This window comes from Prunus mume, linkage group LG6 (genome assembly GCF_029339155.1).
Source record: "Prunus mume cultivar Tortuosa linkage group LG6, ASM2933915v1, whole genome shotgun sequence".
NCBI classification, from domain to species: Eukaryota; Viridiplantae; Streptophyta; class Magnoliopsida; order Rosales; family Rosaceae; genus Prunus; species Prunus mume.
Genome location: NC_142703.1, coordinates 4,324,528 through 4,396,616, shown reverse-complemented (window position 1 = coordinate 4,396,616; position 72,089 = coordinate 4,324,528). Strand labels below are relative to the sequence as shown.

Genomic DNA, 72,089 nt, shown 5'->3' with positions numbered 1-72,089 from the left:
AGAGTGCTTAGTGAGCACCTGCCAATTTTATATATATATATATATATATATGAATATCTATTGTTCTTACATCTTATACCAAACACATACCACCTCATGCTTCAATTGGTTTTTGAAGACTCCCTAATGCAACACGTCTCTTGAGAGAAAGCTTAGTAAGCATCAATACTTTTCTAAAAGCTTTTGTGTGTATAGAATAAATATTAAATGAATTGCTATAGTTAAAATCATACAATGAGGTTTGATAGGCTATAGCTAGATTCATGTAGCTTACCATACAACTAACTATATATATATATATATATAGATATATAGTTTTGAAAACTAATAATTATAATTAATTAATTTTATGAAATATTAATATACATATTTAAAAATATGGGGTTTTACATATGTGGACTTGGCTCCACATGTGGCCCACTATGTGGTGGTCCCACGTGAGGGGGCGTGTTGAAGAATATGAGTCCCACATCGGAAACTTGACTAAATAAAATATAATATATAATGAATGGTTTCACTACTAATATCACCGAGACTTTATTCATCATTCAAGGTATTTCAAAAAACTACTCCTAATACCCGAGAAAAATCCCCGAAGCTCTCTATCTTTTCACTCTCCACTCTCCATATTTTTTTCAAACGGCTCCGACCGCCCGGTTCACATCATACATATATCTCCGTAACCTTTCCTTAGCTATTGTTTTCCCACAAACACTCGAACTAACTTAGGTGGCAGAGGGCCTTTGGCCAAAACCCCTCATGTGTGGTCTATTTACTCAAGTTTTTTTTACAGGAATTGAGGAAGAGAGAGAAGGAAGATCGAAGGTTGAAGGATCTATAAGCAAATATTCTCCCGCGAAATTATTTGCACAAACAACCCCAATGTCAAACGCATATATTTTTTAAGAAGAAGATGACCTCATTATCAGACTTTAAAATCTCTTTCCATTAAGGCAATAAAAAAAATCATCCGTGCAATACAATTCTTACCAATTTTATGGATTATATAAATATCTCACTAACTGTAAGGCAATCAAAAAAAAGATTTACAGTTGAATTAGACTAACCATTGCCATTGGCCTTAAACTCACCTGTGGCGACGGCATGTGCCCACCTATATGCATAAGAATAGGATTTGATGGTTAAGCACATCCTGTGAAAAAAGAATTAAAAACCTATGAAATCCTGACATTCTTGAAAATTGAACAAATTACTTAGAAGAAAGTATGAAATTCTGACATTCTTGGAAATTAAACAATGGTTTAGAAGGAAATTACTGAAGAATTTGTTCCACCGAGTCCCTCATTAGAGCAAAGCGAGTTCCTCGAGTTTTGTGAAGAAGATGATGGTTTGATCAAGGAAGGAGTCTACTGGTGATTAAGAATTGATTTTTTTTTTTTTGGTGAGCTATAATTGATCAAGTTCGACTCAACTTCTACGAATTTAGGTAAAGAATAAACTCCTCTTAATAAGAGTTTATTCTCTATAAAACCCTAGCCCCGAGACTCCTAAAAATAGATGACTTCATTCATCATTCAAGGTACTTCAAACAACCTACTCCTAATACCCAAGAAAATACCCGAAGCACTCTCCCTCTGCACTCTCCACTCTCCATATTTTCTCCACGCGGCTCTGGCAGTCGGATTCACACCATACATGCATCTCTGTACCCTTTTCTTAGCTATTGTTTTCCTACAAACACTCGAACTAACTTAGGCGCCAGAGGACCTTTGGCCAACACCCCCCCAGGTGTGGTCTATTTACTCCAATTTTTTTTACAGGAATCGAGGAAGAGAGAGAAGGAGGATCGAATGTTGAATGATCTAAAAGCGAATATTCTCCTGCGAGATTATTTGCACAAACAACCCCAATGTCAAACGCATATATTTTTTAGGAAGAAGAGGACCTCATTATCAGACTTCAAAATCTTCTTCCATTAAGGCAGTAAAAAAATCATCCATGCAATATAATTCTTACCAGTTTTATGGATGATATAAATATCTACCGAACTATAAGGCAATAAAAAAAAAAAAAAAGGTTTATAGTCAAATTAGACTAACCATAGCCATTGGCCTTAAACTCACATGAAGCGGCATCATGTGCTCACCTAGATGCTTTGGAATAGGATTCTAATAGTTGAGTGCATCCTGTGACAAAAGAATTAAAAACTTATGAAATCCTAACATTCTTGAAAATTGAACAAATGACTTAGAAGAAAGTATGAAATTATGACATTCTTGGAAATTAAACAACGGCTCAGAAGGAAGTTACTGACCACCCAAGGATGAGGAATTTCCAAAGCTTGTCGGAAATTATTATGAGGTGGGTGTACTTCCGCACATCATTTTCCTTTCATTAAGATCTTGAAGAATGTGTTCCGCCAAGTCCCCCATTAGAGCAAAGCGAGTACCTCGAGTTTTATGAAGAAGATGATGGTTTGATCAAGAGAGGAGTTTATCGGTGATCAAGTTTTGTGAGCTATAACTAATCAAGTTTGACTCAACCTCTACGAATTTGGGTAAAGAATAAACTCCTATTAATAAGAATTCATTCTCTACGAAACCCTGGCCCCAAGGCTCCTATAAATAGATGACTTCATTCATCATTCAAGGTAATTCAAAAATCCTACTCCTAATACCCGAGAAAAATACATGAAGCTCTCTCCCTCTCCACTCTCCATATTTTCTCCACATGGTTCTGACCACCCCACATGGCTCCGCCCACCCGGTTCATACCATACATACATCTCCATACCCTTTTGTTAGCTATTGTTTTCCTACAAACACTCAAACTGACTTAGGCATTGGAGGGCCTTTGGTCAACACCCCCCGAGGTGTGGTCTATTTACTATAATCTTTTGTACAAGAATCAAGGAAGAAAGAGAAGGAAGATCTAAGGTTGAAAGATCTAGAAGCGAATATTCTCCCGCGAGATTATTTGCACAAACATCCCTAATGTCAAACGCATATATTTTTTTAGGAAGAAGAGGAACTCATTATCATACTTCAAAATGTCCTTCCATTAAAGCAATAAAACAAATCATCCATGCAATACAATTCTTACTAGTTTTATGGATTATATAAATATCTCCCGAACTGTAAGACAATAAAAAATATATAAAAAAAGGTTTACAGTCAAACTAGACTAACCATAGCCATTGGCCTTAAACTCACATGAGGCGGCGGCATGTGCCCGCCTAGATGCATAGGAATAGGATTCTAATAGTTGAGCACATCTTGTGACAAAAGAATTAAAAACCTATGAAATTATGACATTCTTGAAAATTGAACAAATGACTTAGGAGAAATTATGAAATTCTGACATTCTTGAAAATTAAACAACGGCTTAGAAGGAAGTTCCTGACCACTTAAGGATGAGAAATTTCCAGAGCTTGTCAGAAATGATTATGAGGTGGTGGTGTGCTCCCCTACGTCGTTTTCCTTTCATTAAGATCCTGAAGAATTTGTTCCGCCGAGTCCCCATTAGAGAAAAGCGAGTTCATCGAGTTATATGAAGAAGATGATGGTTTGATCAAGAGATGAGTTTACCGGTGATCAAGAATTGCTTATTTTTTGTGAGCTGTAACTAATCAAGTCCGACTCAACCTCTACGAATTTAGGTAAAGAATAAACTCCTCTTAATAAGAGTTTATTCTCTACGAAACCCTAGCCCCGAGGCTCCTATAAATAGATTACTCTATTCATTATTCAATATACTTTAAAAACCTACTCCTAATACCCGAGAAAAATACCCGAAACTCTCTCCCTCTCCACTCTCCACTCTCCATATTTTCTCCATACAGTTCTGACCACCACACACTACTTTGGCCGCCTGGTTCACACCATACATACATCTCTACACCCTTATGTTAACTATTGTTTTCCTACAAATACTCAAACTAACTTAAGTAGGCTTGGGCACGGTTCGGGTCGGGTCAATTTTTGGCCGACCCGCGGGCCAAACCAAGATAAGCTCTGTTCTCAGTCGGGTCGGGTCTAGAGCAAAACCCAAATTGGGCCGAACTGTAAATGGGCCTCGGTTCTCTGGTCGGTTCTGGTTTGTGATTGGTTTGGGCTTGAGCCCAAATTTACCATTTTCAAAAGCCCAATTAATTTTTACTTTCAACCAAAAAAGCCCAAATCAAATTTACTTTCAGCCAAAATCCATTTTTTGTTGTCAAATGGCCAAAATCTAATAAGTTCTTAAGAACAAGCCCAAATCACTTTTTACTTTTCTTTTCAAGACCTGAAATTATGCAAATTCAGCCTATAAAAATTCATCAATTCCAATCTAAGTTTCTAAACAACTAAATGAATCTCACACACACATTCAACCAACCAAGCAAGGAAAGGAAAAATAATCTCTTACAAACCATTACAAAAAATAATACACAAATAAAGCAAGCAATCCAAATTAAAACTTATGAAATTAAAGATTACAACCCATCACAAAAATACACATAAAGATAACATCCTTGCAAAAAATCTGCTTCATCCATTCTTCCAAAGCCTTAACAAAACAACCTACACAACACTTAAAAGAATTAACACAAACCAGATTCATAACTCTTTGTCTCACACAATCCTTCAAATGTCAAAATGGGAATGCAATGAACATCAACTACAGTATATTTGTCCAAGGAAAATATGAAAGAGAGAAAATCCATCCTTAATTTATTTCAACCAATTGAAACCATGGTTCGGATTCATTTAAAACTTGAAAGTGGGACATTATGTATAAAAAAAAAAAAAAAAGCAAAGACTCCAGATTTGGTATAAAACAGAACTTTGCAGTATATGAAAAAGGCCCTATCCCCATTTCCTATACAACTGAAGCCTTTTGGCTTTTCTCTTTCCGTATCAATTTAAGGTAAGAGAGCATCTCACATTGTATGCAAAGAATGTAGCCAGAAGAGTATATCTTAAGTTCTTATGTAAATAAAGCTGAATAACTCACTTGTTCATGACCTCGAATCTTTACAAAACGCCTCAACAATTCCCGTTTATAGTGGCAATCACCCTTAGATGGCCAGCACGAATCTGTTCCAGAAAAACAAAGTGTGTATGTTTAAAAAGTAAAAGATTAAATTGAGGTATGAAGAATTACACTACACCCGATACAAGAAAAATATTCAGTTGCTATATATTGATGCACACCTCACTACAAGCATGATGTGCACAATTAGCCCAGTTCAAGTTTGCAACACGACAATCGTCAAAAGCATGAATTAGCTCATGTATCACCACTTGGTTGACTTCATCTTGAATGTTCATGTGATTACCACATACCAGTATCTAGTACACATGAAGACATACAAAACACAAAAAGAAATTAGTTTCATAACAAGCTCTTCCTGGAAATATTTACTATGTGGAAAGAACAGACCATTAAAAGAGCTTCACAAATGAAATAACCAATCAATTGATAGATACCCCAGAGCATGGACATATTGATATATTCTTCTAACATATGTAAATTCTTTATGTTTTTCTCTATTGATCTATCATCTATTCTTCCTTACTCTCTCAAAAAAAACACAAAGCATAGACGTATTGAGTAGCACAGACAGATTATTGAATGGAATAATCGTTCCAAAAAAAAAATGCAATAATATATTCTCAACTTCAGAGCATATCATTCTGATATAGGTATAAATCTCAAAGAAAAAAAAACCCTAGAATGCACAGAGGAGAGAATTTACCTTCGACAACGGAGGTGGTTGTGGCGGCTCTTGATCGGGTTTGTGATGTGCGTGCCTGAAACAGAGAGGGGTGATGTGGGTTAGGTTGAGGTCGACTTAGAGAGAGAGAGAGAGAGAGAGAGAGAGAGAGAGAGAGAGAGAGAAGGATGATACCTGGCAGACGAGAGATCGTGAGATCGATGAAGAAGCGGCACAGATGTTGTCGTCAAAATTTCTGAGCACTCGATTGAAGATCGAGGTGAGGTCGGGAGAGAGAGGCGCAGGCGCAGCAGCAGCCACACCCACTTAGGTCAAAAAGAGAAGAAAGAATGAAAACTAAAGAGAAGAAAGAGACTGAGTGAAAGAAGAGAAGTCGCGTGCGAGAGGGTTCTGGAAAAAAATCTGAGGGATATGCTGCAACCACTCTCACATGAAACTATTTTTGGCCAATCAAACGAAGCCACGTGTAATGTATATATATTTAAATATTGTCTGGTTCGGTTCTGGTCCACCGGTTTTGAAAAATTTGGAACCGAAGGCCAAACCGTGAACCTTCGGTTTGGTTCAGGTTCATAGTTGACTTTTTCAATTTAGTCAAAAAACTCCCTTTTTCGATTTGGTTTGGTTTGGTTCGGTCGGTTTGATCGGTTTATCGGTTTTTATGCCCACCCCTAAACTTAAGCATCAAAGGGCCTTTGGCCAACACCCCCCGGGTGTGGTCTATTTACTCTAGCCTTTTTTTACCGGAATTGAGGAAGAGAGAGAAAAAATATCAAAGGTTAAAGGATCTAAAAGCGAATATTCTTCCGTGAGATTTTTTGCACAAACAACCCTAATGTCAAACGCATGTATTTTTTAGGAAGAAGAATACCTCATTATTAGACTTCAAAATCTCCTTCCATTAAGGCAATAAAAAAATCATTCATGCAATACAATTCTTACCAATTTTATGGATTATATAAATATCTCCCTAACTGTAAGGCAATAAATAAAAAAAGGGTTTATAGTCGAATTAGACTAACCATAGTCATTGGCCTTAAACTCACATAAGGCGACGACATGTGCCCTATGCATAGGAATAGGATTATGATGGTTGAGCGCATATTGTGACTAAAGAATTAAAAACCTATGAAATCCTGACATTTTTGAAAATTGAACAAATGACTTAAAAGGAAATATAAAATTCTGACATTCTTGGAAATTGAACAATGGCTTAGAAGGAAGGCAAAGTGAGTTCCCCTCAAGTTTTTTGAAGAAGATGATGGTTTCATCAAGAAAGGGGTCTAGTGATCAAGAAGTGAGCTGTAACTAATATAACGAACGTTCCCTCCCATTTATTTTGTATAGAGAATGGCATGTTTGTCCTTTAACGTGTGGGGATATTGTACTTTTTTTATATTTCTTCTTAATTAGATTTTTCTAGAGGACGTGTCTTTTTGTTTTTTCATTTTTTTGTTTCTATTCCCTTCGTATCCTTCAATGATTAAATATGTTATTATTATTTTTTTAAATCTTTGTCTTTTTCTTAAAATCTTTTGAGTGCTGCTAAATGAACTTTAAAATTAACTGAGTATACCTTATGATCTAAGTTCACCTTAATATTTAAATCAAAATGTAAAATTAGTTAAGTTTCAGACCGAAAGAAAAAAGCGAAGGAGAGTCTTCATACTCGAAAGGACACTTTACCCCTCATTTTGACGGGCAAATTGACAGAGTTGGATGACATGACCTAATTGGAACTGTTTGTCCAGTTAAAGAATGTAATTGCCTCAAAAAAAAAGTTCATGGACCCAATTGCAATTGGGGGCAAAATTCAAGGACGTCTACAGTAGATAACCCTTAATGTATTTATGAAATAATAAATATGAATGCATGTGAATTTTCTAGGGTTGTGTAGTTGGACTGAAAAACTCGCAAACTATTGATTCCCAACTAAAAATCCCGAACAATAAATTGATTGACTAACATATGTGTCGAAATAAATAGCGAACTCATAACCTTTATACTTTCCACCATTGTCAAAGCATAGAACTTTGACAAGTCATGAAAGTGGGTTTGAATTATAATATGGAAATTGTGAGATACACAAAGAATTGCATTCTTGTACTTGATAAGATAAAGTCATGTCATCCTTTTATAGTAGTCAATAAATTATAAAAACCACCTTATGTTTGAGGAAGCATGAATTAGCAAGGGACCCCACACATTCTAATGTACTAATAGAATTCAATTATGAAAACAATGAAGGTGATAAGAACAACTAAACGAGAGATCCCCAAACGTCTTTAAGAATTAACCACCCACATTATTAGTCTCACGGGTTTATTGTCAATTTAACTCCCCCCCCAACTTAATCACCTACAAAGCCCAGTAGGTGTGGGGTTTTATCTCAAAAGGCCTCAAAGATATTAGTAGCGAAACCATGCATTATATATTATATTTTATTTAGTCAAGTTACCGATGTGAGACTCATATTCTTCAACATATATATACATATATATATAATAAAAATAAAACAAAACAAAACAAAAATTAACAACAAAGTGTTGACTTCTAAATATTTTTGACCAACTGGGTGAATTATTCCAAATAAAATAATTGATGGGCCAAACGGATTTGGGAACAAAGTCGTCTTTCTTGGTGTGAGCATGTTTGCATGGCGTACTAGCTTTTGAGGCCGAATTCAAAGATGGTCGTGAAAGCAAAGAGTGGTATGGCGATAAACGCCATGATCTTGACTTCAACAAATGATCTGGCCCGAGTTAGGAAAGTTTTCTCCGTTGTTGAGTTCTTGACCTTGGTAACAAAGCTACTTGTATTGCGTCATGTTGAGTGCTTGGTACTAACGCCCTCAATGTTGTCATGCTCGGTTGTCAAATGATATCTCAAGTCATCTTTGAGATGAAACAAAACAAAAAGTTGGTGAGAGAAAAGGTGATGTAGAACATATGGCGAGTTGATCGAGGAACAGCTGGACAAGCGCGCACGTCATCGCGCCAACAAAGCCCAATCTTTGCAAGTATGGGCTCTAAGCTTAGAATCAGGCCCATGACCTATCGTTTCGAAGAGAACGGCGTGACAAATACAACTCACTGCTTAGTTGTGATGTATCGGCTATTTAAGCCAAATTCTATCGTTTACTTTGACTTTTCAGCATTTAAAGTTTTTAGAATATTTTGGGAAACTTTATTATTTTCCTTTTTGTTTTCTAATTAGCTTTCTTAGCAAGTCTAGGGTTTTTCATTAGCTTTCCAAGCAAGTCTAGGGTTTATCTTGTATAAAAGGAATGCGTTGGGGCATCCTAAATTTATTCATCTTATTTTCAATTAATATATTTGAGGTTTACTCAATTTCTCTGGTGGATTCTGATATTGTTACTTATAGGGTTATCGTTCGATCTCCATATCCTTTATATCTCGCTGCATCAAAATGGATTGGATGGTGCTCAAACAAACTCTGAAGAACATAGTTGTTTGTTGATATATTGAATGAGCGATTAAAATGGTGGTGCGCAAGAACTTTGAACAAGCTTCAAAATAAAATTTATCTAACCCTAGTTTAGGGAATACATTTAACCACGTTTCAGCTTGGTTATCTTGTTAAGAGATTGGTCTTCCTTAAAAATGAGACTTGCCTTGTTATTTATAAGTTGCCGCCTTCAAAAGGTGCCAAGATATACGGGGACGGCCTAAGTAAATCATTTGTGTGAGACGCCTTCTATCTCCGTCAAAAAACCTTCTCGATCTCTACTTTCGATGGTACTTTCTCTTCAAACCTTCATTTTAAGTATTGGGGTTTCTACTCTAATTGACTCAAGTTCCAAGGAGCGGGTTTGACGTCCCATCACTTCTTTTACCATGTTGCCTGGCACTTTTTGAAGACGGTGCACGTGAAATCCCCTTTTCTAGTCAGTGCATGCAATTTTACTTGGTCGAGACCCTCAAGGCTAGACTGGCAATATTGCACATGACTCGTTAACATGACACGAATTCGCACGAAATTATCAGTATTTGGGTTGAGCTTATTGGGTCGGGTTGAAAACGGGTGAAGCCACCCGTTAAGCTAACAGGTCGTGTCGAGTCGAAAACTAGTTAACCCGTTAGCCACCCGTTAAGGAGGTTAATTTTGTAATTTTACAAGATAATTTTTTTCTTTTCTTCTTCCCCTTTTCTTTCTTCTTTTCCATGTCTTTTTCTTCCTTTCCTTGTTTACTTTTCTTCTTTCCTTTTTGTTTTTTTCTCCTTTCTCTTTTTCCTTTTCTTCTTCCTCTCGTTCTTCTCTTCTGCTCTTCTTCTCTCCATCTTTCATATTATTGGGGCTATTCTCTTCATAACGCAGTCAGCCTTAGTACATCCAACATCAGTTGTAAAGACTCGAAAAAGATAGGAAGTGGTAGGTTCCTATTATAACCCTTTTGTTTTCACTTCCTATTATATATGTTTTTCTTTATTAACCAAGACAAGAAATGGTGTATTGGAATACATAAGAAAATGAAATAGCATGTTTTCAGATAGATTTGACGTATACACCGCTTCCACTGTACATCATTTAACTTAAAGATTTAGGGTTGGGGTTTGGGGAAAAAAGACAGAGAAGGTGTTTGGCTGGGTAGAGAAGCTGTGATAGGTTTATTTTTATTTTTATTTTGGGTTTATTCTTAATAGGTTAACGGGTCGTGTCGGATATTCGCGAATTGTAACGGGTCGTGTTTGGGTTTAGTATTTGTCACCCGTTAACTTAATGGATCGTGTCGTGTTAACCCGTTAAGTTAGCGGGTTGACACGAACACGACCCGAAACCTCGATAATACAACTCGTTTGCCAGGTCTACTCAAGACCAAGGAACAATGCCGAAGTTTGACTTTGGTCAAACTCTAGGCCATGCTCAAAGTATTGGGTTCGACTTAAGACTTGGGCCACCTCCTAGTGCTTGAGCCGATATTTTGAGCCATGGTATTCGGAGCCTTGTGAATTTTAGTCAACACTTTCTTGCTTTGGGTCGCCTTGTTCAACTTATTTTTAGACCTAGGCCAAGCTTGTTGTGCAACCTCTTGGTTTTGGGTACTTCCATTTCTAGGCCCAAAGTGTAACACCTCGGCTCCAAATTTTAATTCCTTATTTAATTTATTTAAGTGAAATTACGAATTTACCCTTGGGGTAAGGGTATTTTGGTCATTTTTTTTTCAAAAGAGTTTGGGGCGTGGTGAGACGAGTCTGTAGACATGCGGTAGGCTTGAATAGGAGTTGTAACGAAGTTTTGGAGACCAAAAGTAGTCTAGTGGTGCTACCGTAAATATTTCGAAGTGAGTTTGGGTAAAAATATGATTTTTCACTTTCTACCTCACTCTCTCTCTCTCTCTCTCCTCTGTGCGTCTTCTTCTTCTTCTCTCTCTCTCCTCACACTCGACTCCGATCACTCTCTCTCTTTGAATCACTATGCTCAGTCACGACAAGGGCCGGTGGTGGTCTTGTTCGAACCGGCTTGATCTCACCGTCCGAACCCACTAGTTTTCCGAAACCTTGAATCCTACCGGCAATATCATTGGTTTGAACTAGTTTTCATCGGACGTTGCGCCGCCGCCTCCGCCGTCCAATCCCGGTGAAACAAGTGGGGTTTCTCTCTTTTTACGTGTTCTAGCTGTTTATGGGGTAGGATGAGATTGTTTTGTTGTTTAAGTTACCGATTTCAAAACCTAGGTTTTGGCCGGATTTCAAAGTGAAATTTTGGTCAGTTGCCGTCCAAATTGGACCTTCCCGTAGCTGAATGAAGTGATCCTTGCCTCGAGAAGTATCTAGGATGGGAAGGGTGAGTGGTGATGTGGAGTTTGTTTGTCGCCGGAAATTACTCTACACACCCACGCCTGCTGGCGCGTGTGGCGGGCTCGTGGGCAAGGTGGTGAGGCCACATTTTTATCCTGTTGTAATCCTGGTGTTGTCACAAGCGCGTAGGTGTGCTCGGATTTCAATTCGGAAGTCGTTTGACTATCGAATGGATTTCGCATATTGTAGGTATTCTGGTTTGATAGGTTCTAACCGTTGGATCGTTTCCAATTTAAAATCTGTTGATCTAGGCGTTCTTAGAATTGTGTAGGATTTCGCGGATTGTGAATCGAAGCTCTGGATGTTCTGATTCAATAATTCAAAGTTTGTGGGTTAGCGATAACCGTCCAATTGTGAGTGATTCCTAAACCTGTAACCGGACCTTAGGATATCTCATTCTACATACACACATCGGGAACTTGGGGATTTAGGTATTTAATTTGTGATTTCCGTTTCGAAGTGCTTTTATATTAATTAAGGGTTCGTATCTCAGAATAGGTGCTCCAATTGATCGTACACACAGGCGGGACCTTCTCAAGGTCGAGCAGCTTGGGACTATTTGTGAGTGGACTTTGTTTTCAATCATACGCATGGTTTTATTGATGAAAGATTTATGCATATGTTTTAAATGGTAATTGGGATATTATATATAATCGGATGTTGAATTTGATGTTCGTAAAGCGCTTTGGCAATATATTGTGGGTTTAACATATTTGAGTATTGAGAGTATGTTTGTATGAATTTTGGGAAATACTATCTATATTGTATATATGGTCTTTGTGTGGGATATGTGAGTTGTTGATGTGGGATTGTGGAAGGATTTGAGTATGAGGGGTTGTTGAGAGAAAATGTATGATTACACTATGTAAGTACTACCCCCACTGTTACTAGGCTTCCCACAAGTGGTGTTGGTAGTTTCGGCGTGTGGTAAGAACATGTGATTATTCGTCTCACATGTGGCATTTGTAGTTCCAGTTGTGAGACACTTCCCATACGTGGTGTTGGTAGTTCTAGCGTATGGGAAGAGTATGTATATTACTTGGAATCATCACACATGGCGTTGGTAGTTCTGGTGTGTGATGATGTAGTTTGCGAGCGTAGGACTTAGTATGTGAGCTACACGTGGCGTTGTATTTCCGGCGTGTGAGCTATAGAGTTTCGTCCCCCGGTTGGACCGCTCATCCCTAGACGCAAGATAGCACTGGAAATCCTGCAGACTAGCCAAACAATCCCCGGTTGGATTGTTTCCCCGGTACATAAGTAATGAGAGAAGTATATGTTATATTTTATATTTATATATATATATATATACATAGGTGTGAGTGTAATTCAATTAGAGTGTATGTAGTGGGCTGGTAAGAGCAGTATAATTTTGGGAATGGAGTTTCTGGTTTGAGATTTTTGGGTTCAATGGGTCTCTGAGAATAATGTTTTTGAGTATTTGATTATGAGTATGAAACTGCATTGTCTTGAGCATTATTTTTACACGGTGGGGTTATTATGTTGTTTTAAATGCAAACCTTGTTTTTGTCCACTCACATGTTTTCTATTTTGTGCCCCCCAACCAATAGTCGCTTCAGGAAGCGTGCAAGCGGTGTACGAGGCTCGACTGTGAACTTCCGTAGATTAGGACTTGAGTAATTTCTTTCTACTCAACTGTTGTTGTAAACTAAATATGTTAGATACTCTGTTATTGCCCATGTTAGGTTCTTACTTGAGGCCGGAGGCCATTTACTTTATATTGTTGTTGAATGTTGAAAGCATGTTGTTGGTTGGGTTTATATAATGTATATTATGCAGGTTGAATTTTGTTGGGTTTGTACAATTTATAGGGGAGACTTATGCCAAATTTTTTAGTAGAAGGTCTCGGTTATTAGTATGTGGGCCCAACATCGGGGTCATGTCAGTAACAAGATGGATTCATCCCGACTTCTGAGGAATTTCGGGGTGGGTCTTGTCTCAAAGTCCGGCTTGATGGGCCTTTGCCACGTTGCCTTTCCTTTATGGGGCCGAAAGGGGAAAAATCAGGTATAAGCACAAATTACCGATGCACGCTTCTACAAAGCTATCATATGAGTTCTAAAGAGAAAATACGACTAATCAAGAGTTAGTTGTGAGATTTAACTTTTGGGTAAAGGTTATTTAAATTTTCAATTTTCAAAGAAGCTATGTATATGAGAATATCGTGATTCATGTATTAGGAATAGGAGATGTTTCGCTCTCTTGGTTTTTTGATTAATGGGAGAGGAGACCTCTCTTCCAAGATATAAAGAAGAGAAAACCACTTCTTTTTTTTTCCTAGTTTGCTCTTGCCAAAAAAAAATTTGTTGATATTTTTTACAGCAGGAGGGGGTTTCTTATATACACACTAATAAGTGTCATGGAAATTGAACCTTAAATCACTGATCTGCAAGTCAATGTCATTTTTCACAAAACTAGACTTAGTTAGCTAAAAAAAAAAATTTGTTAATATAAAATGTTATTTTATGTTCAAACTTTTTTATTAAAAATATATATATATATCAGATTTTCAGACTCTTCTTAAACAATCAATGTTTTGGTTCTTATTTATGGCCCAAAGAAGGATATAGCTGTAGCTAAGCTCACGAAGGCCGAAATTGAGCTTAAGTTCAACAGGCCGACACTGCCGCTCATCCATAAGACAGCCTTTAAAGCTGCAAGTAGGTTGGGCCCCTGGGCACTAGAAGGAGGTTGACAGCTAAAAATTGAAGAAATAGCTACAAATCGTTAGGATTTATTGGTGTGTAGATCGAAGGGTGTTCAGACTTCTTCTTTCTTCTTCTATTTTCTTATTATTTTTTATTGAATTGTTCTGGCGTGAGACTTTTTTAAGATCACATATTTATTCCTATTTCTCATGTTTGGATATTGGATAATATTCGCTAATTCAGTGTTATCTGTTGTACACTTCTTATGGTGCCTTTTTTTTTAATTAATAATAAAGTATCTCTTCCAACCCAAAAAAAAAAAAAAACATTTATCTCTACACCTAAGGTCACGTGATTCTCCCTTCCCTCAATATCACTTCTATGAAAATACAACTTTAAAAAAAAATTATATTCATTTATAAAAACGTGCGAAAAAGAGGTGTGTCTTCAAGATTTAAAACACATTTTTCATGATAGCCAAACAAAAGGTCGAATTACATATTTGATCCTCATTGTTTAACTCAGATTCTACTTTGGTCTCCATCATTTTAATTTTGACAATTTTAGTCATGTAATTTTATTGAGACATCAATCAAGTCCTACAAGTGTTAAGAAAATAGACAAATAGATTAAATCTTGGAGATATAAAAAAAAAAAAAAAGTACTCTTACATATCACGACATCAAACTTCATATATTAATAACTTAATCTTACATGATTAAAATTACCAAAATCAAAATGACATGAACCAAACTGGAAAATTAGTGAAACTACACGAACCAAATATATAATTTAGAAAAAAAAAAAAAAGTGACCTCACAATTTCGTCTATTGAAATAGAAGATCATATTTTATTTTGCTTCTTTAAGTGGGGTATGTTTAATTCTGCGTCAAAAGTCCACAACTGACTAGAAAATTTGCCTTTCGTGCAAACAATTTTTCTTTATTTCTTTATTCAATGGTGATGATGTTTGCCAGTGAATAAGGGCACACATTAATTATAATTCGTATTCAACTATATATAATATGAATAATATAAAAAAAATTATCTTGTCCAGCCGTGGATCATAATATATCATTATATTATCAATTAGACTATTAATTTGGTGAGGTTTGTTTTGACATGTGGTTTACGACAGATAAATTAGTTAACATAGCACCCCAAAAATATGTGACAAGAGAATTATTGTTTTAATGTATTTTCATAAATGAATTGTAACTAATGCTTAATATAAATACTAGGCAAGGAGATCGATTTGCTTATAACAAAAAATAATTTATTTTAGCTGGTACGCTAGTAAACTATTGATTTTTATCAATAAAAAGTAGGACAATATGAACTTAGAACTTCTTTTAACATTAAAAATATAAGCACGACTAAACTAATATTGAAATACAGTTACTCGGTATAATTCGTTTATGTATTATAATATAACATGTGAATGAATGAGTTATATTACGTGGTGAAGTACCACATAGACCGATTTCTACACATTTTCATCATGTATTTGATCTATAATACATTATTAAGTAGATGATATTAATATATTAGAACTGATTATGATGAACAAAAGCAGGACAAATGGAGCTTCGAGAATGCGGGTGACCCAGTCAACCAGCGGGTTCAATTGACTTTTTTAATTCCACCTGAGATCAAAGAATTCAACGCAAATGCCGAGTTCATGTGGGCCCAGTCGCCACTGCTAACTTCTAAGACACGTTCACGGTTCAGATCATTTCGCAATCAGGAAAAGTCAAAGCAGGAAACTCTGAAGGAATGAAAATTTGCTATTTACAAACGACGGAAACAAAAAACTGAACATTTGCACGTTACAAAAAGTCTATTCACACGCAAGGAAATAGTTGCAGAGGATAATACTATTAGTAAGAGAAGACTCTTCTGTGGACGGTCTTATGCAAAGAAACAATCTTGCCCTTGTTAGGGCAAACGGTTCTATAATAATGTAAAAACTAAGGGTCTTTTGGTAATTTAGTTCGTCCTCACTTTCAAGCCATTTACCTTCTTGTGTAACTTGTCATCACACATCTCAACATAAAAAATTTCTCATCACGCATAAAAAAGTATTGTAGGATCGGATAAAAAATAAAAGCATTGTAGATGTTTCTAATTCCATAAGTTAAACCTAGCATTTTGGTTGAAGAAAATTAACAATGTAACTAGAAACCCTCATGCATATGGAATGGCATCACAGTGGAAAAGTAGGCCAAACTCTTCACCACATGGGCTACTTGAGTAAAATACGAGTTTTAGGTTGAGCAAAGTTGTATGACGCCATACCCTAGTATACAACAAGCTATGACCCTCATAAGCGTACACTTGCAACACTCGGGTCGGATGAACAAGTCGAATCTTTCCCTCAAGGTTTATATGAAAGGAAAATAACTTCATATATTATGCCCTACTAAAGAGAATGGACTTAAATATATAGTTAGTTGCCTCAACAAGAAGCTAAGGCATTAAAAGAAATAGTAATAAAACCACATAATTATCTGCCCCCTTTTCACAAACTTAACAGCTATAATATCAGCAAATTAATGGCAAAACAATGTAGCAATTGCAAAATAGAAATTGCTCAACCAAACCTAAAGCAAATGATTTTTGAATTCAAATCTTTAAATGCCAAAGGCATTGAAAACAATTAAGTTTGTATGAAATTGCCACACCAAAGCTTTTAGAATAAAGCTGTAGAAAGACCTTTAAAACAAATCAATAATTATCCTAATTGAAGACTAAAATTGCTCCAACTAAAACTCACACAAATAAGCTTTTGAAATCAAAATTAATATATACAATCAGATCATAACAGTCAATTCATATAATAAATTTATAAAATAAATTCAATTTAAACTTGTAATTGAACCACACAAAATCTGAAAACATAAAATAAATAATAAAACAAATTTTATATTTTGAAATACTTACAAAAATTCCAACACCCCTTCCTAGCGAATGACAAACAAAAGAACTAGAAACCCTCACACATGTTATCAATGTGAGAAGAGTGGTTATGGCAGGAGGGGAAAAATAGAGAGGTGAGAAAATTGTGAAGACATTTTTTTTAAAGAAAATTTATTGAATAAATTATAATTACTTTTTTTTTTTGTGGTTATAATAAAAAATTATAATTACTTGTTTACTCTCACTGAGTTTGTCTTTATTTTCTTCTAATAAAAGTAAAGGTGATAAAATAAGTAAACGAGAATTCACATTTCCATTAGATATCTATTTTTTTTTCTTCGTAATTTTATATGTGCTTCTTTTTACTTAAAGTTTGTACTAAATATTTATAGTTCTAATAGTTCTAATGATCTTCGACAGATGGTATAACTCGTCCAATTGGGATTGACAAGAAAGTAGGAATTACTACTTCGAGAAGAAGAAAACAAGTATTCTCCAAAAAAATGTCCCCCGATCAAAACACTAGGAAAAATTAGTTTACCATGATATCTTTACCCAATTTTTATGTATTAAAAGTTAAAAATTATAGATATGAACAAAATATAACGTCAACGATATCAACATATTTGAAGTCAATCTCATCGATGGTCCAGGTTATCCATGGGAAGAAAAACTGGAAACACCATGGGAAAAGAAAAACAAAGAGACTTTTATTTTATTTTTAAGTCTTTCTATATAAAAAATTAAAAGGTCCAAGCTTTGGTTCTAATCTAATTTCTAAACAGCAAACGCTGACGCAAAGAAACATTACCACCAAACAAGCAATCAATCCCCCACACAAGAAATCAAAGTGAGAATAAGGAAAACCCACTCCCCAAATTATCTCTATTTCTCTCCTCAAATTCTCAATCTTCGCATTGCGGGGGCTTTGATTCTCTTTCGATACTGGGTTTTGACAGGTACGCCTTTTTCCTGAGATCCTGACCCCAAGTCTTCGAGATTTACTTATCTTCTTCGTTTTGATCCTTTTGTCAACTGGGGTTTTAAGGTTTCTTTCTGGGTCTCTCGTGTTTGTGGGCATCGGACCATTATCTGTGGCAAATTCAAAATTTGATTTTCATTTGTAGATACTGATATTATTTTGGGCTTTGCTTATTTGTTTCAAAATTTTGTGAGTTTCTTGTATGTAGTTGATGTTAAGGTTTGGTTGGTGTTAATGATGCTTTGTTGACGATCCGATTGCTAATTCTTCTAATTTTGGGTGTGTATTCTGATGGGGCTTTTGTTGATGAGCAGATATTTGAATTTGGTTAGACCCCTTTTGCTTGCAGTTTGTATTTTGGATACTTCTGGATAAACTTTCTAGTGGAAATTCCGGTTGCGCTCAATTATGATTATTGTTCATTCCCTTGTATTTGTTTTCTGAATTCTCATAGAATGAGTACTATATGTTTGGATTGGGATTCTCATAAGTTTTATCTTGATGGGTTAATGAAAATAATTTATATAGTTGTTGGAATTAAATAAAGTTACTGATATCCAGCTAATTAGTGATTGGTGCCTTATGATTTTCTGTTTCTTGCATTTAATTAGTTCTTGTACATTCACAAATGTCAGGACTGTACATAATTGAACTTTTGTTTGGCTTATGATCTTAGGAAATTTTGAGGATAAAGGACTTGAGTGAAGGGGGTTTAGGACATCAGACATGGCTGGTAATGCTGCGGCCTGTGCAGAGAGGGCAACAAGTGATATGTTGATTGGTCCAGACTGGGCAATAAACATTGAATTATGCGATATTATTAACATGGAGCCTGGGTATCAATACAGATTTGAATTTTTTTCAAATTTATAAATTCCCATGTATTTATAAAAAATCAATAGAAACACACCCAAAATCAACCCCAAAATCAACAACTGTATATTTTCTGGGTGTGTTTATAAATGGATTTTGAGTGTGTGTAATGATAGGTTTTGGGTGTGTTTATAAAGTGTTTTGGGTTTGTTTTTTTTATAATTTCAATTTTGGGTGTTTTTACTCCCTTTTAAATTGGTTTATCCACATGTTAAGAGTTGAGATCACTTAAATTGTTGAGTACTTGAATCTTTTTATATTGTGATGGAGTGGTCGTTGGTGGAAATGCTCATAATTTCTTAAGAGATAATTCGTAAATAGATTCTTCCTGACTGTCCAACAAGGGAAACAATTCTAAAATGGGTTTTAGCATATTGTAAAAACATCTGATGTGAAATAATATTAACAAATTATGTTCTCTGTCATCTCTCTCTCTCGCTCTCTCCACACACACACACACACACACACACACACACACACACACACTACCTCAAAGGATTGTACTTGGCTTGGCTCCTGATAGAAGAGGAGGAGCTTTTCCTGAAATGGAGATGTGGCTCATCTAGCAATGGACACGTGCATTTCAGAAAAATAACACCTGAAAAAGTAACAAGTAGTAGCATGTTTTTGCTACTGTGATTTTGGAGATTTCGTAAAAGTAGTCATTTATTTTTCACTAGGTTCTATTAGCATCATGGTGTATCTTCCTTTGATGTTACGAACATTTCTGATGTGTAAAACTCTGCAGAAGATGGATTGTTTGATGTTTTTAAATTTTTTTTATTTATATATATAGATATAGTTCATGATTATTTGTCCTATATAATCCCTTTCCCATTTTAATACTCAAAATGCAAGTATTTTTCCTTTGCCAATGAATTGGATTGAAATTTGCAGGCAAGCAAAGATGCCTTGAAGATACTCAAAAAGCGCCTGGGCAGTAAAAATCCGAAAATACAACTTCTGGCTCTTTTTGTTAGTACTATTCCTTTTCTTTTGATACTTTCTTGATATTTTTTGTGTTATTTCTTGTCATAAGTTTTATATTTCTTTTTGCACGTTTAAATTTTTTTTATTTATAAATTTATGATCTAAAGTTTTTGACAGGCTTCCCATGCCAAAATTATGCATAGGCATGTAGAAATGTCAATAAATTTGTGATTTATGGTGGACCAGTTGTGGTTCCATAAATTCCTTGCCATCATCACCAAAAAATCAGCTTTTCCGAGCAATGATTTCTTTTTTCTTTTCTGAATGGATAATTTGATCCAGGCATTGGAGACTGTGAGCAAGAATTGTGGTGAGAATGTTTTTCAGCAGATCGTTGAGCGTGATATCTTGCATGAAATGGTCAAAACAGTAAAGAAGAAGGTGCTAATATTTCTCTCACAATCTTTCTTTTTTTCTTTTTTACTGACTTGTTGCTTCCTTCTCCTCCCTTTTCAATTTGTGCATGGATAGGATATTAATATATTTTTTGCTTTTTTATTCTAATTCCATTTTGCAGCCAGACTTGAATGTTAGGGAAAAGATACTAATTTTGATAGATACATGGCAAGAAGCTTTTGGAGGAGCAAGAGGAAGATATCCCCAATATTATGCGGCATATAATGAATTGAGGGTAATTGGTTTGCTAAATCTTTGCTAAGCTCATTTTAAGTTCGTGTTGTATTATTTAAGCATCAGTCGTATTTTGCTTCAAGTGTTTCTGTATCTTTGCCCAACTCCATTTTATGTTGTCATTTTGCGAGTTGCATTATAGGACATGTTTTGAAAGATTGCTCTTTACATTTTAAGACCTTCTCAAATTCGACTTCTTTTAAGATGATTGGGCAAACATGTCCAGCCCAAGTACCTTCAGGTTTGATGGATGGACTAAATTGTGTGTGCAGTGGAATTAATAGAAACTTTATGGAGGAGAATAAAAAGAAAACTATGGACAAGAAAAATTTATCCATTTAAGTAATGCCGTGTGTGGTGTAGATCAGTTTTATTTTTGTTGTTATTGTTTGTATGTGTGCAGTCTCTGTGGGTGCATGTGGGGAGGGTGGGGGAAGATTTCCACAAAGCTGGGTCCAACTTTCTAAATTTGCCTATGAACTTGATAGCCTTCTTGACCTTGTTGGCAATGGGTAAAAACAAAATAAAAATTCTAAAGGAGTTGCTATGTGTATAAAATGAACCTCACAATGTGTACAAACTGAGTCTTTATACCTTTGCCTTTTTGTATCTCATGGTGGTAGTTTTGGTTTTGGACCTCACAATGTGGGACATATAGTTTGGTCTAAATTACATATTTATCTCGGTAGCTTCTCTTCAATTTCATTTTTGACTTTGTTATTGTAATTTCCGAACACACTTATCCTTTTACTTTACTAATGATTTTAATTTGGAACGAATTGGACATTTGTTGGTTTGGCTGACAGGAATTATAATTGGGAATGGTATTATGGAAAATAAGTTGGCTAAGTTTACACTTTCAATCTTTGCAGTTTAACCCTATCTTCATTTTTGTACTCGAAATTTCAACACAGATTTACACCTTGTTAATAATTTGAACTTAATCTGAATTAACATTACAGGCAGTTGTTCATTAAATAGTGTTTAGGCTTTTCCATTTTCTCATTATAATTTCATATTTCACAGCCAAACCACATTCTGATTTGGTTGTTTTGTTCAGAAGGTGATCTCTTCTTTCCTACATTGGTTTTCCTGCAAATTGATAAGTAGTCTATTTTCATTAACTTCTGTCTAAAATAGAAATTAGAGTAATGTTGCATTTTTGTAGGAAGAAATTAAGGTTGTGCTGTTTCTTTCCTTTTCTCTTGAATCAACATATCTTTTTTATTTATTTATTTATTTATCTTCCATTTTATTGATGCTATAGGGACCTTTTCCTCCCCCCTATAATTGGGATGTTTTATATTGTTTAATTTGAACTCTATATTCCTCCTTGATGAAATTAAAGCTGCAATTTTAGTTTGGCTTTAATTTGAGCTTGTAGTATTAAGAGTATTTATACTGTGTAATTTTGTTTCAACTGGAGTCCACTGAAAGTAATAGTAAACTTAGTATTAAGATTTGGGTTGTGTTTATGCTCTAGCCTTACTTTGTAATGATTACAGTTGTCATTACTTTCATCCATTATAATTTAGATTCTTAGAAGATAGATATGTCAACATCCGCAAAGTAAGGTTTTTGCACCAAAGTTTCACTTTTTTGCTAGATGAATGAAATTAATGACGCAAGATCAGATCATAGTTCTAACAATTGAGATGAGCTTGGTTGTGGGTGTTGATTGATGTCATTAATTTCATTTGTAATATTTTTTGTACTCGCACTGCATGGGAGTTGGATCAGACAGAATTGCTAGAGCAGCGTCCATGCCTGGTACTAGTATGTGATTGGAGTATTGTCCAATTTGATTGTAATATCTTGCTATTTTTGAGAACACCAAACATGGTTCTTAGACTATTTCCAATTTATTTGATTTTAGTATAGTCTAGATCAGTGAACCAAAAAAGGCCTTAGTGTCTAAGATTCTCTCAAATGTTTGGCCATGGTGGGCAAGTATAAGTAAGTTTATGCCAGTTGCCTGACTTTAGGTGTCTGCCTCAGCTTAAACATTCTGTGCTGGTTTTCTAGTTGGAAAAGTATAGAAATTTACATGTGTTACAAAACATTGTTTCCTTTCATGGTTAAATCAGAATGGGTGTTTGTATCATGATTTTCTGGTTTATTTAAAATTTCAATTTTGTTTTTTCTGTTAATTTTAGACATAAGCTTGCTTGATATTTGGTCTAGATTTTTATTATTTTCTTTTATTCTGCTTCTTCCCCCTTAACTCTCTTTATTGATAATTGACAGTCTGCGGGAGTTGAATTTCCACCACGAGAAGAGAACAGTGTACCACTCTTTACTCCGCCTCAGACCCAGCCAGTAGTTTCCCCTGTTGCAGTATATGATGATGCTGCTATTCAGGCTTCTCTTCAGTCTGATGCTTCAGGACTTAGGTACTAGCTGAACAATATTATCTCCATCGGAACAATACAAATTTCAGCCTTTTTCAGTTTAATATTTACCCGCTGTTTTTTTTGTTTCTTTTGTCTTACATGTGTTTTGATCACAATTTTAAACGTGCATGTCGACTGCCTGGGAGAGATGAAAAATATTTGTAGATAATAAGAAGTGTTCTAGGATTATGAACCCTCAGTCTAGAATGTTGCTTTACATATATCTGAAAGACCTTGTGATTTGTGCATGCTTTGCCGAAATGTTGACTATATATAGTAAAGGCCTTGTGATTCGTTTCGGTAACTTGTTAACCTTGTCAATTATTTCTGTCAATGATTGAAAAAGTTCCCCTTGACAATAAGGAAATTTCTACAGCCTTGTTATTGGAAATCCTGTTTAGTCCTAGGTCTTAATATTTTATGGAAGATTTCAGTCGGCATTGAGTTTTAATGCTTATACCGCTGTCTCAGTTGCTGCTTGTGCTTGTATGTATCTTGTTGAATGTCTTGATCTGTAACTGTAATCTATGAAAGAATTTATGTTTGCTGGATTGGATATTGTACTAAAAATTGATATTGTGACAGATGCTATCGTTTATTTATTTATTTGTTATTTATTTTTTATGTTTTAGTTGGTCTATGAATTATGTCTATGATATATCCTGCCTGATTCAAATTGTTTCTAATCAGCTTGCCAGAGATTCAAAATGCTCGAGGAATTGCAGATGTGTTGATGGAAATGCTTAATGCCTTGGATCCTAAGAATCCTGAGGTAATATATTTTCCTAGCTATCGTTGAGTTTTGATTTCTCTCTTGACTAAAAGGTATTAGAAGATGATTTCTCATTTATTTTCCGCTAAAAATGTTATTTTGGAGGTCAAGTATTTTATTTTGTCGTTATTGTGTATGGAGTAATCTGGTGGTGTTTTCATATGGGACTGCTACCATGGTAAAAATTCTGAAGGTTGTATCTGATCAGTTGTGGAGCATTGTTATCCATTATTATAGTTTCCTTTACACATGTACTTGTGTCTAAATTGTTTGAAGAGAAGTATTCGTAAGAAAACTTTATTTCAAACTAGTTAAAGATTAGTTGTCCAGGGGTGAAGGAGGCTAGTGATCTCTCTCTCTCTCTCTCTCTCTCTCTCTCTCTCTCTCTCTCTCTGTGGGTGTCAATTACTCTGATTGTGAAAATCGTGCAATGGTTAATTACTTGAAACTCTGTATCCTTAAGGGCTGCACTTTCCTTGTGCTTGTAGAAGGGAGGGAGGTGGGAGGAAGGAATTGGGTTGAAATGAGGGAGATTTTGTGAAATAAAAAATTGAAACGGAGAACTATTTGAAATTATTTTTTGTTTTCATTTTAGGTACCATTCCATATACATTACATCCATCCCTCTCCCTTCTTTCTCCCTGCATTTCCTCTTAATCTCTTTTTTTTTTTTGGTCAAACCTCCTTATCGTTTACTAAAAGTAGTTAATTAGTGTAGCCCCCCCTGACAACTGTTAATGTTAGTGAGGAACACTTAAAGAATCAACTGTTAATGCAGGGTGTTTTTAACTATGGAGTGCTGATGGGCTTATTTGTGAAGAGCCCTACTGAAAATTAAACACTGAAAATAAAAAACCAGTGTTACCAATGGGCTCTTAATATATGCAAATTTTTTACTCAGCTTTAATTTCTTACGATGGTCAAAATGACTATTATGGCAGGGTCTGAAGGAAGAAGTGATTGTTGACCTTGTTGATCAGTGCCGTTCGTACCAAAAGCGCGTCATGCTTCTTGTGAATGAAACTGTGTAAGTGATTAACATAGAAAATTGTTGATTTTTAGTCGTAGATTTCAAGCTGGTGACAGTTGTGGTTGCTTTCCTTTTAGCAATGAGGAGCTTCTATGTCAGGGATTGGCTTTGAATGATAATCTGCAGCGTGTACTTTCTCGGCATGATGATATTGTGAAAGGAACAGCAACTGGAGTAAGAGCACCAGAATCTTCAGTTGTGCCACTTGTGAATGTGAACCATGAGGATGATGAGTCAGAGGATGAATTTGCCCAACTAGCTCACAGGTAACTTCTTAGAGGACCTCTTCCGAGTTTTATCGTAACATTATTTTTTAGACACACCATTTTTGTTGTACAATTGGGCTATTTCACTATTCACTCATTTCTGTTCTGTGCTATTGCCTGTTCATTTTTTTACTCTCATTTCCCTTTTAATAAACTTCAGTAAAATGCATTACAGGTCATCAAGAGATAATTCACAGGGACCGGGCCAGAGATCAGCCAATGCCAGGACTGAACCTGTGCGACTAAGCCCACTTCTTCCTCCTCCTCCATCTCCAAAAAGGCCAATCCCTACAGGTGCTGGCATGATTGATTATCTCAGTGGTGATACCTACAAATCTGAAGGATCCACTGCAACATCAGAATCCACATCTTTTGCAGCTCCAGTTCATTCCAGCTCAAATTCCACCTCTCGATTGACTCCACTATCACCCTCACCCCCTTCTTCCCTAAACACGACTCCATCCCCTATATTCTCTGGAAAGCCTGTATATGATGAACCGGCTCCTAGAAGCAAATCCATTGATGGGTTGCCTCCAGCTCCTTGGGATGCTCAGTCCCCAGGCAATCCTCAGTCTCCTGGAAATGGCAACTCTCCTGTCAGCCTTCCACCTCCACCGTCCAGGTATAATCAGAGACAACAGTTTTTTGAGCAACAAGGCTTCCCAGGCGGTGGATCCGGTTCATCATATGACAGCTTAGTGGGACAGACTCAGAATCTCTCTCTTAATTCGTCTGCCCCAACAAAACAAGTAAAACAGGAAGATGCTCTATTCAAAGATCTCGTTGATTTTGCAAAAGCCAAGTCATCTTCGTCTTCAAACCCCAATAGGTCATTTTGAGTTGTGCCTAGCAGTCAGTTCAGCTTCTGGACGTTGTTCCTCACTCTCACATACATCGGATCACGAGATTATTACCTGTTACTAAATAAATATTGGTAGGAACTTTTTGGTTTTGGTTTGTCTATGCCTTTTAGCTGGTATGTTTCCGAGATGACCTGCGCATTGCATATAATTTAATATATTGATGCACCTTATTGTTTGGTTTCTTTGATCTCAGTTTGTTTTGAACGGTTGGCCAAATTTTCTCTCTTTTATTGTATATGTTCGTATGTACGTATGACTGGACGTAACAGTGTATCATCAAATATTGTACTGCTAGAAGATTGTTGCATTGATGGATTAATATAACCAATCACATTACTCAAGAAATTGAAGTTCAATATTGGTAGGTTGGTCACTTTTTGGCGGACAAAGTTTGGAGTTCCTTTTGAAGAGTGTAACCAGAAGAGATAAGTCCTCTTGACGATTAGCATTTTCTGAAGTTGTAGCATCTTGCTTTGATTTCCATCAGGCAGCAGCTGTGTGATGGCAATGGAAATGGTACTGTATGCTTAGTTGGAGTTATCTTTTCATTGTTCTCTTAGTTGCGTTTTAGAAATCCATTTTCCAACTAACCATATTTGACACTAATGATGGACTTGTCAATTTGGTAATTCCTGGCAGAATAATACTCCCAATTTCCCAAAAGAGAAGTTTGGGGAATGATATGATGGGAAAGTCTCCATGAAGGATTGGTTAAGAACTTCTAATCTCAATCAATGATAGTATGCTAGATATATAATAAAAAGAATATATATATATATATATATGGCTCACTAACACATCTAATGGAAGACTGAGATTAGAATTCCTTAACTAATTTTAACATGAAAGCTTATTGCAGAAGCTCCATGACATAATTAATATTGATCTTGTCTAATTGTCTACAAATTTTTTCCAGTCAACAAACTTGGTCTATGAATTAATGAAAGGAAAGCCAAACTGTTAGCAATTTTATTTTATTTCAGCCGGCATCAACATAAGCATGCAATTGCCCCTTAAAAAATTTATATTTAAATAAAGACTTACAATATAGACGAAAACCATTGAAGTAGAATTCGTAGTGAACACACAAGGTGTCCTTCAATAAAAATTGACTAATATATACATACCTACAATTAGTCAAGATGAAATGCAATAATGATAGGTTTGTCATTGAGCATATAGTTTTGAGGCATACATTTGAATGTTCTTGCATTACTTTAGGTGGAATCATCTTTTCATTATTTTCTCATAGTTGTCTATTCGAAATCGACTTTGCAATGAACAATACTTAACAGCTACGAAAGATTAAAAAAAAGAAAAAAAAGTGACTTCTATAAATAAATAATAGGGTTATTTACTCAAATGGTTCTCAAACTTGTACTCGATTTACATTTTGGTCCCTAAACTAAATTATTCGTTCAAATGGTCCATCAACTCTATTATTCAGTTCATTGGTCTTACTGTCTAATTTTTTGTTAGATTTAACCAAATTTTAGGGAAAATATGACTTTTTATAATTGACAAATAAAAATAGAATTAAAAGAAATACGAAAATAGAAAAAAAAATTTGAAGAAAAAGAGGAAAAAAAATCATGAGACCCAAACCCAACGCCCCCTCCCTCATATTTCTTCTCTCCCATTCCTCCACAGACCCCTCCCCCCTTCTGTTTTCCCCATCTCCTCTTCGCTCTCTAACAACCCCCCTATTCTCTCTCTCTGTGCAAATTCAAAAACCAATAAATTGGAAAACAAAAAATAAAAAATTCGAACGTTGTTTGCATCTGTAGGTTGGTTGCAATGATAAATTTAGGATTTGTGGGTGAAAAACAAAATGGGGGAAGAGGGGTGAGGGGTTTGTGGGGTGGGAATTCTGTTATGGTGGAATCTGGGAGGGTGGGTTGGGTGTGGCTGTATTTTTGAGTGTCTTGAGAATATTTTTTGGTGGATGAGCGGTAGTTGCTAGGTAGGGAGGAGGGTGGTGGGTGGTTGTCTCTCAACAATGAAGGGAAATCGAGGGGGAGGGGGACAGGGTTTGGGTGGCTGTTGAGTTGGGGTTCTAGGTTCATTAGGAGGTGGGTATGTGAGTGATTTTTTTTTCCTTCTTTTTTTATTTAGTTGTTGGCTCAGGTGGAGGGTGGGGAGGCGTTGGGGTTCTGGGTTCATGGGGCCTAGGGTGGAGGGTGGTTTTGGGGTTGGAGCTTGAGGGTGGTGGTCATGAGAGAGAGAGAGAGAGAGAGAGAGAGAGAGAGAGAGAGAGAGAGAGAGAGAGAGAGAGAGAGAGAGAGAGAGAGAGAGAGAGAGAGAGCTTTTTATTTCATTTTTGAGTATTTATTTCTTTTTTAACATACGAAATGACCAATTTGCCCTCATATTTAATGGAAATATTGCCATAATGTAACAATATGACTAATGGATGGAATAATATAGAGTTGATGGACCATTTAAACGAATAATTTAGTTTAGGGATCAAAATGTAAATGGGATGCAAGTTTGAGGACCACTTGACGCAGCACAAGAAAATAAGCTACAAGCGTAAGCTTGAAAAGAACATAAACTTGGAATCCACCAGAAAGTTGGGAGAAAATTATCATTGTTTGTATTATTTGATAAAAGATGAGTTGAGTCCAACCATACACAACAGATATCTAAATACATCATTCTCACCCATTGGACTGCCCTGGGGAGTTATTGAAAGCTTAACAACAAATAAACGAAAAGTCTGTAAATTGATTACAATCTTTAAATCCTCTTTTGGAAGCCCAAACGATCTCTGCAGCTTAAAATCCACCTTATATCACAGCTAAGTAGTGAGTTGAACTCATGGCATCGTTCCTTTTTCAAAAAGATATTACGCGATCCAATCGGAGCTCATATGCCAAATCTATAAATTCCTGCTGCGTTCTTTTTTCCCTTCAATCCATTCAGCTATTTGTTCTACATCACCATTTCAATAAATAACCCATGAATAATACAACAAAAGAACATAGTCACATTGATAATGTGCTTCTCAATCTGATAATTTCTGACACACATTGTCAACATTTTTCTTTCTAGATGGCAACATTGTAATCATCTAATTGCCCTAAAATAGATGCTATTTGATTAAAGAAACTTGTGGACAAAACATAAAAAGTAACAATGTTTTGACAGATGCTACCAAAATATCATGGAGTTCGAACCAAAATTATTAGACTGCAAGTTAAGGCACTTTTTCACTTGACTTAGGCCTAGTTTGGGATTGCTGTCACTTTTTAAAAAAGTTACTTCTGCTGTGCTTTAAAAATAAAGTAAATTTAGGTTTTAGCAACAAAAAAAATTTCACTTTTGGAAAAAGCCAAAGTTTTTTCAAAAAAGATAGAAAAACCTCTAAACTTTCAAATCAAAGACATGCAAATGTAAATGATTTCTTAGGAAATCCAAAAATAAATAAGGGCAATTTTGTCCATTTTGGCTTCTTTTACAAATTTTCTCTCTCCTTTGTGTTTTTCCAAAGTCTCCCTTAAAATAATTAGCTGTAAAGTAAAGTAGCTCCATGTTTGGTAAACACTATTTTTGAAGTCTGTTAGTACAAAAAGCAGTGTTAAAATCGTTTGGTAAATTTTAATATAAAATTGTTGTAACTGTGAATAATGACTAAAATAGACATGATGTTAAAAGTGTTATGCACTAATCATGTGGTGGTAGTGGTAGTGATGGAGTGGATTTGGTGGTGGAGATGAAGGCGGAGTTGGTGGTTGTGGTGGTGGGGATGGCAGTTGTGGAGGTGGTGGTGGTGGTAGTGACAACATGGTGGTGGTGGTGGATGTGGAGGTTTTGGAGGAGGTGGTGATGGTGGTGGTGGTGGTGGAGGTAGAGGTGGTGGTGGTAGTTGTGGGGAGGATGAGGAGGAGGAGGATGTGGTGGTTGTGGTGGTGGCAGTGGTTGTGGAGGTAGTAAATGTGGTGGTGCAAGTGGTGAAGTTGGATGTGGAAGTGGAGGTGGTGTCATTTTTTAAAATGAATGATGATATTTTGGGAATTAAAAAAATTCATTAAATGTTCATCTCGCTTTTGAAAGCATTTGAAAATCAATAAGTCACTTTTAAAATGTCAAAAGGCCACTACTTTTAAAATAATCGAGATATTTTAATTTTATCAAACAGCTTAAACTGCTTAACTTTAAAGTTAAGCAGATTTTTGAACAAAAAAAGCAATCCCAAACGGGACCTTAGACCTTCTTATTAGCTAAAAAAAAGGAGCTCACAGTGATATGAAATTGAGAGAACCTTTTGCTTTTGGTCCACAAACGTGCTATGATACCAAATTGATATTCCTTTCACACCAATAAAACCACACGCTACATACGCTTAATTAAATAAAATTATCTAAAAGTTTCAAACGAAAAGGATAAATACATGGAAAGTTCCTAGTTTTTAGAGTCTGATAAGTAAAGCAATAAAATAAAGCAAAGAAATATAACTTTAAGAACAATAGTCATAAAGATGAATGGAAAATCACATTCAATGTGTTTTTTAATTTTTATTTATATTACTAGTACTAAGAATGAATATATAATAAATATTTCTTGTTTTTTCTGCTGGCGTCAACGTAAGCATGCAATTAATGGTGGAGCCAACTAAGGCCCACAAGGGTCAGCTGACCCTCCAAATTATACAACAAATGCATTTGTTATGTGTTATATTTGATTTTCTTAGGTTTCTTTTATAGCTGACCCTTCTAACTTTCTAGATCAATTACCTTTATAACTTTCTAACTTTAGTTAATTGATCTTTCCCCCCCTAATTATGTCTTTCATTATTACTCCATTTTTTCATTTCTAACTTCAATCTTTTTGTTTTTTCATTTATTGAGTTCTTTTATATTTTTTGTTATTGAATCGGCCATCAGTCAAGTAAATCTCCCAATACTAGCTATTCATCTCTCTTTTGAGCAATGCATTATGGTTTGATTCATGTCAAATTATTTCTTCAATTCATTGTGCAATGCGATTATGATTTTAAAAGATGACATTAAATTATGAGTGGTGATTTCCCCACTCATTTTTCTCCTATTTTATCCACTTACACTCCTTTTTTATAACTAAAAAAGGAGTGTATAAAAAAGGAGTGTAAGTGGATAAAATAGAAGTGGGGAAATCATTGCCCTAAATTATAACATATAAAAAATATTATCTTAATGTTCACCGAGTCTTTCTCAGTCTAATAATATTGATCATCCTTAAGAGAATTTCTAGCTACGCCATTGCATGCAATTTCCCCCTAAAAAGATTTATATTTAAATATAAACTTAAAATATAAACGATTTGGATCGTTGAATTAGAATTCGTAGTAAACACACAAGGTGTCCTGCAATAAAAATATGGTTACCTACAAGCAGCCAAGAAATTGAAATGCAATAATGATAGGTTTGTCATTGAGCATATTGTTTCGAGGCATAAATTTGAATGTTCTTGCATTATTTTTAGTTGGAATCATCTTTTCATTATTTTCTCATACTTGTCTATTCGAAATCGACTTTGCAATGAACAATACTTAACAGCTACGAAAGATTAAAAAAAAAAAAAGAAGAAAAAATGACTTCTATAAATAAATAATACAACAAAAGAACAAGTGACACTGATTATGTGCTTATCCATTTGATAATTGCTGACACAGTGTCAGTGTCAGTGTCAGCATTTTTCTTTCTGGATGGCAACATTGTAATCATCCAATTGCCCTCAAATAGATGCCTTTTTTTTTTTTTTTTTCTTTTTTTACATTGGAGGAAAGAAACTTCTTGGGTTTCGAATCTGGGTGCCATGGAGGACGGGGCACCATTACTGTGTTGGGAACTTGGGAACTCATATTTGATTAAAGAAACTTGTCGACAAAACATAAAAGAAAGAAAGTTTTGACACACGCTACTTAGATGTTCGAACCAAGACGTCTGCAAGCTAAGACACTTCTTCACTTGGCTTAGACCCTCTTGCAGGACGATGAAAGAAAGGAGCACACAGCGATATGAAATGGAGAGAACCTTTGCTTTTGGTCCACAAACGTGCTATGACATAAAATTGATATTCCTTTCACAACAACAAAACCACAAGCTACTTACGCTTAAGTAAATACATGGAAAGTTCCTAGTTTTTAGTCTGATAAGTAAAGCAATAAAATAAATAAAGCAAAGAATATAACTTTAAGAACAATAGTCATAAAGATGAATGGAAAACCACATTGCACGCGTTTCTTTTCAGGCTGCATCGTAAGCATCTAATTGATAGAAATTTGTGCACAAAAAAGTATAAGAAGGAATTTTGTTTCACATATATAATTAATTACTGTCAACTTTCGGTCACAAAGAAGAATCACTAGTGTTGTGAATACTATATATATCAGACAAACAAGATGATCATTTGAATTACCCTACACACAAAGAATTTGCAGTCAAGTACAGAGAGTGAAAGAAAGAAGAAAGGAGATGGCTTCAGCTGGCGTGGAACTTTTGATCGGCAAAATAGGTTCATTTCTTGAAAGCAGAGTGCCTCTGTTAGGAGGAGTTGGTGATGAACTTGAGCATCTAAGGAGTGAGTTGCTCACCATGAAAGCCTTCTTGGAAGATGCCGAAAGAAACGGAGCTCTCAGTGAAATTGAGGAAACCTGGGTGGCAAATGTGAGGGACCTGTCCATCGATGTTGAAGACATCATTGACGAGTTCAAATATCACGTAAATGAACAGAGAAGTTGGGATCCATTCACAAGAGCCTTTCGTCAAACTATTTTCTTACCGTTGAACTTTTGGGAAAGGCATCGGATCACCACCAAATTGCAGAAGCTCATCATCAAAACAATCAGAGCCATTCAGGAAAGAAACCAACCTTATGGTGTTGATCGTATTGATGCCATGACTAATTCCCATGGTTACGATCCCAATCGAGTCGAAATCTTCGGTGAGTTATCTCTTTTCTTTAAAGATGATGAACTTGTTGGAATCGAAGATGCTAAGGAGAAGTTAGTTGGATGGTTGCTGTCTGGAGAGCCTCAAAGGACTGTAATTTCTGTGGTTGGTATGGGGGGTTCTGGCAAGACCACCTTAGTTGCAAACACCTTCAACACTCAAACTGTCAAGTTTGATTGCTATGCTTGGATCACTGTCTCAAAAACTTACAACATTGAAGATCTTTTAAGGGTCTTGATAACAGAACTTTTTACATCAGCAAGGGAAGATGTTCCTCAAGACTTGAGCAATATGAGCTACACACAAATGGTGGAAATTCTGGTCAACTATTTGCAGCCAAAGAGGTATGTGATTGTGCTAGATGATGTGTGGGATATTAATCTTTGGAGGCAAATACATGTAGCAGTTCCAGATGGAGCACATGGAAGCCGGATCATGCTCACAACTCGGAGAGAAGACATCGCTTCTTTCTCATTTGGGGCTGGATGTCATGTTCATCACGTTCAGCCTCTTAATGAGAATGAGGCTTGGGATCTCTTTTCCAGGAAAGCTTTCTCTAGCCGGCCTGATAATTGTTGCCCACCAGAGCTTGAACCCGTTGCTAGGGATCTTGTTGGAAAATGCCAAGGCTTACCTCTGGGAATAGTGGCTTTGGGCTCTCTCATGTCAACCAAAAGGCTTGCGTCTGAGTGGACGGAATTTAACACTCGTTTGAGTTGTGAGCTAAGTAACAACCCGTTGCTTGAAGTAGTGAAGAGCATCTTGTTGCTAAGCTTCAATGACTTACCTTACCGACTCAAGCTATGCTTCCTATATTTCGGCATTTTCCCAGAAGATTACGTGATTGAATGTGATAGGCTTGTTAGATTGTTGATGGCTGAGGGATTTGTGGAACAAGTTGCAGGGGCTAAGCCAGAAGAGATTGCCGAAGGCTATGTAACGGAGCTCACTTGCCGATGCATGGTACAAGTTGTTAAGAGGGAACCATTTGGACGGGCAAAAGCGTTCAAGATGCATGACCTTTTACGAGAACTTGCTCTTTCAATTTCCAAAGTTGAGAACTTTTGTACCGTCTATAATGAGCAAAGAATGAAGGATGATAACAGACCTCCCCATCGCTTATCAATGCAAGCAAACTGTGGAGAACTACAGCCACACGGAGACATGTCAAAGGTTCGCACATTCTTTATTTTTGTTCCTAAGATGGCTGATTCTTCTTCATTTCAAAAATTGCCATCTGGTTTCAAACTGTTAGAGGTCTTGGATCTTAGACATGTCCCGATTGTTCAACTCCCAGATGAAACAGTGAAGTTTTTTAACTTGAAGTATTTAAACTTGAAAGGAACAAAAGTGAAAGAGCTTCCGAGGGACATAGGAAACCTTTATAATTTGGAAACCCTGGACATTAGGCATTCCAAAATTAGGTCACTTCCAGATGGGACTGTTAAGTTAAATAACTTACGACATCTTTTGATGTACCATTGCAATTTTGAAGATCTTTTTAGGTCTTATTATTTCTTTGATGGCACACAAGTACCGCTGGACATATGTAAGCTAAAGAGCTTACAAGTTTTGGACGCTATCGAATTACAAGACGGGTTAACCAAACAACTTGCATACTTGACCCAACTCACAAGAATGAGCTCAACAAATGTGAGAGAGGCCGATGAGAAGGACTTGTGCAAGTCCATCGAAAGCATGAAACTCCTTGAACACTTGTTTGTCCATACAAGTACAGAGGATGAAGTGCTACGCTTGGATGCATTGCCGTCAGCTCCTCCTGTACTCAACGCACTTGGTCTAATTGGAAAATTAGAGAGGGTTCCGCTTTGGTTTCATTCTCTTCAAAACCTTACAGCACTGAGATTGCATTGGTCAAGATTAACAGAAGATTTTCTTCCTCACATCAAAGCTCTGCCTAATTTGGCCATACTTCGGCTAAACAAGGCATACGTCGGAAATCAATTGGTCTTTCATACAGGATTCCCAAAGCTTGCTGAATTGTACCTAATGGATTTTCCTCAGTTGAATGTGATCGTCATAGAGAGGGGGGCGATGCCTGCATTACAGACACTGGTAATTACTGAATGCATGGAGTTAAAGCAATTGCCTAATGGAATCGAACACCTTACATGTCTCCAAAATTTGAGTTTGGTAAGTGTTCCTAATGAGCTCGTAGAGCGAATACGCGGAGAAGGAAGCTTGGATCATGCCAAGGTTGAGCACATCTCTGAAATCAGTTATCACCACAAAACTGAACTTGGGTGGTCGGGAGAAAGACTGCGATCCTCCCTACAATGGGTTGTTCGACCCTCATTTTCTTCGGTCGACATCCTTACCCGGGATGGGCTACCTATTTTACCAGGTGATGACTCTTTTTTCATGCTTGGTTTCTTCTATTATGCCCTGTTGTTTTCCTGCTCTCTTAATTAGTTGTAAATTTTTTACAGGTAATTGACTGGAGCTCAACAAATTAAGGAGCCTCCGCTGTGGATTGATCAGTGTTCATCTCTAAATTGGAGCAAACCATTGCAAAATTTGTGTGCCTTTCCAATCCTATGAGATCATGTCCAAGACTAATATTATTACCACATTTACGGCTTAAATGTAAACTGTATCGGTATTGCTACTTCTTTTTCTTTTTACCACAATTTAAGGTAAGGACCAAAGCTACTAAAACGTTATAGAAGTATTCTTAGGCTATGTTAGGTGAGTTGGCGTGGACTAGACAAGTACACAATTAAATTTGAAATTGGTCCAGTCCGTTGTTTGGTGGGCTTATGTTGATCACAGACTCGTTAAGACTCATATTTTTATTTCGGATACCAATCCATCATATGCTAGATTTGAAAACCCACGTAGCAACATGGGTTTCGAATGAACTTGAGCTCGTATTTGTAAACCACGTATCCTTCTCGTACAAGTGACTTGGGCCCTGGGCTGATGCTTGAGCTCGTATGTAGCCACGTAGATGAGTAATTTCCTATGGAGGTGTTGGAATAAAAAAAATCAAAAAAAAAAAATTGAAACGTGGGTTGGATAGGCCCCATGATTTTGATATTTGTTATTAGCCACATCTAACAAGCAGAAAGTTGAGGGTAGAGAAGTGGAGCTCTAAACCAATGAAAACTCTTAAGAGAGGTTAGTGGCTCCTATTTTTGGGGGGGTTGATTATTCAGTTTTCATACACTAAGAAGGCCCTTGGTTATAAAAGGGACAGCAGTAAAAAAAAAAAGGGGGAAAAGAAACGACAGAAGAAGAAAACTGCTGCAGGAGAAAAATTGCAAGAGCATAAGCACAAGAATACTTTTCACAGGTATATGGATTCTTTCAATTAATGCTTGTTGGGTGGCAACCCTTAAATCATTGTGTTGGATGATAAATCCATAATGGGTGGCAACCCTCAAATCAAACTCATGGATGATATCCATGATGGGTGGCAACCCTTAAATCATGAGCAACGAATCCATGAGAGGATTTCTGTTCAACAAAGCTCTGCCGAGCAAAAGAAAATCATGTGAAACAGAAATGGTGTTTTGAGGGTTCAGCCCAAAATGTATTCACAAAAAAAAAAGGGCTTGAGTTACCTCTTGGACTCTTTGACCATTCATCTCCATCTCTGCCTCTGAAAGCCTTATTTTCCTCACTGAAACAAAAAAAAAGCAAGTTAGTTGTGAAGAAAAGAACAGGCAGAAAAAAAAATGGAGACCTGCAAGAAGATTGCATATAGCAACAATAAACAAAAAGAGACAGCCACCGAGAAGAAAAGAAAAGAAAGTGGCCGTATGCCACTTCGTGGATGTTGCTGGGTTAAAAGGAGAGAAAGGTGCCAGCCAAGCAGAACTTGGGAAGAGCCACGTTGGGGCAGCCCACGCATTGAATGCCCCATCTGTTGGTTTCTTAAACAACCAAAATATAGGACATGATGTTTGACAATAAAAAAATAAAAAAAAAAAGGTTTGTTTTAGCCATCAAAAAGAGGAAGAAAAGTCAAAACAAAAAAAAAAAGAAAGAGAAGAAGGTGGCTCACGTCATCTTGTTGGAGATTGGAAGAAAAAAAAAAGGGGCACAAGAAACTTAGTGTTGCAGAGAATTAAAAAGAGGAAAAAGACAAAAGAAGTCTGAAACCTCTTAATATGTTGCGGCAACTTTTTCTTCTGATTTCCTGCTTTTGTTTGCAGAGGCTCTGTATTGATTGTGACTTTGTGTACTCTTTTAAAGACTGAACAGTAATAATGTTTGCTCTTAATTCGGATTGATCACCAGTATTCCAGATAAATATGGGACTGCAAAGTCTGATTTCACTTGGAAACAAACTCTACAAAGAGTTGGATAGCCATCAGGTTGTTTCAATCGCTTGCTGGACCAAAGTTCCTCTGGGCTCCTTGTTCGTGGGCCAACTATCAACAAATATCAAAGGCCCGATATAGAAAAATGGGCTGTAAAAAATAATTGCCCATTAACTCTCAAAAGCCCATAGTATTTAATGGGTAATCCAAATAATTACCTATTAAATTCATGTAGGCCCAAATTTCCTATCATATAGTTAATGGATTAATTCAACAATCCTCATTGCCATATTTGGGCCCAAGTCCAAATAATGTTAATTTTAGAAAATTAGTGGGTTAATTAAAATTGCTCATTATTTTTCTTGGACATTAACAAAAAGGAAAAAATGGTACAAAACCATCCAATTGTTCTTATGGGTCATCTACCCATGAAAATTCCAATGAGATTAAATTCAAATATCTCAAACACAAATTCTCAATTATTGGGCCACACTTACCCATTAATTTTCAATTTTTCCCATAGGTCATCTACCTATAAAAATCCTCAAATCGTCTCAAAGACACAAACTCTAAATTATTGGGCCACACTTACCCATTAATTTCTAAATTTTGGAACTACGTCGGTTTGATCCCGTTAAGGGTACGTAGGCAGTCTAACATCTCAATAGACGCAACCACAACCAAATTCTCATCAATCAAATCTCCACCCAAATCATTCTTGGAACTACGCTGGTTTGATCCCATCAAGGGTACGTAGGCAGTCTAGCATCCCAATAGACGCAACCGCAACCAAATCCCCACAAATCAAATATCTACCTTTACACAAATCAAGTTTGAACTACGAGTGGCTTGATTCCTGCAAAGGATACGTAGGCACCCTGAGGTTGAACTTGGGAGCAGCCGCAAAACCAAACACATACATTCTGTTTCTTTATGATGGAATCAAAGGGTTTTCCCTTGTAGCGAGGGATTGTAATTAAGAGACTTGCGTCTCGAATGGGTCGAACCTAAAATAATAAAACCCCATTAATTGATTAGTGGCGGTGAAATTATGTTTAGAGATTTACAGTTTTTCTTCAACATAATTTTTGGCACGCCCGGTGGGACCCATTTACCTTTTCATCTCCAATCATAAAGTAACTAACGTTTTTAATTGTGCCACAGGTTAGCAAACCCAGATACGATGGCACCACAAGTAACAATTTTCTTCCACAAGATTGAAACTACCAAGAATGCGTGCACCAAACGAGTGGGGTTCAAAAAGACTTTTATTGTTGGTGAGAGTCTCATCAAGTGCATTGTTCCAAAGCCCATTCAGAGGGCCAAACCTCAAGTCACTCCTAAGGTCGTCAAGACCCAATTGAAGAAAACATCGTCCAAGAATGCTCTCCGAAATGCAAGAAAGAGGGCCGCACGTGCTTTAAGGAAGAAAGAAGCAAAGAGTCAGTCTATTGAGGCAATCTTGTCCGAGCTCTCTGGGACAAGTTCAATGGTGATAGCAAGCGAGAACACCGCAAACACCCTGGTTGTGCCGACTCCGAAGAGGACAAGTGCTACCCGATTTGTCCAAATCATGATTGGATCAATTCCGATCAACTTATATCCTACAGATTCAGCCTTGATGACTTCCATCGACGAAACTAGCGACGAAAGTCAAAAGGATGACTCTCAAGAAAACATTGAGGTCCAAGGGGTCGAACCTTCGTTAAGCCCTAGATCCCATGTTATGGAATCTACATTACAAGAGGTTTACCCCTATTCTCATAAGGGTAAAAGCAAAGCCACCATCATAAAAAAAAAGGTGGTGAACATACCTCATCCACAAAGGAAGAGGGTGAAGAAAGCCGTTGTTTCAAAGGGTCAAATTCTCATACCACAAGGGGCAGTCCCGAAACCTCAAGATCAATCAAGGCCCTATATGGGTCCATTGACTCGTTCTAAATCTCGAGACATGATGGGGATGATTGTTCCCGAGTCATCTAGTCTAAACTCGGCTCGCTTGGATGATTATTTACAATGGAATCCTCTCTATGATGATCCTGTTTCTCAGATTCAAGAGAATGATTGTATAGCATCCCAAGGGACCGAACTTCTTGAGGGAGTGGAAAGCATGCAAGTCATGATGACTGGTTCTTCCAATCAAGACCGATTACCTTTAATCCAAGAAATGATGCAAGACTGAAGGGAAATGCAGCAGAAGTTGTGAGAAAGACGAGAAATAGCGCATACTATCCACTCTGAAAGGAAAAGATGTCATAGATGAGCAAGACAGAGCAAAACAATCAATCGGTGACTCTGAACAACAAACAAAAGAGGAAAAAGCAGAGAGCTCCACGAGCACAATTTCCCAAATGACATAAAGGCGTTAATTGCTGAGGGGATTCGTGAGTTCCAATTGTCCATAGCACCTCCTGTTCAAGGGTATCGAAAACCATTCCCTTCTCACTATGATGCCATACCATTCCCGAAGGGTTATCAACGGCCTATATTTGATAAATTTGATGGCTTAAGTAGCTCACCCCATGAACATCTTGCACATTTTTATTCAGCATGTGGCGAGACATCTCAATCAGACGCTCTCCTGGTGCGTCAATTTGTCCAATCCCTAAAAGGATCAGCCTTCACTTGGTATACACAACTACCGCCAGGCTCCATCTTGACATGGGACGACATGCAAAAAGCATTTTTGGCACAGTTCGTTAGTTCAAAGAAGAAGGTCTCGATCATGGACCTAGCTCAAACTACCCAAAAGCCAGGGGAAAGTGCTAATGACTTCATAATGAGATGGAGGAGCCTCAATCTTCAATGCCCGGAGAAAATTACCGAGCAATCAGCAGTGCAAATGTGTTACAACAACCTCATACAGACATTGCAACTTTTGTTGCCACTGCTGAACCCTACAGTCATTTGATGCTTTGGTGTCAAAGGCGAGCAATGTTGAAAGACAAATTGCTCGTCAAAAGTCCGCGACTCAAAAAAATCAATTTGGAGAGAAGAAAAATGACAAGAAGTCTGCAAAGGGAGAGTCATTGGCCACTTTTGTCAAAACAGAAAAAAAGAATGACAAAGGCCAAAATAAAGACCCACCCAAAAGGCTTACTCTTAAAGAGCGCAAAGAGGTCAAATATTCTTTTGATGATGAAGATGTAGAAGAAATTTTTGACCAACTTCTGGCCTCTAAAGGTATTACTTTGCCAGAATCAAAACGTCCTGCTGAGGCTAACAAGACAAATGACCCTAAGTACTGTCGGTATCATCGCCTCATCAGTCATACGCTCAAGGATTGTTATATCCTAAAAGACAAAATTCAAGAGCTTCTCAACAATGGCGGTTTGGTGATAGACTCTTCTTCCCAACATCATTCAGCTACGGCAAATATGATAGAAGAAAAGCTCACACTTACCACTGCATTAATAGGTGGAGCAAAATTTGCAAGTACTAATACCGACAATGGGGGTACAGTTGTACATGCCTGTCCAAAAGCACCATGGTCTAGTGATCTTCAAATTCCCACTCTTCATGAGCTCATGGTTGCACCCAGTCTAGAGATATGGGATGATTCTTCGGCCAATGAATCTGCTGAGGGGTGGAAGACATTTGTTAAAAGAGCCAAGCACATGGCCAAACATTTCCCACCTAATCACAAATCTGTTACTCATCCTGGTGTCAAGATCCGAGGCATACCAACCTTAAAAAATAAGAGGAATAAGAAGAGGGCGCAAAAGAAAGTTCAAATCCCTCAAGAGGATGAATATGAGCAACCCATAAGAGTCCCTGTCACATTCACTGAGTTCTTGCCAGTTGAATTCTTTTCGAGTGAATCTGAAATTAAGGAAGAAATTATCCAATGCAACATGGTTTCTGTGGAGGAACATGAGGTTGACACAAAGGTTGATGAAATTAACCTCCGCTCTGGCCGAAGCATCCCATCTGCTGATAAAGCACAACAAAAGGAGGAAGCACCACTCTAAGAAGTCAAAGCGAAAGAGATTAAGGTCTCATTGTCGGAAAAAACTGTTACAGGGGAAGCTCCATCATCCTCTTCAAAAGCAAAAGACCCTAAGCCTGATACCGGTAAAGCAAAGGAGTCATCGCAATCACATGCACTTAAGTATGATATTTTGGCCCATCTTAAGCGCATCCCTGCTCCTTTAAGTGTCTATGACGCTTTACAAATGTCAAGAGAGCTTAGGGAAGCGCTCGTAATGGCTTTAACGAGCCCAGATTTGTACAAGTCATGTTTCAAATCAGCAGATGTCCACACAACTGAAACCTCGAAGTTTTGTGCATCGTGTATGGCAGTAATTACCTTTGGCGAAGAGGACTTTCTGCTTGAATCCAAATGCCATAATCGACCTCTTTATGTCACTGGCGAAGTTGGAGGCATGACCATCAATCGAATCTTGCTAGATTGTGGTTCGGCCGTGAATCTTATCCCTCTAAAGACGTTACATGCTATAGGGATGAGTGCCCGACATTTGTCTCCATCTATGCTGACTATTCAAGGGTTCAATCAACTTGGGCAAAAAGCCATGGGTTCTATCGCACTGCAAATGGAAATAGGGGACCTATATTCAGATGCTCTATTCCATGTGATCGATGCTGACACTTCATACAATGTCCTTCTAGGACGTCCATGGCTCCATACATATGGCGTAGTCCCTTCTACACTTCACCAGTGCTTCAAATACTTGGTGGATGGGGAAGTCAAGAGCGTTTCAGCTGATATGGATCCGTTCAGAGGCGAAGAGGTAAATTACTCTGATGCGAAGTTTTATGGTCCACCTGGTCTCTCATTCACACAGCCACCAAAGGTGGATAAGGAGAAAGAAGCAACTGTCGAGGCAGGAAAGTCACAAAAGGTAGAAGCAACCAAATCTACAAGGGTGATTCGAGTGAAGCTGACACCTCGAGGTGTGACATCCCCAAAAGTCGAAGAAGTCCCGATCGCAAAGGCTCCCAAGCCAAAGATAGTTTTCAAGACTTCAAAAAAGGAGCCTAGTGAAAAAGACACAAACTCATTGAAACAAACAATGGAGTCACTAATGACGGCAAGTTACATTCATCCTCTTCGTAAGATCAATCAATCTATCCCAGGGGGCAGTTTGGTCATTTCGACTACTTTTGGCAAAAATGATGGCCCGAGTAAACGTGTAGTTTTTCATAAAGAGGCATCCTTACCAGAAACAACATTTGCTCCATTAAAGATAAAGCTTACAGGCCGTAAAGCAAAGAAAAGCGATGATGGCCTCTTAGTCCAAAATGAGAGTGGTATGCTCAAAGTGTCTCTTCGAAGGCTACATCCAAAGGATTCTGATCCCGAGATACTTACTAATATGGAACAAGCCATGTTTAGAGAAGATGAGGTGAATATAAAACCACTTCGCGTCTCTGTGTTCAAACGATTAGGGGGTAGACAGCCACCCCGCGTCTCGGTCTTTCAACGCTTGGATAACCCTTCCAGTTCCCAATAAGGGAAAGTCCATAATAAAAGGAAATGGAAAGTTAAGAGTCAAGAGAAAGCTGTGACCGAAACAGTCAAAAGGTTGAAAATAAAGGATGATCTCGTCCAGGTCAATTGCACCTCTTTCGAAGAAACGGTGGACCAAAATGATAATCCTCAAGACATCGAGGAATTCATTGATATAGTCCAACCAGCTCCACCACAAATTGAGGAGGGAGGTCAAGCCACAATTGATGATATGCAAGAAATTAATCTTGGTACAGTTGACAACCCGAAACCTATCTTTATCAGTGCTTTGTTAACGCCGCAAGAATTAGAAGAATACACACAACTGTTGCAAGAGTACCGAGACGTATTTGCATGGAGTTATCAAGACATGCCAGGGTTAGACCCAAACGTTGCAGTTCACAAACTTGGGATATCTGATGAGGCCCGATGGGTGAAGCAAGCGCCACGCCGTTTTCGGCCAGAGCTAACAATCCAAATAGAAATCGAGATTGACAAGCTTATTGCTGCTGGATTTATCCGAGAAGTCCAATATCCCACTTGGTTGTCCAATATTGTTCCAGTCCTTAAGAAAAAAACTGGGGCATCTGCGTATATGTGTGGACTATAGAGACGTCAATGATGCATGCCCAAAAGATGAGTTTCCGCTCCCAATCACAGAATTATTGGTAGATGCAACAACCGGTTTTGGTGCCCTATCATTCATGGATGGATTCTCAGGTTACAATCAAATAAAAATGGCTCCAGAAGATCAAGAGAAAACTGCCTTCCGCACTCCAAAAGGAATATATTGCTACACTGTGATGCCTTTTGGATTGAAAAATGCAGGGGCAACCTACCAAAGAGCCATGACAGCCATTTTTAATGACATGCTTCACAATACCATTGAGTGTTATGTTGATGATTTGGTTGTCAAAACCAGAAAAAGAGAACACCATTTGAATGACTTAAAACGAGTTTTTGATAGACTCCGAAAGCACCAATTGAGAATGAACCCCTTGAAGTGTGCATTTGGAGTAACTTCAGGCAAATTCCTTGGTTTTGTTGTCCGACATCGAGGAATTGAAATTGATCCTTCAAAAATCAAAGCAATCCTTGAAATGCCTCCCCCTCGAAATTTGAGGGAGTTGCGAGGGCTGCAAGGGAGACTAGCCTATATACGACGGTTCATCTCAAATCTCTCTGGAAGGTGTCAACCATTCTCAAGGCTCATGAAGAAGGATGTTCCGTTTATATGGGATCAAGCATGTCAAAATGCCTTGAAAAGTATTAAACAATACCTGTTAAATCCACCAGTTTTATGGCGCCACCAAAGGGAAGCCTTTAATTTTGTATATTGCAGCGCTAGAACGCTCGTTGGGAGCATTGCTCGCCCAACACAATGATGATGGAAAAGAAAATGCACTTTACTACTTGAGTAGAACACTCGTAGGGGCAGAACAAAATTACACCCCTATCGAGAAGATATGCCTCGCATTGGTGTTTGCCGTCCAAAAGCTACGACACTATATCCTCTCTCATAAAGCCATCTTGATTTCCAAGGCAGACCCACTCCGATATTTAATGTCCAAACCTGTGCTCTCTGGACGAATAGCCAAGTGGTCACTTCTCCTCTCTGAGTTTGAGATAAAATTTGTTCCACAAAAGGCGACAAAAGGGCAAGCTCTTGCTGATTTCTTGGCTGCTCATCCTACTCCCGACAACATGGAGTTACTTGCTGATTTGCCCGATGAAGAGGTATTCACAACAGAAGCACTTACATGGCAGTTATATTTTGATGGGGCAGCAAGAAGAAACGGAGCTGGGGTAGGATTAGTATTCATCACGCCATCTGGGGGCTTAATCCCATACTCATTCTCCTTACTAGCTTTATGTTCAAATAATGTGGCAGAATACGAGGCATTAATCATTGGCCTTGAAATTGCCCTCGAGATGCATATTGATTGTTTGCAAGCATATGGTGATTCACAGTTAGTCGTCAGACAGTTGAATGGCCAATACGCAGTCAGAAATGCTACTCTCGTCCCATACCATGAAAGGACAAAGTATCTCATGTCACAGTTTCAAGACATTCATGTTAGTCACATCCCGAGGTCGGAAAATGATAAAGCTGATGCACTAGCTAATTTGGCTGCATCGTTAACTCTACCAGACGAAAGGGATATCCAAATCACTGTTGGGGAACGATACTTATTATCCCCTTCTATAGAGAGAATTGAAGAAGTTGTTGATTCAAACATTGTTACAACTTCCGAATGTGAGGAGGAATTAGATAATCTTGATTGGCGCCATTCCATAATTGAATATCTTCAACACGGCAAGTTGCCAAATGACTCAAGGAAAAAGGTTGAAGTTCGACGCAGGGCTACTCGGTTTCTGTATTTAAACGACACCTTGTACAAACGGTCATTTGATGGTATGTTGTTAAGGTGTCTGTCGAAACAAGACGCAACTAAAGCCCTTCATGATACTCATGCTGGAACTTGCGGTGCTCATCAAGCTGGTCCAAAACTCTCAAACCAACTGAAGAGATTGCTATTACTGGCCAACAATGGTCCGAGACTCAATGAAATTTGCAACCACATGTAAAGATTGCCGTTACATGGAGACTTTATTCACCAGCCACCCCAACAACTGCATCCGACAACTTTGTCATGGCCATTTGAAGCTTGGGGGTTAGATGTTATTGGCATGATAAAGCCTAAGTCATCACGTCAACATCAATATATCTTGGCCGCGACTGATTACTTCTCTAAATGGGCTGAAGCAATTCCTTTAAAGGAGGTACGAGCAGACGATGTTACAAACTTCATAAGGAATCACATCATTTACCGTTATGGGGTTCCATCGAAGATAATATCTGACAATGCATTGTATTTCAAATGCAAGTCCATGACCAAGTTGTGCGAGAAGTATAAGTTTCAACACTCGTTCTCCGCGAGCTACAATCCGTCGTCAAACGGTCAGGCTGAAACTTTCAATAAGGTATTGTGCAATATCCTAAAGAAGATGGTCTCAGGAAACAAAAGAGATTGGCATGAACGCCTCCCTGAAGCATTATGGGCTTACAGGACAACCATACGCAACTCAACAGGATGTACACCGTATAATTTGGTGTTTGGCTCCGAGGCCGTTCTACCGTTAGAAGTCCAATTGCCATCGTTAAGGGTAGCCTTACAGCTAACAAACCCCGATGAGAACGCAAATGTGAGACTGGCAGAACTGGAAGCTCTAGATGAGAAAAGATTGGCAGCTCAACAAAGGCTCAAATATATCAGCTCAAAGGTTGTGGGCATTCAACAGAAAAGTTAAGTTCAGATCTTTCTCAATAGGAAATTTGGTTTTAATCGTCCAAGACCCTTTGTCATTACCAGGAAAATGCATGGTAAGTTTGAACCCAAGTGGGAAGGGCCTTACGCTCATTACTAAGGTTTTCCAAGGGTGCTTACGAGTTGTCAAATTCCGAAGGCAAGTGCATATATCCTTGTGCAAATGGGAAATTCATCAAGAAGTTTTATGCCTAATGGTTAGAAAGTGCTCGTTGGGCTGAAACCCAAAGGGCGGCCCAAGCAAAAATTAGAGCAAAAAAAAAAAACGCCTGGGTTGAAAACCCGAAAGGGCGGCCCAACAAAGAACTACGGTTGACTTGATCCCTCAAAATGGGTACGTAGGCAGTCTAGTCCCTAAGAAACTAGATTCAGTCACAAGTCCCCAAATCCTCTTCATTACCTCAATTCAAAGATGGTGAACTACGTTCGGCTTGATCCCTTCATAGGTACGTAGGCAAGCTAGCCCAAAAGCTAGGTGCAGCCGTAAACTATCATAAATTCATTTTTTTTCCACCGATGGTGTTAGCACGTGGTTAAACTGTTGTATACTATGCAAGAACTCCAAATTCACACGAGTATAAATTGTGAAATAGGAAAACAAAATCCTACAAAATCTTTATTCTAAAAAATTGTTCTTGGTGGAAAAACTACATTACAAGAGCAAGGAATACTGAAGCAAAGGCCTACCTACGAATTCTTGGTGGATGAAGCATACTACAAGAACACTTATTGAAGGGAAAAAGCATGCTAAAAATAATAATAAGTTCATCTCTTAGAGCTCACTACAAGAAGAAAACAGGGCATTGATCAGACGATGGATCTCTCGCTCTTGAGCTTTCATTGACAGTTGAGTGCTCCCGATCTGGGGAAGTAAATCTTCTCTAGCATCAATTCTAGACTGTTGCAGCTGGGTTGCTTTTTCATTCTGATGCTCCAAAGAAATCTCCAAGTTCAGCTTTTGCATATTAAGGGAAGTTTTCCTAGCTTCATGCTCTTCCCGCATCTGGCGAACTCTCTCTTCTGCTTCCCTGATGGTAGCTTCCTTGACATCCAAGCCTTTAATCTCTTTAGTAGCCTCTGTAAGTTCTGTCTCAAGAGCCAATTTGGTGTTCAAACATTCCTCGTGTTAACGGATCAAATCGTGAATCACATCAACATTCACATCTCCTAAGGCTTCAATGTAGGCACTACTCTTGGAATGTCGCCTTGCAAGCTCAAAAATCCAGTTCACAAGCTGGGCAAACTGATCAAATGCAGTTCTACCACACCCAAGAATATCAACTGTTGATCCCAAAAGTCGAAGGGCCTTGATGATCTCGGAATGGTGCATATGAAGTTGAGCAGGTGTCTCTGAGGAGGAAAGTCGGCTGAAGATACCTTCAATTTCTCTGATGATAAACTCTCGCCTACTCTGGTTCACTCCATTCCCAAGAATCTGACAAACAAAATTCTCAACTGATACCAAATGTTGGAGAGGTCGCACAACTACTATGGGCCCTATACCTTCTGGAAATTGACCATCAGTTGGGCTATTTTGAACTTTCTGAAATTCAGACACTTCAGCCAGGAGATCTGACCCACTACCACTCACGTTGAAGTTGGCGTTCTCATGATGAATGTTTTTCTCCTCACTTGAAGAAATGACCTCAATGGTTGGGTTATCTGCATTAATAGACTCCATTTCGCAAGGAAAAGGGATATCATCAAACCTTATTTCTTCATTGGGTATATGGCTAGATCTTCCATCCTCAGCCCTGTTGAAATTTTCATGTCGTGCCCGTTTGAGGTGTGAGTCTCGATTAACTCTTTGGGATTGGTGCATCACGTGATTAACCCCTGAGAAATGTTGCCCTTTAGCATTATGAATTCTCTTCTTGTGTCCTCTGCTTGAAGAAGCACCATGTGGAGATGAAGATGAATTAAAACCACTTTTGCTCATGCCTGTCGAGATACTTTTCAAATTATCAGTCACAAAGACGTGGTCCTTTCTTGGGACATGTCTGTCTACCACTGAGAAAATTTTTGACACAGAAAAGCCCATGTAAGGTGCACATGCAGTCATCCACCATCTACAATACCACCAAGAGCATTCTCCAATGCGGGTGGAGCGCGGAATATAGAAACGTGCCGTGGTATCTTTGCGCAAAAGGACCGCTTGGGCTCTTGCCAACTTCTCAATCCCGCATCGCTGCCTCTCACATACACTAAATAAAAGCTTGTTTGCCAGAACTCCTTGATCAAAGCCAAACTGGCGGGCAAATCTGTTTGGGTAGTAAGGCTCCAACCAAAGATCGCCACCCACCCTTACAGGAAGCAGTGCAGAGCGCATGGAAACCAAGAACTCAAAGTCATCGTTCGCAAGACTCTCCGTGTCTAAAAGAATGCAATCTTCATGTGTGAGGAAGACACTAGGGCGATAAACCATAAACTCGCTCCTGAAGATGATTCTAGTCTGATTAGAGCTAACATATTTGGCTTCAATCTGGCTATACCTTGCTAGAAGTGGGTAATGTTCTGGAAAATTATTATCACACCGATGATTGATCAGATCAGGAAAATGCTCCCCTAACCATCCAATCACATAATGAATGGGAAGATATACATTTGCTAAACCAGGACCCCTACGATGAGTAGCAACTGTACCAAGGGCATGATAAATAAGTCCCAATACTGCTGGAGCAAGTGAAACTCTAAACCCTTTCGCCATCAAACTGGCCATGTAGAAACATTCTGGCCTTATAGTATTATCAAGGGGCAAGACAAAACGGCTAAGCCAAAAGGCCAAGAAAGCAGCCAATTGTCCTTCGTGTGAAATGTTCAAGGGAAATTTGAGGTCTTCGGCCTTATATTTGGGAATTATGTTATTATTATTCCCCGCAGCACCATATATGGCCTCTCCCCGAAAGAAGTGCTCAATCCATTGGTCGTGGAAAACTTGCCCTTTCTTATGAAAAACACATAGTTGAGCATGGATTTTCAAAAGTTCACCAACAGTTGAAGGATATAAGTCTTCACGGCATAATTCTTTGCTCAAGGGGATAAACTCATCATATGGGAGACCCAAAATTGGTAACCCGCCAATAACTTTTAGGTCGTATAAGGAAATGCCCATTTCACCGTTCCCATGATGAAATGTGTTGGATAAAGGTCCCCATAACTCGCAGAATGCTCTCCAAACGTTAGGGCAAAAATCATAGGAGTACCGAGAAACGGCCACAGCCCCATATATATCAGCTTGACGAAGGACATCGCCAAAGTCACTCAAAATAGACTCCGTCCACTCCAGTACAAATGCTCGAAAGTTTGCCCGACCAAAAAATTTAAAATTGGTTCCCCATGAAATTTTGTTGCGAAGCATCCTATGCATAACTGGATAAAATTCATCCCTAGGAAGACACTGCTTATCTCCTTCTATCTCATTGTTTACCTTCATCAAAGAATGAGCTAGAAAATGTGGGCCTTTTGCTTGGGAAATTTGAATAACTCGGTCGTCTTCATGGGGGTTGAGCTTGAGATGTCCACTACTCACGTGATCTGTGGTGAACCAAGTTGTTCGACTCTCAGGAGGCACCATAAGCCTGATTGAATTCAGAGGACAAGACCTCATGTACTTGGGACCCAAGGCGATAACCCTACCATATTCATCGGAAGCATGCTCCTCGTGAAGATTTCCATATGCATCCATCACCTGAAATCAAAGGTGTTAAAAAATATACATATGTCAGCTTATAATGCTAGTTATAAGAATCTCAAGCTTTGCACGCGTAAAAAATGTCACACGCACAAAGCTTGAGGGGGCATCTGTTGGAATAAAAAAAATCAAAAAAAAAAATTGAAACGTGGGTTGGATAGGCCCCATGATTTTGATATTTGTTATTAGCCACATCTAACAAGCAGAAAGTTGAGGGTAGAGAAGTGGAGCTCTAAACCAATGAAAACTCTTAAGAGAGGTTAGTGGCTCCTATTTTTGGGGGGGTTGATTATTCAGTTTTCATACACTAAGAAGGCCCTTGGTTATAAAAGGGACAGCAGTAAAAAAAAAAGGGGAAAAGAAACGACAGAAGAAGAAAACTGCTGCAGGAGAAAAATTGCAAGAGCATAAGCACAAGAATACTTTTCACAGGTATATGGATTCTTTCAATTAATGCTTGTTGGGTGGCAACCCTTAAATCATTGTGTTGGATGATAAATCCATAATGGGTGGCAACCCTCAAATCAAACTCATGGATGATATCCATGATGGGTGGCAACCCTTAAATCATGAGCAACGAATCCATGAGAGGATTTCTGTTCAACAAAGCTCTGCCGAGCAAAAGAAAATCATGTGAAACAGAAATGGTGTTTTGAGGGTTCAGCCCAAAATGTATTCACAAAAAAAAGGGCTTGAGTTACCTCTTGGACTCTTTGACCATTCATCTCCATCTCTGCCTCTGAAAGCCTTATTTTCCTCACTGAAACAAAAAAAGCAAGTTAGTTGTGAAGAAAAGAACAGGCAGAAAAAAAAATGGAGACCTGCAAGAAGATTGCATATAGCAACAATAAACAAAAAGAGACAGCCACCGAGAAGAAAAGAAAAGAAAGTGGCCGTATGCCACTTCGTGGATGTTGCTGGGTTAAAAGGAGAGAAAGGTGCCAGCCAAGCAGAACTTGGGAAGAGCCACGTTGGGGCAGCCCACGCATTGAATGCCCCATCTGTTGGTTTCTTAAACAACCAAAATATAGGACATGATGTTTGACAATAAAAAAATAAAAAAAAAAAGGTTTGTTTTAGCCATCAAAAAGAGGAAGAAAAGTCAAAACAAAAAAAAAAAGAAAGAGAAGAAGGTGGCTCACGTCATCTTGTTGGAGATTGGAAGAAAAAAAAAAGGGGCACAAGAAACTTAGTGTTGCAGAGAATTAAAAAGAGGAAAAAGACAAAAGAAGTCTGAAACCTCTTAATATGTTGCGGCAACTTTTTCTTCTGATTTCCTGCTTTTGTTTGCAGAGGCTCTGTATTGATTGTGACTTTGTGTACTCTTTTAAAGACTGAACAGTAATAATGTTTGCTCTTAATTCGGATTGATCACCAGTATTCCAGATAAATATGGGACTGCAAAGTCTGATTTCACTTGGAAACAAACTCTACAAAGAGTTGGATAGCCATCAGGTTGTTTCAATCGCTTGCTGGACCAAAGTTCCTCTGGGCTCCTTGTTCGTGGGCCAACTATCAACAAATATCAAAGGCCCGATATAGAAAAATGGGCTGTAAAAAATAATTGCCCATTAACTCTCAAAAGCCCATAGTATTTAATGGGTAATCCAAATAATTACCTATTAAATTCATGTAGGCCCAAATTTCCTATCATATAGTTAATGGATTAATTCAACAATCCTCATTGCCATATTTGGGCCCAAGTCCAAATAATGTTAATTTTAGAAAATTAGTGGGTTAATTAAAATTGCTCATTATTTTTCTTGGACATTAACAAAAAGGAAAAAATGGTACAAAACCATCCAATTGTTCTTATGGGTCATCTACCCATGAAAATTCCAATGAGATTAAATTCAAATATCTCAAACACAAATTCTCAATTATTGGGCCACACTTACCCATTAATTTTCAATTTTTCCCATAGGTCATCTACCTATAAAAATCCTCAAATCGTCTCAAAGACACAAACTCTAAATTATTGGGCCACACTTACCCATTAATTTCTAAATTTTGGAACTACGTCGGTTTGATCCCGTTAAGGGTACGTAGGCAGTCTAACATCTCAATAGACGCAACCACAACCAAATTCTCATCAATCAAATCTCCACCCAAATCATTCTTGGAACTACGCTGGTTTGATCCCATCAAGGGTACGTAGGCAGTCTAGCATCCCAATAGACGCAACCGCAACCAAATCCCCACAAATCAAATATCTACCTTTACACAAATCAAGTTTGAACTACGAGTGGCTTGATTCCTGCAAAGGATACGTAGGCACCCTGAGGTTGAACTTGGGAGCAGCCGCAAAACCAAACACATACATTCTGTTTCTTTATGATGGAATCAAAGGGTTTTCCCTTGTAGCGAGGGATTGTAATTAAGAGACTTGCGTCTCGAATGGGTCGAACCTAAAATAATAAAACCCCATTAATTGATTAGTGGCGGTGAAATTATGTTTAGAGATTTACAGTTTTTCTTCAACAGGAGGATCTGCACACTTGGAACAATATCAGAATAAGGGTGGACTGGGTTTGATCCTGCAGTTCTTCGATGGTTAAGTCAGAAACTAACTTGAGCTAGAGAGAAATGGATATAGGTTTCCACAGTGAGTTTATTTATTACCTTTGTCTAGAGATAGGTGAGGGGTATTTATAGGAGAAAGAAGGAGAGGTCAAGATATTTTTGGAAGAGATCTTTTCCCCTCTCCTGAATTACATTTAATGTTCTATTTCATATCACCATGCTGCTTGACAGGAGTCAAGCAGTGAAGTGACAAGCGGATATGAATGGGAGGTATATTAAATGATCCCTTTTCATCACCAGCATGTCCACTTGGAGATAAAAGGGTAACGCGACACCTGGTTGAGGATGGGACACGCATTTAAATGACCCTCCTTGCTTGTCAAGTCTGTTCATCACAAGGGCGAAGTTTGCTAGTCATCCACGCGTTTCTGGTGAATAGAACAATATCCAAGTGATCGGGTAGACATAAAAACACCACTGGCCCAGTCTATGGTCTATCATACTCCTCCGACTGATCGGTACGCAGGTGACCTGGTGTGTCATAGCCACATCTCTCTTTGATGGGCTCGGCTCATAGGGGTATGAAATATTAACAGTATTCCTCTGCTCCCTTCGTGTTTGCTACGTCTTCTTCTCTCTTCTATACTTTTGTTACCTCTCCTTTTTTGTCATGGAAGACTTGTGTTTGGCTTCTGATTTCGCTCAACAGAAACATTTTTGTTTCAATTTTATTGTTAAATATTTAGATATTTTGATGATTGTTGTCTTGATTTTATGGGTTAGATGTTGAACGTTATGTTTCTTTAATGTTGACCTGAAACTAACTATTTGAGTTCTCTTTTGAGATAAATCCACTCATATCAAGATTTTGATACGAAAATGTATGGTCGCTCTCTTGATCCCAAATGAAAATAATTCGACTTAAATTCACCCCACATAAAAAAAATTCTGTCAACGGTGCCACCAGTTACATGGCCTTGTTCAATTAGGGAGGTTATTTATTTTTATTTTTTGGTGCAGCCCTAGTTTACTTTATTGAGCCCTGGGCCATTTTTGGTCATATGATATTTGCTTTTTGGCAAACTCTATAAATACTCACTCATTTCTCAATTAATCTGCCAAAAACATTTTTTCTATTTCTCAATTTATTTTTCCTTTGTCAATTTCATCAATCTCTTTCATTCTCATACTTTTGATATCATTTCAAGCACATCATCTTCTTCATTCTCATACTTTTCATATCATTTGAAGTTTTCAATGGATAACTGTGGCAATGTCATCTTTTCCTTTATGTTTGATGATGATTCAGATGATGAAGAACATCATCAGAGAGTAATAGAAGCCATTGTCCACCATACTTTACTGGAGAATGAAGTCGCCAAACATGGTGGGTCGGTAGTCGGTCGTGTGTACAAGAACCGTGAAAGGGAAGATCGCTATTGCAATCTCATGTCTGACTACTTCATTAAAAGGTCACATTTTAGTACTACTGACTTTCCTAGGCGGTTCGGAATGCGAAAAGAGTTGTTTTACCGCATCTTGAATGATGTTGTCAACCACGAGCCATACTTCAGCCAAAAAAAAAAGAAAAAAAAAAGGGGCTTGACCGACAAGGACTATCGCCTGAGCAAAAGTTAATCGATATCTTTCGGAGCAGCCAATGAGAGCAGTCTTTGAAGTTAAGTCAGCATAAGGTGCAATCCTGTCAAAACTGTGCTGCTGTGGAAGAATGACTATTTGAAGACTTTCCTGATTTTTCCTCAAGGTGTGTGATATATGGCTGGAAAGATAAGACAAAAATCTAAAATTTACATATTTTTGCCGAATTTTCTTAGAGGAGGAACAACTCCAACCGTGCCTGCAAAATAACTGATGTGTTATCCCAATCCAAGTAGGAAGATGAGTCAATTACTTACTCATTTTGGATTCATGTTTAACTTAGGTTTTTCTTTATTTTTGGGCTGCTGTAAAAGCCCAGCTAGGGTAATAATAGACATGGGGTGTTTTATTTAAGCATGAGAAACAACTCCCTTGGGAGACACAAAAAGACTAGGAGAAATTGGAGACGCCAGAAGAGTACCGCAATTGGCTAAGTTTTATTGTTTCTTCCTTATGTTTTTGTTTATATCGAATTCTATGATTATGTGTAACTAATCTTCTTTTGCTAGGGCATGATGTAGCCCTAGTATGATAATCTAGTTTTCTTATTTTACCTATCTATTGATTGCCGTTTGATGTTGGATTCTTAATCACTGTGCTTAATAACTTGGTTGCTTATCTTGATGCTTGATCACCATCTAGACTTTTAATTGAAATAATCGGATGCAAATTAGAGTAAATACCATACTTAATTTGAGGCTTGCTTCTTGTGATTAGGATTTGTAATTCGTCTAGGGTAAATACCATACTCCTAGGGTTTACATGCATGTTCAAGGTTTTCATTGATCTTAATGAATTTCTATGTGTTGATATCTGACCTAAATAACATAGAAGAATTGCTTGTAGGAATATACGAGTTAACCTAAATACCATAGGTAATTCATGAAAAAGGAAAACTAAGCGGCGACATCAAATGGTTAGTTAATGGGTAGGTGAATAAGAGGCTAGATCGGATTACTAGTGGTGAATTCATTGTCCTAGTGATTCTATCAATTTGAATTTCTCATTCTTGTGTTTCGTGACTTCCTACTTGCTATGTCTTTTAATTTCGTTGGTGATTAAATCATTCTTTCAAAAACCCCTTTTGTGTTTATGTGAGTGTGCTATGTGTTTAATTTCTTATTTATATAATTAGAGTAGTTAAAGTATTGTGTGAAGTAAATTAGGTTAGACGAGTTGGTAGTTGAACTCAATCCTCGTGGGAATGACCTCGTGTTTGCCATACTATATTATGATTGACCTTGTGCACTTGCGAGTATAATTTGTGTTTAGACTAATCTTTATAATCTCCATTTTTCAAGTTGTCTAAAATTCACAACAATGCTCGCATGGAGATACTCAGCTGACGCGACCGACGAGTACTGTAGATTGGGTGAAAGCACAGCTCTTGAGTTACTCCTTAAGTTTTGTTGCACTGTTGAAGCAGTGTATGGCCAATGATACCTCAGGTCTCCAAATCTAGTTGACCTTTATAAGTTATTGCACAAGGCAAGTAGTCGAGGCTTCCCATGCATGTTAGGAAGTCTTGATTGCATGCACTGGGAATGGAAGAATTGCCTATCTTCTTGGGCAGGCTAGTTTACCGGTCACAAAATAAAACCCACTGTTGTGCTAGAGGCCATGGCCTCGTATGACACATGGATATGGCATGCCTTTTTTGGAGCCATTGGATCCAACAATGATATCAACATTTTAGCTCGTTCTCCATTGTTCAATGATATGGTACATGGAGTGGCTCCTCACATTGAATATATTGTCAATGGAAATCAATACCATTTGGGCTACTATTTGGCAGATGTGATCTACCCTCATTGGGCTACTTTGGTGAAGACCATATCTTCTCCTGATAACCCAAAAAAGAGGCTTTTTGCACAAATGCAAGAAGCGTACATGAAGGATGTTGAAAGAGCATTTGGAATACTACAGGCTCGATCGGCTATTGTTTGGGGCCCTACACATATGTGGTTCAAGGATAACCTCCACTCAATCATGATGACGTGTATAATTTTACACAACATGATTGTGGAGGATGAGAACGAATATGTTGAAGAGGAATCTAATGATGAGGATATGTGTTTACAATGATCTAGGAGGGCCAGAGCAAGACAATATGAGCTAGAGCCAAGCATTACATATGAGTACCACCAAGATATCAGACTCTCTCTAATTACATGATTCGCCATAATAGAGTTCGATCTCCACATATGCATCAGAGTCTTCGACATGATTTGATCAATCACCTTTAGAGGAGCTTTGGAGATGGTGAATGAGGTCGACAATTGTTTCAATCCTCATTTTGTGTTTCAATTATGTTGTGTTTTTTTTTAATGTTGTGTGTTTACTTTTGGAATAAAATTAAATTTATGGAATTTCAATTTTTTTTAGGTCAAATTGTTCAAAAAATTAAATTATGATGTTATTTAAAAAGATTAAATGAAGAAAAGTTATCCATTAAAAAAATAGACTTAAACCATTCTTAAACAATTTAATAAAGTTGCGGACTTAAAATTTGAATCCGGAGGGTTGGGAGAAAAATGATTTGAGTCCGGGCAAAACCCAAATAGTTACTTTTTGGAGGGGCAAATTTGGGTTTAGCCCCTCATGGGTTGGAAAAGGCTTAATGGACTCAATCTCTATAATTTGGGGAAAGAATAAACTCCTTTCTAATAAGAGTTTTATTCTCTATGAAACCCTAACCTCCAAGGCTCCTATCATTCATCATTCAAGGTAACTCTAAACCTAGCTTTAAAACCCTGCAAAAATACCCGAGATCTTTCTCCCTTCTCTCTCCTAGCCAGTGGCAACTCCATTGCCGCCGCCCATATTGCTCTCATCTCTCCATAGTTTCTCCATAAGGCTCCGGCCACTCAGTTCTCACCCTAGAGAAATCTCCGTACTCTTTTTTAGCTATTGTTTGACCTAGATTCAATTGAACTAACTTAGGCATCGGAGGGTCTTTGGCCAACACCCCCCGGATGTGGTCTATTTACTCCGGCCTTTTTTACATGAATTGAGGAAGAGAGAGATGGAAGATCAAAGGGCGAAGAATCTAGAAGCGAATATTTGCCCGCAAGATTATTTGCACAAACAAACACACACCTAAATTGTAATCCAATGTTGGAACAAAGTATGAATTTATGCATGGTCTATTCATTAATTAACGCCCATTACATACCACATATATTTGATCATATGTAGATGTCTATTGTATGTAAAGATGACGATTTTTATAAAAAAAGGGTCGTCTATTATATGTAAAGATGACGGTTTTTTTTAAAAAGGGTCATCTATTATATGTAAAGATGACGGTTTTTTTTTTTTAAAAGGGTCGTCTATTGTGAAGTAAAGATGACATTTTTTTGAAAGGGTCGTCTATTGTATGTAAAGATGACGATTTTTATAAAAAATGGTCATATATTATATGTAAAGATGACGGTTTTTTTAAAAATGGTCATCTATTATATGTAAAGATGACGATTTTTTTTTAAAAGGGTCGTCTATTGTATGTAAAGATGACGATTTTTATAAAAAAAAATGTCGTCTATTATATGTAAAGATGACGGTTTTTTTTTTTTTTTAAAAGGGTCGTCTATTGTGAAGTAAAGATGACCTTTTTTTTAAAAGGTCATCTATTGTATGTAAAGATGACGGTTTTTATAAAACAACCGTCGTCTTTATAAACAATCCACGACGGTTTTATTAAAAACAGTCGTCTTTCCCCCTATAATTAACGATATTTACCTCTAAACAACGATGATTTTCTTTAAAAACCGTCGTCGTTATAGATAAACAACGACGGTGAAAAGCCGTCGTAGTTTGACACCCAAATAGATATCGGTCGATTTCACGACGGTTTGAAAACCGAATACACGACGGTGAATTTCCATCGTCTTTTGCCTTTTTTGTAGTAGTGATATCACTGAAATATCTGTAAATTGGAGCCCCATATTATTTGCACGACCGATATTTTCATCCTTGATCATAAAAAACATGGACTTTGGCTTTTGTAAAGGAAACGCAATGCAGGTGGAGCTTCTGAATATATTCTTATATCGTGCCACAATAAAAATGAAAGATTCCTGTACTATTTTCGTTAATCTGAGTGAAGGGGTATTGATGCTTATATGATTATAGTGGTAAAGTTTTGAAATGGAAAGAAAGTATTTATTGATTGGAAAGGAGTACACGGCTTTAGACTTCTTGTGGGTTTGTTATTTTCACTTGATTACAAGGCCTTTTTATAGAAACTCCACACACTAAAGTTTTGAAATATCATGATTTTTCTAGTTTTTACTCAAGTGCATGTGCTTTAACTTTTAACATCTTTACTAAATAGGGGCTTCCACTTATGCAAAACAAGAGCAACCCCAAGACAAGCTTCAAGGAAATTGAATTGGCAGTCTCAGAGAGAGAGAGAGAGAGAGAGAGAGAGAGAGAGAGAGAGAGAGAGAGAGAGAGAGAGAGAGAGAGAGAGAGAGAGAGTAAACAACAGAAAGAAGAGGAGATCGCTTCCGCTGTGATAGACCTTTCCATCGGCAAACTAGGATCGTTTCTCGAAAGAGAAGAGTCCCTGCATGCAAGACTTCATGATGAGCTTGAAGAAATCAAAGCTCGAGTTGTTAACCATGAAAGCCTTCTTGGTAGACGTACATGTTAGCTGTGGTGGATCCAGGATTCAAAAGTCAGGTAGGCAAAACTTATCTTAGAAACTCGACGGTACGAGTGAATTTCATTCATAAAAATAAAAAGATACACTTAGTCGGGGAGAACGTAATGAGATTTACCCTCAGATATGCACCTTTATACATAAATAAAAACTTAATTAAAAAAAATTTAAAAACAAATTAATGCAATGCAATACAAAACTAAACTATTTAAATCTAAAACTAAATTAAACTATTAAAAAACTTAAGATGCATACATTTATTTTAAGAAAAAGCCAATAGAAGAATACTTGTTGGCCTTAGATATGAGAAGATGCTACCAAGAGAGAATGTCCAGACTCAAGAATAAGTTGCAAAGGATAATGATTTGGGATTGTCGACTATTGCACAGCCGCAAGGGAATTGGCTGCTTACTTATATTGCTTCCCCCCCTTTTCTTTTTTTAAGTTTGACTGAGCCATATAACACACATGATTGCTTTTAAGCCATATAACACACATGAGTTGCTTTTAAGTTTGGGTAGGCATGGGTTCACACCATTACATGGATGGGTAGGAATAACTTTGCTTACATATAGGGGGTTTTTTTTTTTTGGTGAAAAAATTTGGGTAGTAGTTGCCTACCCTGCTCTTGCTGTAGGACCGCCACTGCATGTTAGTTTAAGAGAGAAGAGGTTTGGAAAACGGTTGATAGTGCTTAGGACAATAACTTAACTTAGAAAGGAAAACTTTTGAAAGAGTAACAAAATATTTTTATTTTATTGATTGTAATAAGAAGGGTACAAAGCTTTAGAGTTTGTTGGATACAAGAGTTGGTTGATGAGAGAGTTAGACAGCTGTGGTTTTCAACTTTTCTTACTTACAATTTTGTATAGACATCAAGCCTATATATAGAAGACGGGGTTCGTTTGTTACACAAGATTGGCTTGGACTGACTTGGACTAAATTTAGTCTCATGTTTGTTTCGTCAAATCCTAGTCTTAAATGGGATTGCCAATACCGGGCCCACCAAAAACACCTCCTTAGGAGGGGATTAATAAACCCATGTGGAAGGGAAAGATTAACTAGTCCTATGCTCATTAATGTATAACATCCATATATTATATTGTAATAATAATAACATATATTATTATTATTATTATTATTATAATATACCCACACATTTTATATTATAATATATATATATATATATACACACATATATACACGTATATAATATATGTATATATGTGTATGTACATATATACACGTGTGTATATATTACATATATTATATAATATATATATAATGTACATATACATGTATGTATATATGTATATACATATATACACATATACTATAATATACATATATACATGTATATACACATATATTATACATACTACATATATTATATAATATATCACATATATAATATACATATGTATATACACATATAATATACACCCATATGTATTATATATTATAATATACATATATACACGTATATACGCACATATTATATCATATATATAATATACCTATGTATATACACATATATTATTATTATTATTATTATATACCCATATATATTATATATTATAATGTACATATATACACATATACTATAATATAAATAAACACTCGTATATACACAAATATTATATATATATATTACATATATTATATAATATATAATATATACACATTATATACATATGTATATACACATATATTATTATTATAATATACATATATATATATATATACATGTATATACACATATATGTAATATATGTATAATATATATGTATACACATATATATGTATATATGTATATATTATAATATACACGTATATACATAGATATATATTATATAATATCAGAGAGCTTCCATTGAAGGACACCCCTTATAGGGCCCACTCCGGATTGTATTTCACTAATCCAAACCGTCTATTTTGTAGATACTCATTCAAGATCATCTATATAAAATCACTTGAATCCGACATCATTTGACCATTCAATTGAGTTATTGAAATTTTAGTACTTTTTTGAAGCATTGTGTTCATTGATTTTGTAGGACACAATTGGATGTTGAAACAGTTTCCGATTTGTCTAATTTTTTGTAAGGATGATCTATGAATGAAGACCTAAAAAATAGATGGTTTGGATCATTAAGAAAAAAATTATAGGGTACCCTAAAGGGCATCCCTCAAATAAAATTATTTAAGGGATCCCTTAATAGAAGGGGACTGATATAATATATAATATATGTAATATACATATATATGTACACAATGAAAAAAATATATATATATATTCCTAATCCTAGTCCTAGTCCAAGCATACACCAAACGCATGATAAGTGATATCCAATTTAGACTAGACCAAACCAAGCCAAGCCAAGACAGTCCCTAAATATAGTTCATGCCAAGACAGTCATGTGTAACAAACAACCCCTTAACCTACATAGCTTTAGTTGATGGGATTAGCACTTTGAATATTTTATATTAAAGTACACTTTTGATCTCTCAGATTTTTTGTATTCACCGATTTTGTTTAAGTTGGTTTGCACATTATATTCATTCAAATTCTAGACTTTTCTATATCATTCAAGACTTTTCTATAGTATTCAAAACCTTTCTATATTATTCTAGTACTAGTACAAGTGTGCATTATTTTTTTTAACAACGCAGAAAGAAAAGGAGCTTATATATGTCATTTTTGTTGACTTTTTTTCCGATACCTAAACCATACCGATATATCATTGAAATATCTGTAAATTGGAGCCCCATATTATTTGCACGACTGATATTTTCATCTTGGTCATAAAAAAACATGAACTTTGGCTTTTGCAAAAGAAACGCAACGCAGGTGGAGCTTCTGAATATATTCTTATATCGTGCCAAGAAAAATGAAAGATTCCTGTACTGTTTTCGTTAATCTGAGTGAAGGGGTATTGATGCTTATATGATTATAGTGTTAAAGTTTTGAAATGGAAAGAAAGTATTCATTGATTGGAAATGGTGCTGATATGATTATAGTGGTATAAAGTTTTGAAATAAAAAGAAAGTATTCATTGATTGGAAAGGAGTACACGACTTTAGACTTCTTCTTGTCGGTTTGTTATTTTCACTTGATTACAAGGCCTTTTTATAGAAACTCCACACACTAAAGTTTTGAAATATCATGATTTTTCTAGTCTTTACTCAAGTGTGCATTAACTTTTAACAGCTTTGCTAAATGGGGGCTTCCACTTATACAAAACCAGAGCAACCCCAAGACAAGCTTCAAGGAAATTGAATTGGCAGTCTGAGAGAGAGAGAGAGAGAGAGAGAGTAAACAACAGAAAGAAGAGGAGATGGCTTCCGCTGTGATAGACCTTTCCATCGGCAAACTAGGATCGTTTCTCGAAAGCGAAGTGTCCCTGCTAGCAGGAGTTCATGACGAGCTTGAAGAAATCAAGCTCGAGTTGTTAACCATGAAAGCCTTCTTGGCAGACGCAGAAAGAAAAGGAGCTTTGGGTGAAGTGGAGAAAACATGGGTGGAAAATGTGAGGGACGTATCCATGGACGTTCAAGACATCATTGACGAGTTTCAATATCAAGTAAACAAGCAGAGAAGTTGGGGTCCATACAGAAGAGTCTTTCGACAAACAATTTGCTTGCCCAAGGGTCTTTGGGAGAGGCATTGGATCGCCACCAACTTGCAAAGGATCATCAAAACAATCAGAGCCATTCCAGAGAGAAGCCGACGTTATGGTGTTGATCGTATCGAAGGCCTGAGGAATAGTTCTGATCATTACGATCCCAATCGAGTCAAAATCTACGGTGAGTCGTCTCTTTTCTTTAAAGATGATGAACTTTTCGGGATCGAAGATGCTAAAGCGAAGTTAGTTGGATGGTTGCTGTCTGGAGAGCCTCAAAGGACTGTAATTTCAGTGGTTGGTATGGGGGGTTCGGGTAAGACAACTTTAGTTGCAAACACCTTCAAAACTCAAACTGCAAAGTTTCATTGCTACGCGTGGCTCACTGTCTCAAAAAATTACAACATTGAAGATCTGTTAAGGGTCTTGATAACAGAACTTTCTAAATCAGCAATGGAAGATGTTTCTCAAGACTTGAGCAATATGAGCTACATGCATCTGGTGGAAATGTTGGCCAACTATTTGCAGCCAAAGAGGTATATGATTGTGTTAGATGATGTGTGGAATATATACCTGTGGAGTCAAATCCACGTAGCACTTCCAGATGGAGCCTATGGAAGCCGAGTTATGCTTACAACTCGAAATGAAGACATTGCTTCTTTTCCATTTGAGGCTGGAAGTCATGTTCACCATGTTCAGCCTCTTAATGAGAAGGCGGCTTGGGCTCTTTTTTCCAAGAAAGCTTTCTCTAGCTGGCCTAACAACTGTTGCCCACCAGAGCTTGAATCCATTGCTAGGGATCTTCTTGTAAAATGCCAAGGCTTACCTCTGGGAATTGCTGCCTTGGGTGCTCTCATGTCAACCAGAAGATTGCCGTCTGACTGGATGAAATTTTCCAGCACTTTGAATTGGGAGCTAAGTAACAACCCGAGGCTTGACGCAGTGAAGAGCATCTTGCTGCTAAGCTTTAATGACTTATCTTATCGACTAAAGCATTGCTTCTTATATTTGTGTATTTTCCCAGAAGATTATGTGATTGACTCTGCAAGGCTTTTTAGACTGTGGATGGCAGAGGGGTTTGTGGAAAGAGTCGAAGGGCCTAAGCCGGAAGACATTGCTAAAAGCTACGTAGCAGAGCTCACTTGTCGATGCATGGTACAAGTTGTTAGGAGGGATCCATTTGGAATGGCCAAAACGTTTAAGGTGCACGACCTTTTACGAGAAATTGCTCTTTCAATTTCTAATGCGGAGAAATTTTGTACCATTTTTGATGAGCAAAAAACAAATGAAGATATCAAAGCTCCCCATCGCCTATCGATGCAAGCAAATTATGGAGAATTACAAACATACAGAGACATGTCAAAGGTTCGCACCTTCTTTATTTTTGCTCCGAAGATGTCTGATTCTTCTTCACTTGAAAAACTGCCCTCTGGTTTCAAACTCTTAAGGGTCTTAGATCTTAAACATGTCCCGATTTCTCAACTCCCATACGAAATTGTTAATTTTTTTAACATGAAGTACTTAAATTTGAAAGGAACAAAAGTGAAAGAGCTTCCAAGAGACATAGGAAAACTTCATAATTTGGAAACCCTGGATATTAGGCATTCCAAAATTCGCTCGCTTCCAGCGGGGATTGTGAAGTTAAAACACTTACGACATCTTTTGATGTACCATTGCAATTTTGAAGCGCTTTTTAGGTCTTATTATTTCTTTGATGGCACACAAGTACCGCTCGACATATGTAAGCTAAAGCACTTACAAGTTTTGGATGCTATTGAATTGAGAGACGGGTTACTCAAACAACTTGGACACTTGACCCAACTCAAAAGAACGAGCTTAACAAATTTGAGAGAGGCCAATGAGAAAGACTTGTGCAAGTCCATCCAACGTTTGGGACTCCTTGAACACTTGTTTGTCCATACAAGTACTGAGGATGAAGTGTTACGCTTGCACGCATTGCCATCTGCTCCTCCTATGCTCAAGGCACTTGGTCTAATTGGTAAATTAGAGAGCGTGCCGCTTTGGTTTCATTCTCTTTATAGCCTTACAGCATTGAGATTGCATTGGTCAAGATTAACGGAAGATTTTGTTCCTCACATCAAAGCTCTGCCTAATTTGACCATACTTCGGCTAAACAATTCATACGTCGGAAATCAACTGGTCTTTCAAACTGGATTCCCAAGGCTTGCGGAATTGTACTTGATGGATTTTTCACAGTTGAATGCGATCATCATAGAGAAGGGGGCGATGCCTGCATTACAGACACTGGTAATTACTGAATGCATGAAGTTAGAGCAATTGCCTAATGGAATTCAACACCTTAGATGTCTCCACACTTTCGATCTGGTAAATGTTCCCAACGAAATCGTGGAGCGGATACGTGGAGAAGGAAGCTTGGATCATGACAAAGTTCAGCACATCTCTGAAATCAGTTATCACTACAAAAGTGAATCTGGGTGGTCTGGGGAAAGATTGCGATCTTGTAACGAATGGATCGTTCGCCCCTCATCTTCTCCGCTCAATATTCTGTCCCGGGATGGTCTACCTTATTTACCAGGTGACAACTCTTTGTTATGCTTAGTTTCTTCTTCTAATATGCGCTCGCTCTTGCCTTCCCCTTCTCATATATTCAGTAACTGACGTTTTGTTATTTTATAGGTCATTGACATTTTGTACAATGAAAAGTGTCGGACAAAATAAAAGGTAGGGCCTGCATGCCAACCAATATCGTTATACTTTAAATTTGTTAACCAACTTCTGAAAAACTTGATTTACAATGTATGTTCATGCGACGCTCTCTCTCTCTCTCTCTCTCTCTCTCTCTCTCTCTCTCTTAATACTTCTGCAATCTTTTTATAGGTAATTGATGCGGGAGGTCAATAAAGCAGCGCCTGCATTGATCCATGTTCATCTCTAAATTGGAGCATACCACTTCAGAGATTTCGGGTGCTTTGAATTTCCAGTCCAATAAGATCAGTCCAAGACTTGATAAATTATTACCAAATAATAATGGCTTAAATGTAAAGTATACCGGTATTGCTATTGTTTACCTTAATGCTATATGTGTCCACTTTATTATGTATGCCTATGAACTATGCGCATTTCTGCGTGGTCAAATCCAGTTTGTGTCCACTTCACACCCTAGTCCCCAAAAATTCATCCAGTTTATGTGAAAGGAAATAAAACTCAATCGTGACAAAAGATGAGTCAATTGGTCAAATCCTATTCCGTTTCTTTCGTTGCGTAAATTGCAACATTTTTAACAAAAAGACAAAAAGCAAAAACTACTGGTTGTTTTATTTCACCATTTTACCTCTTCAAATAGATTAGCAAAGGGAAATTTAGGATTTTTTTTTTATAACCAAAGTGCTCATGAACTTCTAATAGCTCTCTAAGGATAGGGCTACGATTTCTTTTTGTGTACGCTTGTAGGAGGAGTAAGACAGGCTGGGATCGTATATTTCATGCATCCAAGGAAACTTCCGAACGCTTTAATATGTTCATGTCAAAGTCTGGGAACTGTGTAGACAACACACTTCTGATTTTTTGGAGGTAAATACTTGACAATTTTAGGCATTAACTTATCATTTGATGAGGGAGGAAGAATTTCAGAGGGAAGTGGAGGAAGAGATGAGGGAGAGAACATCTTTTGCTTCTACTGCAATTTGGAGAAGACCCATCAATCCTAACATTATCACCATAACTACTCTCAAATAATTGTCCGCCATTGCTTTTACCTTGTTTCAGATGTCTACTGTTTTCAAGTTGAACATATTTATATCTCTAACGTTTAAATCCTTTCACAGATTTTACTACATATTCAAATAATTTGAAATTCATAAACTTAGAGGCACCATACGAGTACGACCGAAAACTTAGCAATTATTTTTAGGATAAAATAAAGTAATTTCTAATTATTGCCTTTTGGGAAAAATGAGATAGAAATAGTTTGGATGCACTTATCTCGAAAGTTCCTTAAAGTCAATTTATATGCGAACTATCAAATTTATATGCTAACTATCATTTCATCTAGTGGTACTGGTACCGGTTCGAATCACATGGCAAGTATGATATGTTTGTTATCAGTTCGATACTTAATTATAGCTAGCTCATTTTCATGGTGTAACTTTGTTGTGAGTATTGCATTTCTTTATTACATGTACACCCATGTCGATTGGGTGAGGCTTCGTCAGTGCATGTTCGGTTGCCCATTCCTAGATGAGGAGAGAAACTCACATGCAACGAGAATAGCAAAACAGTGTTATCCCTGTTACAAGAAAGTTTTATTTATTTATTTATTCCCAAGATGAGGCTTTGTTCCCTTTGTGACGAGTGATAGTCCAAAGTGATGCTGGTGGGGCAACGCGGCATATGATGGATGATGAAAGGTGAAATTTTAAAAACAAATATTAATAAACTTAAAATTCTTAAAAGGTAATTAAAGCAATAGAAATACAACTGGTCATTTTGAATGACATGGCATCATATATAACATACTGAAAACCATCTTACGAAGGATACAAATGGTTCTCATCGTTGAATGCTTTGCGTAGTACTCTATCTAGAAAGGATCCCCGTTTTATTTATTTATTTTAAATAAGGGCTTCCTTACTAGAAAATTCTCCACAAACATATATATATATACAAGTATTTTAATACCATACCATACTTGTGTCCTCCAAGTTCAGTATGAGGAATTACGTACATGAATGTTGGGTTGCAAGCTTCAATCTTTTGAATAGAAGGGCAATAATCCTACGCTTGATCCTTCCTCTAGGAGGGACTAGGCAGTATCTCTTGGAGCTCCTTCCTAATCCGACGACTCTCGACACTGCTTCCAACTCTGCGCCGATATGATGCATAGTCTTCATGGTCGTCTTCCTCTCCATCTCCTCGTTACTCTGTACTGCATGCATGTGCCAATGAGATGAGCCTCTGCATGCGTGTGTATCTAGTATTTAGAGAGTGAGAGAGGAAGAGAGAGTTGCATGAGAAGTAGCTTGCGCTAGCTAGAGATATCCAATATTACGTCTTTTTGGGGAGAGTAGGAACCTTCGTCCCACTTTCATTTCATGCACTTTACCTACAACACAGCTTCCATGTTTTTTGCTCAAAATAGTGATTTTGTTGTTTAGCGAGTAATAATGAGAAGTTGCAAGGGAATTGAACAGTGCTGCACCCGAAGTCTTGTGTTTGAGTTTCCCTTTTACAATATTGTTTGTGTAAAAAAAAAAAGAAAAAAAGAATAATCAATAATTACGCTGGGCCTAGGCCCACTGGATTCCAAATTTTGTTGGATCTTGAGTTTTCAGAGATCTAGAAGAGAGGTTTAAGTGAAATTGGACTGTCTACAGTCAAAGTGGACTCACGAGTCACATGGAGTCAGGAGACATAAACACACTCAAAAGCTATGCTTGACGCCTCATTCTAACAAACTGTTAGTACATTTACATCAGGGGCGGAGTTAATTGTAAGGTTAGGTTGCCGAAAATACAAGCATATCAAATACATATTGATTCAAGATTTACATGTTAGTATTAAATATTTTTAACTTAGACATGTCTAATTTGTTTTAGAGGAGCCATTACGTCTATATTAGAACATGTATTTATAATATAGTAGATGCGAGATGTCAAAAACCTGGGGGCCAAGGGCACTCTAAGAGTGGCTCCGGGCCACTGGTTTGCATTGAGATTTTATATGAATTGATCTCTGCATTAGTAATAGAAAAAATAAAGTGGAATGCATGTAAACAAGAAGCAAAAGATATGTCAAGCAACAAAGACATTAGCCATTGATTAACGCATGAACAAATTGGTACTAGTCACAGAAAAATTATGAATCATTTTTTGAGCCCCAAGCAGTCCTTGTTTTACATCAACCTGATTTTCTTCCCTTTTTGCGTCTTCCCAAAGAATTATTTGAACTTTACACATGAAAGCTGATTCGTTCATTGCCTCTGGCGTTGGCTGTTGAAGTTGACGAGCCTCGAAGGTATTAAAAAAATTCGAGATCATAATACCCAATAGACTTCAAAGAATCAAAGAAGCAATGCAAATAGAACTTGAAATATGGATTTTGGTGTTCCCTGCTTGTCTCCGGGATGGGAAGAATCCATATGTGCAGTTATTCCTTTGGTATGATCCCCTTGTCTTCCCTGAAATAAAACTCTTGTTCAAATGAAAATTAAGGCATCATATGAACCTTAAATATGTAATTCCCCTATATTTTTCGGGACAACAACCTGTAATGACTGAAGTTGATAACAAGTCTTCACATAGTAACACATGGTGACTCACATGACAATTAGCAATCAATCTTGAAAGGAGCAACATGCAGATTTAAGTGCCTACGTGTGGTTACGCATGCACATGTTAAGTTTTACCTCTACAGCATCCTTGAGAGGCCCCCAGCATTCAATTCTATTGTATTTCTTCAAATTGGAATGAAAATAAACCCGAACCATGGCATCCAATAGCTCAGGATGCTCTCTGAAAAGTAGAGAGTCTCCATGTAACACAGCTTTGAGTACCTGCTTGTATAGAAACCAAAATTAAGGAAATATTTAAGTAACACAGCATTCATTCAACCATCTCAGGCATGCCAAAGTACTTAATAAAGTCAAGCAACATCTCAGACTTGTGGCCGTCTATAGTGTAATATCACTCCTTTCATGATATTTGGTATGAGAATTGCGACCTTACTAAACGGTATCTGTATATCTAACATTATTTGGCTTGTGTTTTCTAATGTGTTGGCTGTGCAACGTATATGACTATGCATGGCGATGGAAGTTTTCATATCATATAGGCCTTTCAGAGTTACCTTCTCAAGCACCTCAGTTTCCCAATTATTCCCTTTTGCAAATAGGATAGGATATCAGAGTACAGTCTTAGAAGAAACGCTTACCAAAGGCATTTCTTTGGAAAATATGTGATATCTGAACTCTGCGGCCAGGTCCAGCATGAGATTGGGACCGCTCACATAGCAATGAATATGTAGGCACATTTCACCATTCACCCGTTTCCATTCTGCAACCACGTCATCCTTGCTGTACCATCCTTTCAACTGCAATCAGGATCAAAATCGCAATCGTGAACACCAAATGGACTATCAGATGCAACCAATCACATTGAAACTTCTTCAATCCTAGCATAGATAGGTATCATAAAAATAAAAAATAAAAACTTTAGAAGCATCAGAAGAAATAAAATAGAAAACAGACCTGATCGAGGTTGATGACATTGGAGATCGTTAAGGTCAGGTTAGCTGTGAAGTCACAATGTGATAGGATGTAAGTTCTTGGGATGATTCCTACATAATTATTGAACTCTTCTCCCATAAATTCAACTTTGAGCTTTGAAGCGTCGAATGTTGCTGGACCCAAAAGACTAACAGCCTGCAAATAAGAATATAAAATGTTCATTTGGCATTTCATGAACTCTAATGTCAAAAGTGAGAGGATGCAGAACAGCTAAGGTGCCATGCGTAACATAAGTATTCAACAATCACACGGTTGAGATCTTATAATATATCCTAAAATGTCATGTGAAGTTTCCCATTGTGCTAGGACAAAATAGTTATCCTGAAAACTCAATGACCCTAGCAGAGCAGAATACTCAAAATCATAGAGAGAACTTTCTACAACAGAGAGGCATTTTCTACAAATTACAACCCAGCTCAATGGAAAGATGCCATATGGGGGCTGCTGGAACTCAAAAGTCTATGAACTTCTCATGAGAATGAAAATATAACAAAATGCCGGTGGCTAAAAGCAACTCCTTGGCTAGGACATAACTCACTTGATTAAATTATCTAAAATTTCAAAATTTTAAACAATCCCTTAACAGATAATCCCTTCATATAACTCAAAGGAGGCAATGCCTAAATAAATATTACAAATTGCATAATGAAGAGATAGAGAAACAAAAAGAGAGGGCAATGCTACCTCAGAAACCAAAGTATTGTAAGAGTCTCTATTGTTGCTGATGGCAGAAAGCAAAAGAGACTTGGGTCTTTTTGATGAGAGAAGAGTAGTGGTCTTGTAGAAGTTCTTCCTCAGTGGTGATGGTGGAAATACATAATAAGCACAATGACAGGCCATGGAAGATGCATAACCCTGTTTTGCTCCTCTTCATCTTTCACCTGCAACCATTGTTTTGTTCTCTCTGTGTGGTTGTGAGAGAGAGAGAGAGAGAGAGAGAGAGAGAGGGGGAAAGAAAGAGAGGAGAATATGTGGAGGATTGTTGTTCATAGCTGGTGGTCTTGTGTACTGTGAATTTGTGATAATCTGATTTTCACCTACCGAAAGTCCAAAATCTATGAAAAGCCCCTTCCACCGCATATTTTTCTTTCCTCCTTTTTTCTTTATTTTATTGAACTGGTTTATTTTTAAAAAGAGAACTGTCCAACTTTGTGACACGTCACGAGCGGCTTGAACTTTTGATTTAACCAGTGTGGATAATGTGGTTGCGTGGCTTTGGATGGATCATGGGTGCCACATGCATCCACACGATGTACCCATCTATCCCCTAATGTGATTATTTGACGTATGTTGATCCACATAATACCCAGCCGACACCTCTCTCTCTCTCTCTCTCTCTCTCTCTCTCTCTCTCCTTTATAATAAACTGCTATCAGAATACTTCTGCGAGCATAATCATAGGGTGAATGGTTGTTATTTAACCTGCGGTTGCAGACTTAGGGTGAATGGTTGGTTGAAGACTGCAGACGTGAGTTCAAAACTCAAGTTAAGTATGGTATCTACTCTAACTTGCATTGCATTAAACTAATTCAACTTAGATAGTGATTAGGCCTTTCAAATCAAATTAAATATTAAGTACAGTAAAATAAATTCAATAAAAAGGGAAAAACTTGAAATTTAAATTAACTAAGAAAATTGAGCATTCATGATTGGCCCAAGTTTGGCTTCAGCCTGTAAGTTTTCTTTACATTTCTTGTGTTTTCATCAATAACATTAATTTTAACGTTGGATTCTGTTGCATTTTGTTTGTGTCAAGACCCTTATAAATATAGTTTTCTGATGATTATGAGTCTTAATAAATGTGGGGATTATGAACCCATAGAAGAGGAGAGATGCATCTAACATGAAGCAACCAAAACAAGAAGATGAAACCACTCTGCATGAATAGGAAACCAAAACAACTCTGGATGAGAAGTTGCTGATGTGGGAGTTGACATGTAGTGCGCTTGGCAAAGGTGAAAGAAATGTGTTTACATGAATTTTTTTAATTATTTAATGATCACGAATCAAGATACTCAATTATTTGCATGTCTAAGTATTTTTATTAGCCTTTAAATTTAGTTTCTCGTAATATTATTGGGTTTTGCAGAAAGAAGCCAAGGTGAGAAAAGCTGCTAGGAAGAAGAAAATGGCTGCCTGGAAGCATGAAAAGGCCAAACAGAAAAGCCCCAAGAAGGACCACAAACCGAAAGCATGGCGGAGGGAGGATTTACAGATGGTAGAAAGAATAACTATAATGTTAGAAGATATTGCACGCAGCTCATGACATCTTGTTTTTTGTTGAACAATTTGGAGAAGAAAGGACATGATCATATATGTAGCTATCAAACATTGCAATTTTAATTAATACATGGAGAGGAAAGAATATGTCGAAATCATTTGTTATTTGCCTTTTCTTTTCGGGCTAGAATATTTATGGCCCGCACAACATATGATATTTTATGGGTGTTGTTAAATAAACTTTAAAATTAACTTAGTACATCTTATGATCTCAGTACACCATAATATTTAAATTAAAATGTAAAATTAATTAAATACACCCTATTTAACTATATAAAATAAAAACAAACAAAAAAAACTCTTGATACCTTTAAGCAAATAGTGTACACTTAAGCAAAAACCCAATATTAAGATGCAAAAGTAATACTCATATTTAATCCAAACTCGCTTCACCTAAGAGCATCCATAATGGTGAGGGTCATTTCACTTTTATTTCAATAAATTAAACTTTTGATTTGCAGTGGTAAAGTTCAGTT

At 37.3% G+C, this 72,089-nt stretch overlaps 4 protein-coding genes, 2 long non-coding RNA genes and 1 pseudogene across 9 annotated transcripts; 5 read left to right on the top strand and 2 right to left on the bottom strand.

Annotated features, from left to right (window-relative positions):
* The first annotated feature begins 17,855 nt into the window (after positions 1–17,855).
* LOC103336506 (TOM1-like protein 3) lies at positions 17,856–26,074 on the top strand. Of its 2 annotated transcripts, XM_089053860.1 has the most exons (10): positions 17,856–18,047; positions 18,747–18,906; positions 19,846–19,918; positions 20,216–20,314; positions 20,451–20,564; positions 22,811–22,956; positions 23,647–23,728; positions 24,670–24,755; positions 24,836–25,024; positions 25,200–26,074. In XM_089053860.1, the coding sequence occupies exons 2-10, from the start codon at positions 18,797–18,799 to the stop codon at positions 25,861–25,863; spliced, it is 1,563 nt and encodes a 520-aa protein (XP_088909986.1). In that variant the 5' UTR covers positions 17,856–18,047; positions 18,747–18,796; the 3' UTR covers positions 25,864–26,074. The 2 variants fall into 2 exon arrangements, with proteins under 2 accessions (XP_088909986.1, XP_088909985.1); XM_089053859.1 differs by lacking the exons at positions 17,856–18,047; positions 18,747–18,906 and having other exon boundaries at positions 19,844–19,918.
* Positions 26,075–32,164: 6,090 nt separating this feature from the next.
* Positions 32,165–32,790, bottom strand: LOC148915890 (uncharacterized). Its single transcript, XR_016127708.1, has 2 exons — positions 32,650–32,790; positions 32,165–32,543 (listed from the first exon to the last, which is right to left on the bottom strand). It is a non-coding gene; the product is annotated as an uncharacterized LOC148915890 (long non-coding RNA).
* Positions 32,343–35,640, top strand: LOC103342718 (disease resistance protein RPM1-like). The gene is made up of 2 exons (XM_008246355.3): positions 32,343–35,184; positions 35,270–35,640. The coding sequence occupies exons 1-2, from the start codon at positions 32,343–32,345 to the stop codon at positions 35,275–35,277; spliced, it is 2,850 nt and encodes a 949-aa protein (XP_008244577.2). The 3' UTR covers positions 35,278–35,640.
* A 19,446-nt stretch (positions 35,641–55,086) lies between these two features.
* LOC148915889 (uncharacterized) lies at positions 55,087–55,952 on the top strand (annotated as a pseudogene).
* Positions 55,953–61,610: 5,658 nt separating this feature from the next.
* Positions 61,611–65,147, top strand: LOC103342747 (disease resistance protein RPM1-like). Its single transcript, XM_089053841.1, has 3 exons — positions 61,611–64,626; positions 64,728–64,772; positions 64,929–65,147. Exons 1-2 carry the CDS (start codon positions 61,785–61,787, stop codon positions 64,733–64,735), a joined length of 2,850 nt encoding a protein of 949 aa, XP_088909967.1. The 5' UTR covers positions 61,611–61,784; the 3' UTR covers positions 64,736–64,772; positions 64,929–65,147.
* Positions 65,148–67,840: 2,693 nt separating this feature from the next.
* LOC103342717 (STAY-GREEN-like protein) lies at positions 67,841–70,302 on the bottom strand. Its single transcript, XM_008246354.2, has 5 exons — positions 70,018–70,302; positions 69,295–69,468; positions 68,979–69,137; positions 68,455–68,601; positions 67,841–68,226 (listed from the first exon to the last, which is right to left on the bottom strand). Exons 1-5 carry the CDS (start codon positions 70,171–70,173, stop codon positions 68,110–68,112), a joined length of 753 nt encoding a protein of 250 aa, XP_008244576.2. The 5' UTR covers positions 70,174–70,302; the 3' UTR covers positions 67,841–68,109.
* A 319-nt stretch (positions 70,303–70,621) lies between these two features.
* On the top strand, positions 70,622–71,809 carry LOC103342715 (uncharacterized). Of its 3 annotated transcripts, none has more exons than XR_016127710.1 (3): positions 70,655–71,006; positions 71,156–71,288; positions 71,423–71,809. It is a non-coding gene; the product is annotated as an uncharacterized LOC103342715 (long non-coding RNA). The 3 variants fall into 3 exon arrangements; XR_514861.2 differs by having other exon boundaries at positions 70,660–70,818; XR_016127709.1 differs by having other exon boundaries at positions 70,622–71,288.
* Positions 71,810–72,089: the final 280 nt, after the last annotated feature.

Coding starts and splice junctions, on each gene's coding strand:
- LOC103336506 (XM_089053860.1), top strand. CDS start 18,797: ATGGCTGGTAATGCTGCGGCCTGTGCAGAGAGGGCAACAAGTGATATG. Junction 19,919..20,215: donor TACAACTTCTGGCTCTTTTT/GTTAGTACTATT, acceptor AATTTGATCCAG/GCATTGGAGACTGTGAGCAA. Junction 23,729..24,669: donor TGGATCCTAAGAATCCTGAG/GTAATATATTTT, acceptor CTATTATGGCAG/GGTCTGAAGGAAGAAGTGAT.
- LOC103342718 (XM_008246355.3), top strand. CDS start 32,343: ATGGCTTCAGCTGGCGTGGAACTTTTGATCGGCAAAATAGGTTCATTT.
- LOC103342747 (XM_089053841.1), top strand. CDS start 61,785: ATGGCTTCCGCTGTGATAGACCTTTCCATCGGCAAACTAGGATCGTTT.
- LOC103342717 (XM_008246354.2), bottom strand. CDS start 70,173: ATGGCCTGTCATTGTGCTTATTATGTATTTCCACCATCACCACTGAGG. Junction 69,138..69,294: donor ATGTCATCAACCTCGATCAG/GTCTGTTTTCTA, acceptor TCCTGATTGCAG/TTGAAAGGATGGTACAGCAA. Junction 68,227..68,454: donor CTCTCAAGGATGCTGTAGAG/GTAAAACTTAAC, acceptor GTTTTATTTCAG/GGAAGACAAGGGGATCATAC.